The sequence below is a fragment of the Sturnus vulgaris genome, chromosome Z, assembly GCF_052056855.1.
Source record: "Sturnus vulgaris isolate bStuVul1 chromosome Z, bStuVul1.hap1, whole genome shotgun sequence".
In the NCBI taxonomy this organism is placed as follows: domain Eukaryota; kingdom Metazoa; phylum Chordata; class Aves; order Passeriformes; family Sturnidae; genus Sturnus; species Sturnus vulgaris.
The window spans coordinates 5,603,835-5,675,923 of NC_142283.1; the positions used below are offsets into that span (position 1 = coordinate 5,603,835).

General features: G+C 46.1%; 1 long non-coding RNA gene across 1 annotated transcript; it reads right to left on the reverse strand.

The window, feature by feature from the left end:
- Positions 1-18,073: 18,073 nt before the first annotated feature.
- LOC148219627 (uncharacterized) lies at positions 18,074-25,510 on the reverse strand. Its single transcript, XR_015799374.1, has 2 exons — positions 25,391-25,510; positions 18,074-20,428 (listed from the first exon to the last, which is right to left on the reverse strand). It is a non-coding gene; the product is annotated as an uncharacterized LOC148219627 (long non-coding RNA).
- Between the last annotated feature and the right edge of the window lie 46,579 nt (positions 25,511-72,089).

A 72,089-nucleotide genomic window follows, 5' to 3' on the forward strand; every position in this document is an offset into this window, starting at 1 on the left:
CAGATGCCGTTTCACTTCCATCCCTGTCTCCATTTCATCCTGCACCCGTGAGGTGCCACAAAAAGACAAATTTTGGAGTTCTGTAATCCCAGCACTTGCCATGGTGCAGTAGAGGACCCAAAAGTCCAAGAGGAAATTAAAAGGACTGGAGAGGCTGAAGCAGTGGCATCCTTTGGATGCTGATGAAGGTATTATTGTGCTGTGTTTCCTAGGTCCTGAGAGGAATGTCAGGCTTGTCTTTACAAGCAAGCTGTGGATCTGCTGGTAGATAAGACTAGCACTGAGAGATAAAAGAAACAATGGGATGGATTCCACTGATTGATGAATGGAAAAAGATATTTGCTTTTGCATACAACCTGTAGGTTTGCTGAGAAATGAAATTGGATGTTGAAAGATGAAAGAAGCAATGGGGAAAAACTATGAATTCTATAAAAATTAAAAATTAAAAGGGAGGGTTATACATTAGAGGGGAATCTCAGGGATCAGGTGTTCTGGGAAGTCTGTACCTGTCAAGTACCTCAGCCAATGGGGAAAGAGAGAGGGAAATGCGGGTCGAAAAAGAGGATAATAGGAGGCTGTGTATTCCAAAAGCTCGAGAGATCCCAGGGGAATGCCCCATGGCCTCTCCCTTTATCCGAATAATGTAAAAAGGACTCCTCTGTCTCCTTTCTGGACATAAACCTCCGGTGCTTGGAGATTAATTTTCCTGACAGGGGTCATAAAAGTTGTACACATCAGTGCAAACAGACTTCTGAACTCTCACCTTTCCTGTGGCTGTCCAATAATCTGATTTTCATCATTCTTCCAAGTGACATGGGATTGTTTGCCACTTGCTGGAAGGATGTGCTGCCAGGTCTGACACATCTCCAGAAGGTTTTGCTTCAGGCAAAGGAAAATAAAGAGTCTTTATTCTTTGGCACTGCAGCTGCACATGGAACAGCCAGCCCCAGGTGCATTCCCCATCACTGCTTTCATGATACACCTTCTCATGATGCAGCCATGCAAACTGCTGGAATAACTTAAAATAGCAGATGAGCTAAGGAACTTGGGCAAGTGCTGAGGGGCTTCTTTGTGAGCTGCACACTTGAGCAATAGCAGTGCTCCAACTGAGAGTTTTGGGCAGTCTTTTTCTACTTCCGTTTGAGTCACTGTGACTAATTCTGCAGCCCTGGGTGTAAGTGAACTAATTATGGAGAGATCATGTATTTTCTGCAAACTTGCTGAAGGTAAACTGTTCCTCCAGCCTGGCTGTTAATGAAGACATTCAAGAGTATCTGCCCCAGTATCAGCACCTGGGGGTCAGAGCACTAAGGTCTTGCCTCCAGCTCTACTTTGTGCCCCAGATCATTCATGGAGGCAAGGCTGACTGACCTGTACTTGCCTGTATCATCCCTCTTACTCTCTTTGAAAACATCACTCTCTTAGAGCAATTCTGACTGTTTCTTGCTACTTAATTCCAGCTTAATAATTAATAACCAGTAAGAAAAATGAAGCTCTAAATACAATCACTCAAATCTTCTTTCTGCCACCATTGTATGTCACAAGAAAGATCTTGCTTTATTTCCACTACTAGACAACTGATAAAAAAAAAATACAAAATCTCTTTTAATAGAATGTAGCTATGCCTGTTTTTCAGCAGACATGTAACTTAGATTTTCTTTCAGGATTAGAGATGAAAGGACTTGAGAGCTTCCAGAATTTGATATTTTTCCTGTTTCCAACTGTTTGGGAAACTGCTAGAACACAATAAAGATGTAGTGCTTTTGAAAATCCCATTCTGAAGTTTTGTAGGCTTCTATTACATACAAAAGTACCTACACGAATTTTAGGAAACCTGTAGCACAGATTCCTCACTTTCAAAATAACGAAATGCCAGAATTAATTTGAACTTTTTTTTTTAATGTAGTGTTTCTGATTCTCACATTTATATATATATATATTTTTTTTTTTTTTTTTTGTATCATGGACACATATTTGATCCCAAAATAATTAGTGTTCAGAACTGCCAATGAACAATTAATCAATATTCTTTTTCATCTCTTGTATTTAATAATAAACTCAGACTCCACTGATCTTTCAGGAATCCAGAACAATACTTGTATGCCAAATTTGCAGGGAAGATTGAACTATCAAGCCCTGTGAATTTTCTTTTCTGTCCTTTTCCTTTCCCCTTTTCCCTCATCTCTTGCCTGACCTCAGAGCCCTTTCCCCTCCTCTCAGGTGCTGTTTGTTGCAGTGAAGCTCTCACCTGCGGGTTCCCCAGCGTGTGGCAGCACAAGTATTGAAAGAGCAAACCCAACCCTGGCTAAGAGCACAGACACTCCCTCGAGCAGCTGGGCTTTCAGCTGCCAGGGCAGCATGCACAGAGGGAAGGGGGTGCAAGAGAGGCCTGAGGACACTGCCAGAGCAGCACTTGGGCAATCCAGGGTGAGAGTGGCTTCAGCTGCTGTTGAATCCCACTGTAGGTGACACAGGAGGCTGCTCTGCCATAGATCAGGGCCGTGCCACCAATCCATACAGAAAGGCAGTGGAAGCAGGCTCTTCTGCAGGGGATAGTAGGCTCCATCCACACCTAAACTTTGTCAGTCTTGCTGAAATCTCTCTCTGTCCCTCTGTCTTAACATCGACAGCAGTTTGGATAACAGAATGGAGAGGACATGAGACAATTTATTATAACCTGTAAACAAATTTCCATGGGTTTTTATTAGACTTTTTCTTTCAGTTAGTTGTAGTGTTTTATTTTGGTTTGGGGTTTTTTGCATGTATGTGAGGCTGAAATGTGTCCTAAATTTCTTGTGCATTCAGGAGGCTGTACAGTGCCCTCCATGGGGATTTGCTTGGCTAGACACAAGCTCAGAGATGTGGCAACTCCGGCTGAGCAGAAAGGAAGCACAGGATGAGTCTGCAAGGTGCTCTGTAACAATAGACACTTTTAGCTGTTATCCAGTGTGTAAGAACTACACACCCTCTGCTTCAGATTCTCCTCATAATGCACACTGTTCTTGTTTTGTATGATGCAGCTCTCTTCAATTCTGTTACACTATATCTGCTCAAGAACTCACATGATGCTTGCTAAAAAATTCTGCTGCAGCTAAAATCACAGGATATGCTATATCCTGAGCAATAGCAGTAGATAAATAGACATACACAGACTTCAGGAGCAGAAGCAGCATTAAATCTGTGACAATATGTAGGTGTGAAAATACAGAAATCCATGAATACTTGCAGAGCCCACACATCTCCACTGGGTTCTGCAGAATGGCATCAAATAATGCACAGGTATGGAGATGATGAACTGGTGCTGTGCTTATTTGTCAGTGGGCAGAGCTGTGGGAGGCAGAAATTAAAGGTGATTTTGGAATATGAAGAAGAAAGGAAAAACAACTTCCAGCTGAAGACAGAATGGCACTGCTCTGCTGACCCAAGCAGAACAGGGAACAAGCTGCAGATTACTAGGAAAAAAGAGTTTTGCAGGAGGAAATCATGCTATCTAGGCATTAGTGTTCTTTCCACAGGACTCAGAGTTTAAAGCATGAATATACATTAGATTTAAATATCCCTGCAAAGTGTTAGAAAAAATCCTTTACCTATGGTTATTTCCACAAATGCACCCATGAATGAAAAAAAAAATCTGTACAACTGTATGTATCAATAAGTAGGATACTCTGTAGATTCTCACATTAACGCTTGAATAATTATCTATGATACCTCCAAACATTTAAGGACTTTTTTCTCCATTTGCTTCTTCAAAACTTAAAAAATGTAATGAAATTCTCTTTTTAAACTGCCAACTGCTGCAGACTTGCCTAAGCAAGCCATTATTTGCTTGCTCAGCCCATATTTTCCTCAGTAGAGTTATTGATGCATTAATTGTTGAACCAAACTTGAAAGAGTTGATGGGTCACTCTGAAGATAAAAATTAATGACCAATTTCAGTGGAATTCATGTCCTCTGCCTCTTAAAGCTGAAAGACTGTATTTATTACATGTCAGAATTAAGTCTTGATAGCTAATAAATGGGAAAAGATGAAATAGACTGACTAGATCACCATCTTTCAAGGGATCATTGCATTTTAGTCTTATTTGACCATATTAGTGATCCAAGAGAGAACTGGTCAATTATAACAGAGGAAGTAGGTGAAAAACATGACTAGGTGTGGTGCAGATGGAGTCAAAAATTAAGTATGTGGGTTTTGATATTGGGAAGTGCATCATTCTGGTGATGATTTTAACACAACATTACTAAATGCACGATCTTCAAACAAACACATTGGCAACAAATATCATGACATAAGAAATGTTGCTTTCCTTGTATTGAAGGACAGAAGGGGAGAAGGAAGGCATGGAGTTTTCAGGAGTATCCAAATCAAGCACTTTATTCTGGATCACTATGGAATTTCCTTTAAGCAAAAACACTAAGTGGAAGGCTCTTCATCCATTTAAATTTTTACTAACATTTAGTGAAAGATACTATTTTGGAGTGTAAAAACCTTCATGTTGAAAACAGGAGTGTGCTGAGAGATTTCTAAGTCTGGGCCAAAGACAATTCACTGTTGAAAATCCAAGTCCAAAACTTGTCAAATTAAATGACCCTGGATGAAGTAGGAAACACAAGTCCTTCCCTTGAATCTTGACTTGCTTGTTCTAGCTCATTCTTGAAAAAGGGAGGCAAAGAAGATCCCACAGAAATCAAAGGAGCAGCAGGGTATATCCATAAAAGGCAGCTGTAGATCTGAAATAACCTGGGAATTAGAGAGACATCAGTGAACCCCTTTTGAGTCAAACTGTTAGTGAAGAACGCTGTTCCAGAGAAATGACAGCTTTTCTCAAGGAAGTTGAGCAGCAGGATATTATGGCTCATGTAGCTGGCAGATATCAGGTAGACAAAGTGGGACATTTGTAGAAATTAAGCCTGTGATTCAGTGATCACAGCAGGATGAAGAACTCGCTTTATCAGACCCTGGGTCTTAGTAAGAAATGAAGAGGCCTCTGTTTATTCTATTAGGCCAAGTTGTTCATTGTCAGGTCGTAGCAGCTGCTTAGCAAAAGGCCCTGCTTTAACTTTAGCTCGTCACATCTGGAGGCAGCCCTGGAACACCTCAGCTGGTGCCAGAGCACAGGGACACCCGGACACCCTCTTTTTAGACCTGTGTGTGCCATAAACTAAAGGCATCTCCCCAAACCAAGCTCTCCAGTCCAGCACTTAGCACAGAATATGTCACTGCCAGGGAAGTCTGCATGTAAGAGTACAGAGTAAAATACAATTACGAAACTTATTGGGGATTCGATAGAATACAGGAGAAATTCAAATTTTGGTACTTACTGTCATAAATGAGAATCTATACTAGCTCTTTTCCCTAAAGTGTAGTTAAATAGTGTGCACTTTCCATAGCAGTAAAATTCTCAACTTCTTACATTCACAGCTAGCAGAGCTCTCACACAACTTGTTTTTTCTCTTTAGTCCTAAGGAAGGACTTAGTTCAAATGAACCGTGCTGCTTCCTCTGAAAGATACAAATTTGTGGAAATAATATATGCAAAGTCAGAGGTTCTTTAAGGCAGGCCACTGCTATCTAAAATAAGGATTGTTTACCTTTGACATCATGTGCACATAAAATAACTATCAAACCATTTTCTTATGTTTGGGAAAAATATTTTTTGTGCTCCCAGAAATTGCACAGTCAAATAAAGCTGAACTCAGACACAAATGTGCTCCCGCCATAAAAATGACCAAAGAAAGAATAGCTGCCAGTGATACTTTTCCTACCATCCTGTTGGCCCCAGGGATGGATAAAATCGGCATCTGACGTGCTCAGACCATTCTGGCCTGTTGATCCGAGCCTGTCCCAGAGCATCACGAACAAGGGCATGGAAGTTCAGCAGCCCATGCTCAATGCCGTGTGCTCTGCTCAGGGCTCCTGAGAGCTCCTCCAGGGATGGGATAAACCCCCAGCAGTGGGGACCAGCTCCTGCTGTGTCAGCCAGGCAGCCTCGGGTGGTGTTGGGGCAGCAGCCCATGCAGGGCTCGCTCAGCGCCAGCCCCGGGCACTGTGGGCAGTGATGAATTCTCAGCAAAGCTCTGCTGCAGGCTTTGCAGAAGTGCGGGTGATCTGTTGGATTGATCCCTGCGATCCCCAAATTCAGAGCCCGCAGGAAAGTCCGGCTGGGTGACAGTGATCTTCCCATTTGTCCCGTGACCTTTTTGGGAACGCTGCCAAGGAGCCTGATGTCTCTTCTCCCCACCTGGAGGCATCCACACGTGGCAGGGAACTGTGGGTGAACCAGGGTTAATCACAGGTCATAGACTACTGCAAACAGGGAGTCAAAACATCCATTTGCTAATTCCTCTGTGCTATTGCCCGTGCCGAATAGGAAGAGTCCAACATCTGTGAAAAGCTCCTGCACATTCCCAGCAGCCTCAGTTACTGTGTTTGTACATGCATGGCAGAAAAGTGTGCTTGTGAATTCTCAGCCAGTCTGAGAAGCATTTCAAGGGTTTCTGCAATCAATCGATATTTTTAAGGTTTAAAGAAAATAAATTAGAGTAAGAATTAGAAACAGTTACATTACGACATCTTACATGTATCCCACATGAATTTTTGCATTAGAATTGTTGAGGAGACAAACTCCTCACAAATCAGGACAGCTGTCTTTTCTCTATAGAGAAACACCTTACAAGCAATGTTACAACACAATCCATAATTCATGTTTTCTTTGCAGGTTACATGAAACACAGCCTACAAATATACATAACAGGAAATCATTGTAAGCAGAGTTCTTAAGTTACAAACTGCAGGAAAGGCCTGTTGTGCCTGTCTATGTAGCTCTCTTACCTCATGACTCATTCTGCAAGTTGCAATAAACAGCTGAATGCTCTCAAGAACTCCAAGTCGTTCCTCTTACCCTCCTGAATGGATGGGGAGAAGTAGCATTGAACAATATAAACAACTCTTCAATTCTATCAAAACTTAACCCTTAAAGTTTTCGTTTTGTGTCTTCTAGGGGAAGCAGATGTACCAAACACACAGGAGAACGTGATTTTAGACGGTTCTGTTTGGTCCGGTATGGTGAAGAACTGCTTTCCTCAGACACTGATGGATAATCCCTCTCTTAGTCTCAATGTTATAAATTTACTCATTACAATCGGGTACGTCAATCAATAAGGCAATTTATTAATTCATTGATAAGGAACGGGCAAGCAGCGCTGGGGCTGTGGGGAGTCTGCGCTCCACCAACACGTCCGTGCTACCCCTGGTCACTGCCCCTTTTATTGGCAGCTTCTGGGGCCGTGTCGTGCTCACTGGGCTGGGGTACAAGCCCGGGCAAGCCCAAACACGTTGGCTACCATTGAAGCAGCAGTAGGTGCCCACCAGGTCTGGACAAGGCTCGAACACGTTGTCAGGTCACACTCCTAGCAAGCAGGTAACAACAGTAAACAGGAAACAGCTGCTGGATGGACTTGACAGGCCTGCTGGTCAATCCTCTGCTTCTTGCTGTCCTGGTTTAGGGCAAATTTGGAGGAAACCTCTGAATGGGGTCCCTCTAGGAAACAGACTCCAGGGGTCCCTCTCCCAACTGCTTTGGGAAAAGATTTCCTTAGAGAGAAGCGGGAAAAAAGATTTCTATTTAACAGGCAAAGCACTCCCCAGCACAAAAATGAACAATACAAAACAACAGAACCTCTCACCGCTCTGACGAGATGACAAATTCAGAAGAGTCCCTTCCGTGGGTTGCAGCTCGGCTCACTCAGGCTGTTCTCAGTCCCTCCATCCCTGGGAAATGCCACGGCCCAGGCCAGGCCTGGTGTGACACAGGTGCCAGCTCCCACTGCTCCTCGGGGTTTTTCAGTCCAGAGCAGGTTCCAAGAATTCCAAAAAAAGGAAAAAAACATAGTCCATGGAACTACTGTCCCTCAGCTAGTCAAAAGCTAAATAAAAGCAAAGGAGAGCTCTCTCGTGCTGTCCACTGCAGACAGCACAGTCTGTATGAAGGAATGTGGGGAAGCAAGTGCAGTCTCTGATAACAAACTCTGCACCTCTTCTCTCTGCCTTTAGTCTTGGAACCAGTCTTAAAGCTGCAGAACTCAACATCCAACCCAAACAGAACAAACAATTGGGGATACAAGCATCATAAAGTCAGCCCAGGACACTTGCTCATCACTGGGCTCATCAAGTCTGAATCCAGAGGCCCAAAGTTTGGAGGAGTTTCTGCACTCTTGTCAGAAGGAAAGCCAATTCCATTCTATAGGGGTTACTGGCACCAAGGCTCCAATAACCAGCTCACAAAGCCGAGTGCCCCTCATTAACCTGGCAAGATTGTGTTGGAAAGAGCTCTGCACTTGTGAATTGCTCTTTGGCTCTTTTCAAAGGCATTTGGGAAGCTCTGCACACATCAACTCAAAGCCATCTTTTCAAAGAAATGTTGAGGAATTATGATAGGAAGAAGAGCTGGCATAAAGAAAAGTCAGCTGAAACAGGAAGGAACACTGAGGATCTTGGGAATCTCTCTCTGCTTTCATTCGGGGGTTGCCACAGGATCCTTTCATGTTCTTGTTGGCTTACATTGCCACTGCATACACACAGCTCAGAATGTCATCAGGTGGAGATTGTCATTTCATAGCTGAAATTGGACAAGATTGATGCAAAACACTCCCAGTTACATGGGACCGACTTAGCCCATGGAGGTCTTACCCCAGCAGCAAGCTGAGAGAACAAATCAGAAAATCTAAAAAGACAAATCAGTAAAATTAGCCATGAAACCACTGGGATGTGGCCACAAGGACTTGCCCTTGCACTACTGAGATTCAGAATTCAAGTGGCTCCTAAAGAAAAATGATCCCATATAAAATGCTCTGAGGAAGATTTTCCCAAGTTACAATCCTTTCTGGAGATAATCATGTGATAGGAAATGATAATTTAAGTCTGTGTGTATCATCTTGGGGAAAAGCACTCCCATCTTTGCACAGTTTTCTGGTGCGAGCATCCCTGATGACTTTAGATGCTCAGGTACATCCTCATCAACCTGGGGACTGTGTTTATGTCAGAAAGCAGAGCAACAAGGCATTTCAAGAAAAGTGGAAATGACGATTTCAAGTACTCCCAAGCACACCTGCAGTAATAAAAGGGGATGGGATCAGTGCATTGATATACATTTCCCCAAGGGAAGCCAGCCCCAACAAATGAGAAACTAGATGGGAATATAGACTCAACTGAGAATCTGATGCATGAAAATATGACTTCTTCATGCTGTGTAGAATTAGTTAGAAGAATTTCCATGAAAGGAAAGATAAGTTATGACGGGGTAACCATGGAAAATCCTCAGTCTCAGCCCACTCCTAACAGCAACACTCTTGCACTCTCTGCCAAGCTGCAGCAGTCACCAGGCCAAGGGCAGGCAGCCCAGCAGAATTCACCCCATGGTCCCCACAGCAGAGTTCCTTGTGCTGCTGCACTGCAGAGCTGTAGGAGCATCCCCTGTGCCAGGCTACAAAGGAGCCAAGTCTCAGGGTTTAAGAGGTGACATTTTCTTCACCTTCACTTGAAGGAGGGCAGAAGGGCAGCAACAGCTCAGGTGTTCAATCACAAAACACTCCAGGATGTCTCAGGTATAGGGGCTTAAAAACGTTGGCATGGAGACAATTGAGGAAGTTCTAAAATACTCTCCAAAGAAGAAAGGGGCATTCACAGCCCCACTTCAGTCTATCCAAATATTGTCCTCCCTCAGCCATTTTTCTATCCTTCCCCAGAAGAAGGTTATGGCATTGCTGGCCACACCTCTACCCTGTCAGCTGAATATATTAACAACAGGAAACTTAGGAAAAGGACTGGACTGCAACGTCCCCATAGGTCTGTGCAGGAATCAACATCTGTGTCTCTCTAGAGAGACTGGTTGTGACAGAGTATTTTTGAGAGAACTACAAAACAAGGTTTCCATATGGACACATTCAAACAATTTCTCTTTTAAACCTGCTGAAGTATCTTCTCTCCAACACTTGTAAATATGTTTTACAAAACACTTGCCAAGATCTGGATATTCCTTGGCTCACTGACAAGGTGAAACCAAGGTCTACCAGCAGTCCTGGGAGATGCTGAAGATGATTTCTTGGAGCAGACCCTGTAACCTCTGTAACAAGTGGATTTGGGGATGGGGTTGTCAAAACTTCTACGCCTTTGACAGCATAAGGCAGAGGATTGTTAATTTAAACAAGAAAGTTCGAAAAACACCCCTATACTTCTCATGAAGACTTTCCATTTGCCACAATACGTTCTTAAATTGTGTACAACTTCATAGTAGAGGTACTGGGCTTCCACCATCTACAGATCAAGTTTATTTCTATGGACAAACCTAAGGCTTGAAGAAAAGAATTGACCAGAAGAACGCCACTCCAAATGCTATATAAACAACGAGAGATAGAGTTATTAATAGTAAAATATCTTTATTGTTAAAGTTCAAAACTTACTTCTTTCAACTTCTAAAACTCATGAAGGTCTTTGAACTAATCCTATATTTTTAAGAAATAATCATCTCCTCAGTGCTATGTGCAAACATAACCTAACTGTTCAATACTAACTTAAGTAATCCTAAAAGCCTAATCTTCTATTTGAAATAAAAATCCAGAGTTCACTGATTTATAAGGCTGAAGCAGATGTGTGGTGCCAGAACTCCACTTACTGCTTGTCAAATTCAGATATTCGCCTCTGAATATGTGACAGCTTTTTGTGGAGGTATTGGCACCTGCTCTTCATTTCAGAGTAGCTGGGACTACCCTGTGAGGGACAAAACAAAAGAAAATTCGGGCATGCAAATATTTCTACAGAGCTTTAAAAATGCCTTGAGCCAGACTTAGCAGTAATCTTGGCCCTGCAGGTCTGGTGTCACACATACCTGTTGTAATTGCTGATAATCTGCTAGGATTCGATGAAGCAGCATCTTCCAAAAAAAAAACCCCATGAAGAATGCTTCACTATCACTAGAAAATGCACACCTAGGTAAAATACTAAAATACCCCTGTTTGACTCTTGAGATTTTCTTCTCTCTGAGCCAACACTCTTCTGGGAGGTTTGCAAAAACAAATCCCCAACTCCCAGCATCACCCAAGATCTGCAATTAAGCCTCTCATAGGGAACAGAAGGAGCACATGCTCTAAGACTCTGCTTGGGACACATCTCACCTTACTCTTTCTTCACAGACAGCTCAAACAAGGGCTTTTGGGCAGGGTCTTGCAAAAATCAGACCCAGCCCAAGCAGTGTCTGAGCATATATGCCAATTCTGCAGTTTCCCTTTGTCTCACTGAGCTCCTCCAGGGAATTCAAAACACCGCTGGGATGAAGCACAGTTTTCACAGTTTTATCCTTCTTTACCTGATAGGCTTCAGAGCCTGGAATCAGAGACTTCCACTGCTCAAGAAACTGTCTGAAATTCTTGTTGATCTTGTCAATCTGAGAATGTAAATTCCTGTATTCCTCATACTCTGCATTGAAGTCATCCTTGTAGTGCTGGCGTTGCTCCAAGGAGACTATGGCTATGTATTTGCTAATGGAAAGAATTCGATCATTTTTCTATGAATGAACTCTAAGAGAACATTCCGATGTGTTCATGTGCTTTAAGAGAATGTAGTCAGGTTACTCCAGAAGCCTCCCACCTTTCTATGACACTTAATTACTAATACTTTACATTGTAATGCTCTTCATTAGAAAGTGGAGCACATTTAGAAAATATTGGCACTCATTTCAAATATCAAAGGACTGACAGAGACCCCAGCCTCAGGAAGAGAAGAAACATTGCTAAATTCTATTCTCCATCTAGATAGGAAAATCTTTTAAATTTACATTTACTTTTGAAAATCCATTTACAATACATATTTGCCAGGGACTGCATTTATGGAGCTGGTTACACAAAGTTGGACTTTCGAGCTACATTGATATCTTGCTGTCTAACAGCAATACACAACTAATGAAAATTTTTGATTCTTCTAGTGAGCAGCAGTTACAAAACGAAGCTTTGAACTGAGGCATTTGTAATACAGCCACAAAAAATCTCTGTACAAATCTGAAATTACAACTACAATAACCCAAACCACATCAGCTCCTAAGGAGGGCAAAACTCATTAATGCCTAAAGCCAAAACTCATTAATGCCTAAAGCCACTGATGGGTAAAAATTTTCTTCATTCCCGTCTCCCTCAAATCAACATGAGTGAGGTTTATAAAGCACATGATACAAATCCAAGATGAAGTGTCAATGAGAATAATAGACACCACTTCCCAACACTGACACACCAATGCTTCTGCTCCTCCAGGCCTGAACACCTGGTTCTTTTGAATGACAAAAACTCCCTCCACATGGCAATGAATCCTTCAAAGGGTCCCGAGATTAATTGTTACAAGCAGTAAATTTTCAACACGTTGAAATTCAGCACCAAGACAGACAACAGCTTGTGCCAGGGATGCATCCCAGGCCAGACGTACCTGACTGGTGTGCTGGTGTGCTCTGAAAAGAAAACTACAGATGTCTTTCAACATTCTGGGAGGTGCCAGAGAAGAAATAGCCTGGACTAGTGGCTTGTGCCCAGTGGCATTTCCTAGCAAGAGCCCCAGCACAGGCCTCACTCAGCTGCTGCCCTGCAGGGCCAGACTTGCCCTCAGCCTTGCCACGGAGCATCCCTGGCTGTATCCAATGTGAGCCAGGGCCCTGCCGCGCCTGCTCCAAAGGCCACAGCTGCCCCAGAGCCCAAGGGCTGCAGGAGGCCTGACTGCCCTTGCCAACATCACTGCTCTGACAGGAGCTGGCACCAATTCCCAGCCTTTGATACCACACACACACACACACACACACACACACACACACACACTTCTCTGTCCCCTCCAGCCCTGCAAAGACGAGGGGGGGATGCAACAGCAGTGCTGCAGCTGCCCCTGTGCAACTGCACTGCAGGAAGGGAGGGCCCGTCTGGGCCCAACCCACCTCGGGGCTCAGCTCAGCTCTTATTAGCCTTGGAGCTCCTGCAAAACTTCTCAGAGTCATCCTTTCAGAACTGGAAAGAGTTTCTCATGGCACCCCACTGTGAATGGCAAGGCTTAATTGCTATTCTACTCACCTCAAGTAGTCTGCTTGGTTGGTTGTTGCAGAGCATGTGGAGACAATGGAAGTATCTTTTCTTTCTCCTGCAGAAAAGCAGAGTTTTGACACCTTACATCAGGAGATCTTTCAAAAGCCAGAAAATACTCACTGGATGGCCTTGAAAATGACCTTCAGAGCTTCCTTCTCACAGTAAATTACTTGGAAAAAGGTAAAAAATATTAATAATGGGGTACACACAACATTCTCTACAATAGCCTGTTCTGGGCCTTAGAAAGAAGGCATGGCCACTTTATTCTACAGGTTCTGCACTGCCACATGATAAAGCCCAGTTCAGCTTTTCTTTTTTGAAGGCATGAGGTGGCATCTGCACAGCCATTCAAGTCTTGCAGCAACAGATGCAGCTTCACAAAACACAACAGCTTGAGACAGACAGAGGGCGAGAGAGAGACACTGACATTGAGATTGGAACAAGAACTAGAGAAAAAAGCTGGACTTCTTCTCATGCCATGTTTTTATCACCACTTCCTTGCCCATTCCAAAGGCCCAAAGTTGAGATGAAACAAAGTTTGCCTGCAAAGTTTCTGCACTCTTGTTAGCAGGAAAGTCACATGTATGTTCAATACAACTTGTAAGAAGAGTTTTGCTGCCAACATTTCACTCCCAAAAATGCATTTGCTCTCATGGCTCAGTCCACTCAAAAGCTTCAGCCTAAGCTCCAACTTAAAACACAGTCCAGATTTTTCCTTCACCAGCTGCTCAGAATTCTGTAACTGGCTCCTGAAGAATGATGCTCACATATTTATAGATTCAAGCAGGAATCCTTCCAAAGTCATCCCAAGGTTTGCTGATGCTGTGTGTATGTCCAGAAGAAATGTGGAAAGACCATCTGAAAGCACCTGTCTCTACAAGCACACCCCCACTTGCAAGAGGCATCTGCACACTCTAAACACGCCTCCAGGCTAAACCCAGCTAGTAATTTGCAACTTCAACCTCCAAAAGAGACAACACACAAAGAAAGCAACTGAACTCTGCCCTGCTGGCTATGTCCCTGTGATCAGAAATCTTGGTGCCTTTCTGTTTAGCTTTTCAATATTGTTTTCAGAGGGAGCTACTTGTAAAGCTTTTGAAGAAAGAAATTCTGCAGCTAAGATGCAGAGGAGCTCATGGCACAGATCAAACTAGAACTCCAGGAAACCCCAGCCCAGGTTTTGTAGCTTTTGGAGTTTCCAGGAAAAGGCTGAGTTCAATGAACAATGATGAAATTCTTGAGATTTGATCTACATATTTCAGGAAACAAGCCTGAAACGAAGATGTGTTGGGTTTCTATCTTCAACATGCAGATTTGAAAACCTGCTGATGGAAAAAGTGTTGCCTCACTCAACTGTCAGTTTACTGGAAATTAAAGGGAAAGAAAGCATTCATTCTCTTATTCCTTTCTATCTCCCTAGTTTGCATTTACTATTAATGACGTCTGGACAATTGAAAAGAATCTCACTTGCAGTTTAATTTGGGCAGAAGCTTCTCTTAATAATTAAATCTTTACATCATAGTTTTCCAGAGAGGAGTTAGGAAAAGCAGCATCTTAATACCTTCATCGAAATCCAAAGGATGTGACTGCTTCAGCCTTCCCAATTCATTTTTCTTCCCGTTTGAATCGGGGATCTCCTTCTGCACCATGGCAGGCTCTGGGACAGTAGAACTCTGGAACTTTTCTTTCTGGTGCACCTCGGGGGTGCAGGGGGAAATGGAGCTGACCCTTGGAGACATGTTCAAAGTCCAAAGGGATGTGGAAGGGAGCACCCAGGAAGAAGAGAGGCCTCCAGCTGCTGGCTGGACAGGGCTGGTGAATTGCTGGTGACCAATTCGCCTCTTCTTGCTCATCACAGGACTGGTAAAGTCAGAAGCCAGAGGCCGTTTCTGCAACAACAACAAAATCATTCATTCATTAATCTATGATCAGGATCAGGATTTGCTCCTATTCTAAAAACCCAGCATTTCTAAAGTGACAATGCTTGAAGACACATCTGTCTCAACTAAAAAGATCATTCAAACAAGGATGTAGTGCAGGTAAATACATGCTTTATCTGATTCCTATTTTCTCATTTTAAGACTTTGAATCTGTAGCTAAAAGGCTTTGAGAGAAAGACATTTCTTTCAGCAGCTCTATCAAAGGCTTCCCCAAAATGAGGAGGTCCAGTTGTGTTTTTCTAGCTCCCAATTCCTGCTTGTACACACCAGGGAAAGTCTCAGCTCTTGCTGTCACACACCTACATGATTCACTAAAGAGGCACTTGGCTGTTTGAGGATTTTACCCATTAAAGACACAATCAGTGCTTCACTGACACAACCCAGGAGTACAGGGTGTGATGGTTGGTTGTGAATTCACCTCAGGATGAACAAAGACATCAGTCACATGTCAGCAAAGTCTTGTGCTTTTAGGCACAGTTGCCTTCACTCCAGCAGCCACTCCACTCTTCAGACTCAAAAGCTGCTGGCTAACAAGTTCTTAAATTTGTACAAGAGAGTTTCACAAGTGGTGACTTATGAGCCCTTCCTTTTTCCTCGGTGCCCTTCAATCATTGCTCAGCTCCTCCCAAGGACCTTCTCAAAGGTGCTGGCTCACAAGCCACAGCACACAGCCACAAGCTCCCCACGCCCACAGCAAACTTCAGGACTGAGGATGGAGTAGAACAGGACAGCCATGCTGTTCCCAGGCAGAGCAAAGCAGGAGACAAATCAAGGCAGAGAAGGGAGTGAGGGAATATCACAATTCTGTAGAACCTGTGCTGGTCCTGCCACATGGACAGTGTGGATCTGGAGTAAACAATGAGAATGAAAGCAGGAGAGAGGGAAAAGAGAGAGAGAGGGCCCCATCTGCCCCACCCTGGTGCAGCCTCTTATGTCCAGGAGTCTTTTGACACAGTTTTGTCATGCATGCAGAGCCAGCCCTTTGAGCCCTTCTGCAGGGAATGAGTTGAGAGTGGGGACTGAGCTCAAGTGTCCAGGCAGAGCAGAAAGTTGGCTCAGGACAGTGCTGCTCCAGCCCTGCAGGAGCCTCTCTTCTGATCACAACCTTCCTGTCAAAGCAGTCACAGTGCCTGAGGCAGAGCCTGCTTTGGCCTGGTCCTGCACATTCACATCACAGCTTTTACACCATCAGCAGAGGGCTAAACCTTAATACACAATAGAGAATGTTCAAAATGCACCAAATACCTGAGCAGGTCTTGCTGGAGCATCTCTCTCAGAAGGCCCTGGAGATGTCATCTGGCTGGTGCTGGGGGGATTCTGAGATGGAGCTGCTTTTCTGTGAGGATGGTCAAACATTTCAGTTAACAAGGCCTAAATATCGACTGTCATAGCTCTTTCCTTGCAGACAATACAGAACTTTAGTGTCAAGTCTCAAGGAAACTGCATGAAGCTGAGTTCAGAGAGCTATAGACTGGATATCAGGAAAATGTTCTTGCTCCAGAGGGTGCTGGAGCACAGGTACAGCTCTCCTGGCCAGTGGGCAATGCAGCAGGGCTTCAAGAAGCGTTTGGACAATGCTCTTGGGCACAGAGTGTGATCCTTGTGGTGTCCCGTGCAGGGCCAGGAGTTGGACTCCATTACTCAGCATATTCTAACAATCTAGGCTTCATTTCCCAAGGTGTTTTTCCTGAAAAGTCTCTTTTCTTTCCTCTAAAGACTGAACTTACCTAGCAAGTATTAACTTCAAATTCTCCCTATCGATTTCACTGTAGCCAGGCCAATCAGTCTGAAGGGTTGGAAAGAGATGTTCCTTCAGACTGAAGGAATTATCCTTTAGATTCAGGTTGGCTACCTACAGGCAGATATTGAAGAAAATAAACCTTCATTATGGTTGCTGTATGCAAACTACAGAAATCCAGTTGTTGCTAAAGAATTCTTTGTGAGCACCCAACTCAAATAAACAATGTCCTTTGGTACAGAGATCAATTATTCCTCTATCACATGAGGTATAAGACCTATCAAAGTTTCACCAATTGGAAACAACTGAGTATCTCTATTCATATCTCCCAAGTGTTTCTTTGAAAACAACATTTAGAACTACAGTGTGTAAGGAGAGGTGGTCAGGGCCAGCGTCCCTCCCTCTTCATGTGGCAGAGCCAGGGTTCATTCCAGCAAAGTCCTGTCCTGAGAAGGCAGTGCACATGGCTTGCTCTATTCCTTTGACAATAAATGAGGTTTCTATCTTCCTCCAGTCAAATACAAAATCTATTCAAAAAGCTAAAAGGAGGCAGGAAAACCTCAAGACAACTAATATTAGAAGTGGTGGTTTACAATTTCATCACCTGACACCTGCTCAGAGTTCCATAGAAGAGCCCACAGGAAAAATCTCCATCAATTTGTCCCGTACAACACATTAAATAACTCATCAATACACCATCACCATCTCTCAAAATTTAGTTTTTTCTTTCTTTGAAAACATGGTAAACACTAATGTTTGTCTGATGGTCTTTGCTGATGTCTGTCTCCCCCCAGCTTAAAATAAATGCTGGAAGTAACAAAGAAGCCCAGAATTTGGAATTCATGCCTTAAAAGCAGAACTAAGGTTGTGTTGGAAGGGAAGCAAGTCTGTGAATCCATTTGATAAAAATCTGAGCATCCAAAACTGTATCCATTTGAATTATCTTCCCTGGACATTGTTCATAGCTAAAGAGGAAATATTCTGAAGTGATATATTAATGTTTGCATCATTCAGCAACAGCCATGAGAAACAGGGAATATTTAAAAAGGAAAAAATTGCTGGAACAAATGGAACAATCTGACCTGCTGGAGGATCTTTCCAAGGGTCCCCTTGTCCTTTTGCCTGACTCCATCTCTCTGCAAGCGGGCAAGTAACTCTGGCTTCTTGTACGTCCTCAGAGCAAGTAAATGAATCACCCTGTCCCTGTAGGGTCGGCCATAAACAGCAGTGCAAGGATTCCCTTCACTGTCTGCAGGTGTCGGAGAAGGGAGACACGGACACCAATTCGGTCATCTGCGAAGTCTCGTTTATTGATAATTAGAGTGGCGATTAAATACAGTGCTTAATTAACTCATGCATATTGCAAAAGCTAAGCTCATCATTGGTTGCCTTGCCATATGCGTCACTATGCTGATCGGCTAAGTTTATAGCTACACTTTTGCAATTTCATGGCTAGCAGAGTTCTTCTAGTTCTTCTTTTACAGTCTGTCTTTGTTCATTTTATCACAAGTCTACGTGCTTTCCCTCTTGCTATGCCCTTGAGGCTGAGGCCTGCTTTGTCAGCCTGACTAAATTGATCTGACTATGGCCTCTCTCTTCTAGCCATTCCTGCACCAGGCTCTCTACACTTCCCCCGTTTTCTTTTTGAGCGAGAAGATTAGTATGCCAAGCCTTGCTAACAGTCTTTTGAATGAAATTCTGCAAGCAAGTTATCAAGCAAGGAAGCAACAAAACTAAGCATAAGAATACGCCTAAGATCATGATAGCATACTTAATGATGGTCCGAATCCATCCTCCAAGGCCCAGGCTCTTTAGCCATTCATCAATGTCCCAACCATCTTGTTCCTTTAGGTCATGTAGTCTGTTTTGTATGTCTCGTATCTTTTTGTGAATGGATTTAGAGTGGTCAGACAAATTCATGCAGCACATTCCCTCAAATTCCTCACAACCGTGTCCTTGCGCTAGAAGTAGAAAATCAATGGCTGCTCTGTTTTGTAGTACTGCATGGTTAACACTTGAGACATCCCTGGCCATCATGTCTAACACCTGAGAGGTGGTGTTAAATTCATCTTTTGCCCAGCACCCTAATTGTTCAGCTAGGGCCATAGCTTTCCTGGCTGCTGCGTGAGGGAGGAGTACAGCAGTTGCTACCTGTCTAAAGTCACTCCAAAAGTGTGGTTGCCCTATGTCGGTGCAGTCAAGATCGTGTAAACTGCGTTTTGTTCGATTGGCATTGCCTGCAAGTTGCATGAGAGTAGTTACATTGGGGTGAAACATGGCTAGTTTCCCTAGATAGCAGGGTCCCCCTTGTGGCCTCACTGGAATACCATTCCAGGCACGATCCCCACAAATTAAAAATATTCCTGGGGGTAGTGCTCTTGCCTTTGTGATGTACCTACCGTTACATTTGGAGTAGAGTTGAGTATGAATTGTTGATAGACTAGTAAGGGCTGAATTAAGGGTTGCAAAGTTTTTGTCTTCTAAGGGCATAAAACTAAACCATCCTCCTGCATTTTTTCCCATTGATGCATTAGTGCTTCCGAAGAGGTCAATCTCTTCTGGAGGGGAGGCTAAGGTTTTGCCTAAAGCTAGGACAAATTCACATTGCCAGCATCCATCGTGTTGTGAGGGATTACTACTAGGGAAAGTACAACCCTGCAACAAATCATCATCCCTTTTTGTAGGTAGGTTGCTATTATTAAGATACCCTGCAAACTCTTTTGGTTTCCAAACTGGCAATCCTACAAGACAAGTTTTGAAAGGATTCTGCGCTCCCCCCAAGCTCAAGCAGATTGATTCTTGCTTTGTTATGTTAGCAAATGTTACCCATACATTTTCTCTAGGTGTGTGCTTCATTGGAAAAGCATTTGTGCAAGCAAAGTTAGTAAGCGTAAGCAGTGTGATGAGTATCATTTTCGTTGCTTACGTGGCTTCTCCCTCCTGTATTTTGGATTGTCTGCTGCTATGTGCCACTGCTTTACCTTTTCTATGCACTGGTCTAATACTTCTTCAGGGTCGGTACCTGGCTTAACTGGTCCTACCCGAGGGAAAGGTAGATATGGCACTTTAGTCATGCATCGGGTAGCAACAATGCAAGATTTTGCAGTGATTTTCTGCCTCCAGAGCCAATTAGTTATTTCCCACCGGGCCCAAGCTAACATAAGCTGTTCTGGTGCTTCATATACACTTGGGACCTGTACAAACGGTACTCCTGCTTCCCCCTCTAATGCTGCACCCCAGCTTGAGCGTCTTTGGTCTTCCCTTTGACACTCTTGGCACCACAATTTATATACTGCTCTTTGTCTTACCCATGAACAGTCCCCACAGCCCCCACACTTTAAAGCCACCCAAGCTTCACACCACGCCTTCCCACACGCGCAACAAGGGCGACCGTTAAGGCGTTGTTCTTCCAGGTAGGCGTGATACTCGATCCACTCCACCCAGTTCGGTGGCGGCCGTTGTAGTGCCTTGCGGACAACGCGTTTATATGGTGCTAGTTTTTGTAAATAGGGCCGTAAGGTCACCGTCAACTTCTGTTGTATCCGCTCTCGGTCGTCTGGAGCTAATGGTGTCCTCAGGAATCTTTCCACCAACTCGCTCATTTAGGATGGGTTTCACCCACCTAGCAGGGACCCAAACTGTTCCTGTGGGAGTAGAAACACAAACATAACCTCTGCCCCAGTATATTACCTCAGCGGGGCCATTCCATATCCCTGTCTTTGGATCCCGATATTTTACCCATGCTTTTGTGCTTTCTTCCTTGTTACCTTCTCTTTTTCCTCTATGCCTAATTGCAGGCGGCTCCGATTCTTCCCCAAACACACACAAAAAATTCATGACATAAAGAACCTTAGCTAACCTTTCTTGTGGATCTTCTATGGATTTGTGCTTGAGTAGGTACTGTTTGAGTGTCCCATTGGCTCTTTCTACTATGGCTTGTCCTGTGGGTGAGTGTGGTACTCCTGTGATGTGTTTGATTCCCCAGAGTCTCATAAACTGGCTTACTCTTTTGCCGACATAGGCTGGTCCATTGTCGGTCTTTATTTCCCTAGGCATTCCCATGACTGCAAAGCAACTTGTTAGGTGCCTTATTACATGGATTGCCTTCTCTCCTGTTTGTGCTGTAGCCCAAATGTACTTGCTGTAGGTGTCTATTGTGACGTGCACGTATTTGAGCCTACCAAATTCTGCTACGTGTGTAACGTCCATTTGCCAAATTTCATTACTTTCTAGACCCCGAGGATTTACCCCACACCCAAGACCCACCCCACTGTTGTGATGACTGCAGGTGGGACAAGCTCTCACTATTGCCTTAGCTTCTTGTATGCCTATTTTGAACTCACGCACCAATCCCTTAGCATTCTGGTGAAATCGTGTGTGTGACTCTCTTGCCTCAATCCCCCTATCATCTGCTACATTCATGACCAATTTATCTGCCCTGGCATTGCCCTCACCCAAGCCTACATCCCACTTGTGGCTTCTGATGTGTATGATACAATAAGGCTTAAACCTTGCTCCTACTGCTCGCTTTAGCTGCAGCAAGAGTTCATAGAGTCTCTTGTTCTGCACCTCTTTCACAGAGGCGTCCTCAATTCTCTGTGCTACTCCTGCAACATAAAACGAATCAGTGACCACATTCAAAGGCCCTTGTAGTTCACTTAGTGCCCACACAACAGCAAGCAATTCCAATGTTTGTAAACTGTCCTCTGGAGCAGCGTCTATTATCTGCTTTTTCCATCGAGGGCCTTCTTTCCAGGTGATGGCTGCCCTCCTCGATTTCTTTCCAGCATCTGTGAATGCTGTGATAGCACCTGCTATCGGTTGTTCCGATCGTGTTGGCTTTGATACCCAGTCCCAATTTCCTAACCACTGAAGATGACGTGGTGTCAGCGGTCCTGTGTTGACTGCTGCTCCAGCTTCCAGCAAAGCCGTTTGTAAGTCCTCAGAGTTGAGGAGGTACCAATCTAAGTCCTCCTTTTTCATGGGTAGGTGGATTGCGGTCGGGCCTGTTCCGGTGATTTCCAGAATCCTTACCCGACCCTTACGAATCAAGGTAGCTACTTGTTCGATTTTTGTACTGATTGTCCTTTTTGCTTGTAAAGGTGGGGTTATCCACTCTAGTACCTGTATCTCCCCCGTTTTCTTTTGTGTCTGTGTAAGTGCTCCAAGTAGATGATCAGGAGTATTCCAAATGGTGAGGTCTATAGGTAATGATACATCCCGGCGGGAGACAAATCCTTCATTGACGCAGCGAATAATGCCATTGAGAGCGTCTTTTTGTTGTGGTGTCATGGTTACAGGTGTGGTTGGATCGGTTCCCTTGAGTAGTGGCCTGAGGGATTCTAGTAAGGAGTTGGGTATTCCAACAATTGGTTTGAGCCACTGTAGATCTCCTAGTAAGCGTTGTGCTTCATTTAGATTGGTGATTTTTGTTGCAAGTTGAAGTTTTTGCGGCCGTACGATTTGATTTGTAATAGTCCATCCCAGGTACTTCCATGGTGTAGATTGCTGTATCTTTTCTGGAGCTATCATGAGAGATGCTTTTGCTAAAGTGTTTTGAATTTCTTGCATTTGAACATTTGTAAATGATGTTTTCTGGGCGAATAAGATGTCATCCATATAGTGGTAAATAATTGTGTCGGGCCATTTTAGTCTTAGGGGTTGCAAAGCCGCATCAACATATAATTGGCACAAGGTAGGCGAGTTTTTCATACCTTGTGGAAGAACAGTCCATTCATATCTTTTGTCAGGTTCCCCCCTGTTAATTGCCGGTAGGGTAAATGCAAATCTTTTTGTATCCTGGGGGTGTAAGGCTATAGTAAAAAAGCAGTCTTTTAAATCAATAATTAAAAGAGGCCAATGTTGTGGGAGCATGGCTGGATTGGGAAGTCCCGGTTGTAATGCTCCCATTGCTTCCATTTGATCATTTACTGCTCTTAAATCATGTAGAAGACGATATTTCCCTGATTTCTTTTTAATCACAAAAATTGGCGTGTTCCATGGGCTTGTGGAAAGTTTTAAATGTCCTTGTTGAAATTGTTCTTTCACGAGTTGATGTGCTTGTATTAGACTTTCCCTTTTTAAAGGCCATTGCTTAACCATTACCGGTTCATTGGTAGTCCAGGTGATTGGGATCGGGAAAGTCCAAGCAATGGCAATTACCCCAAAGGGTGCTCGTTGGATAGAACGACCCCAAGCTGAGCTAAAATGTCCCTTCCAATTAGGCAGTGTACCATGGGCGGTAATGCAACTACTGATAACACAGTTACCAAGTCCTGCCCATCTATAGTAACCCTTATTGGGGGCGTTTTCTTTGCGAGGGTGAACCCTCCGACGCCCGTCACGGTATCCGTGGTTTGTAATGATGGCCAATCACAAGGCCATTTTTCTGGAGAAACAATGCTGGTATCTGCTCCAGTGTCTAAAAGTCCCATCATTTTTATTGTACGTCCTGCATAGGTGAACCTCACCTCCTTTTTGGGTCTAGTATTGAGATCCATTGTGAGTAGAGCAACACCAGAGGATCCAAATCCTTGGTCCTTGCGCGGGGTTTGTGTTTGTGGTTGAACACCCCGGCTTAACTGTGGAAGTGGAATAAATTGAGCAATACGCTGATTTGCCTCAATTGTTAGAGGAGGAAAAGGAGTATAGACTATTATTTGTATTTCCCCAGTGTAGTCTGCATCAATGACACCTGGTAGTACAAATAGTCCTAAAATGGAACTCGATGAACGTCCCACTATTAGTCCTCCAAAAACTTGTCCTTTAATAGTTACTGGGCTTTGTACTCCAGTTGGGACTTTAGCGGGGCGTGTTGTTAACAATGATGTTTTTATTGCGGCTGCCAAGTCGAGTCCCAAGCTCCCTGTTGTGGCTGGTTGCAGACAGGAGATGGCGCTGATGCTACGGCGGCTACTTGTGTCTGGGCGCGGCTGCCGGGCGCGCTCCGCCTGGAGTTTCCCGATTGGCGGCGACAAGCTGACGTGTTGTGGGTGTTGTTCTGGCAGTTCTGGCACCACACTCCTGAGGCTCGGCAGTCTCGTCGAAAATGGCCTCCGTTTCCGCATCTAAAGCATCGCGTTGAAGGAGGTCGGCGGTTGTTCGCTGTGGCCGGTGCTGCTGTGGAAGCACGGAGCGGGGCAAGAGCAGCTAGTACCTGTGACTGTGTGGATTCAGCTTGTTTCTGTAGCCCTAAGCCTATTTCTTTTAGTGCATTAATTAAGAAAACCTGTGACCCTGATGGCTGCAGCGCCATTCTTTCTAATGCCTCTTCTATCGTCCAATTAGCTCCTAGAGTTGACAATACCCTCTTTGTTGCCTCATTGCTATTTTGTAACGCACATTGCTTTAACATTGCCCCTCTCATATACTCTGGAACTCCTGCTCTGTCGATAGCAGCGGTAGCCTTATCTACAAAGTCCCCAAAGGATTCTTCCCTTCCTTGTTTTATTCCCATATACATGGGTATACCTGAACTATCTTTCACCTGATCAATAGCAGTTCTTACGATACGCATGGCTTCTCTAACCCTGTCGGCCCCTGGGAGTAACTGAGTTTCTGACCTGCGGAATGCGCCCACTCCCATTAACTCATCTGCTGTAATCCCGGCTAACGGATCACCCTGACCCCTTTGTACCGCAACTGCCTCGGCAACAAGAGCTTGCCAGTGAGCATTAAACAGCATTTGCTGATGTGGTGTGAAAATTAATTTTGCTATGCTTTTTAGATCATTTGGCAGTAATAAATATGTGTCAAATAGATAGTCTAACATTTGCTTGGCTGGCTCACTCCGAAACCCGAACTGACTCACTGTCTGTCGCAACTGCGCTAGCAACTTCCAATCGAGCGGTTCATACTCTCCCACTTGTACAGCTTGTCCTTGTTGGTTTACTCCCTGTGTGTATGTTACAGGAAAGGTCCAGACTTTGACTGCGCTCACAGCGGCGTCATCCCCAGTCTCCAGGACGTGTCTAGCTAGCATATTCCATGCCTCCCTCCTCTGCCTTGCCACTTCCCCCCGCAGGTCGCTTTCCGCCCTAGGGACAGGATATGGCTCACTGGCAGGTTTAGGGATGCTAGATTCAGGCCGACAAGGGGATTCTACGCCGCAAGGTTGAGATATTTCGCTCTCTGCAATTGCCTCCTCTGCTTTGGCAGCGTTATTCCCCAGTTCTTCTGAGGGGGGTGCAGAGGGCCAAGTGCAACTAGCCCCATCGGCCATTCCTGCCGTGTCTCTAAGAATAGGTATTTCAACCCTTCTTGTGCTTGGTGCAAGGGGCTCATTATCACCATACTGAGCATTTCTTTTATATGCCTCTACTGCCTGCTGTGCCGCCCTTTTCTCTGCCTGTTGCTTTAAGAGCGCGTTATGAACTACTTGCCAAATTTTTCCTAACTTTTTTGCCGTTTTATCATCTCCTAATACTGCCTCCCACAGTACATCCCCTAACTTACGCCACTCATTTAACTCATGCACACTATGAGGGTTAGTGAATAAGCCTTTTGCAGAACCCCAGGCTAACAACCCCGGTATGTCCTTCCTGGGATTAAGCTCTTTTAGCCCTAACTTATCTATATGTGCTATAAATAAATCATATGCTGCTTGCCTGTCCATTTTTTACCGTCGGCGCCGTTGCAACTCTCCGGCTTCGGCAGCACGTATGGCCCAGGACCACCTCTGTAGCTCCTGAGGGTGTCTTTCCTACGTCGTTTGACACCGACCCGGTTGCAGCAGGTCCCAAGCTCAACTTCACCGACCGTGGCGCGTTCTCCCCCGTTTTCTTTTTCAGCGACGGAGGGACAGCGTCGGGGTCACCATTTGTCGGAGAAGGGAGACACGGACACCAATTCGGTCATCTGCGAAGTCTCGTTTATTGATAATTAGAGTGGCGATTAAATACAGTGCTTAATTAACTCATGCATATTGCAAAAGCTAAGCTCATCATTGGTTGCCTTGCCATATGCGTCACTATGCTGATCGGCTAAGTTTATAGCTACACTTTTGCAATTTCATGGCTAGCAGAGTTCTTCTAGTTCTTCTTTTACAGTCTGTCTTTGTTCATTTTATCACAAGTCTACGTGCTTTCCCTCTTGCTATGCCCTTGAGGCTGAGGCCTGCTTTGTCAGCCTGACTAAATTGATCTGACTATGGCCTCTCTCTTCTAGCCATTCCTGCACCAGGCTCTCTACATGCAGGCTTCATGGGCGTTCTTTTCTTCTTCTCAGGTGCAGGATGTGAAGAGTTTGGTTGGGCTCCGTTGACGTCTGCTTGTTTTCCCAAAGGAAAGGAAAACAGAAAAAGAAATATCATAGGGGAGGTTGGGAGAAGGCAAGCAAGTTGATTGAAAATGATGATGGAATTCTTGGGGAGAGAGCTGAACTTGCATATGCTTGTGAATCCCTTCCAACTCGGCATATTCTCTGATTCTATGGCAAAGCCCAATCCCCAGCTGGTACTGCATGGAGCATGTTGCAAGGGCACCCTGTACCCTGCCAGCAACCAGACCTGTCTCACCTGGGATTCTCAGTGCCAGCCCAAAGCCAAAATGGTCCCAAGTTCCAGCATTAGTAGTCTCACTATGGCCAGACTTTCATCACAGATACTGAATGTTAAATATTTCCTTAGGATCTATGTAAACTATCACCAAGATTCACACAAATCATCATTCACATGTGAAACAGATAATCCCCATTTAGAAATTTGTGAGTTTAGTTCTATCTCTCCAAAAAGCCTCGATGCTGCTGCCTCAACATGCTCTGCACTAAGCTAAGGCAGAGCAAGAGCTGCACTTTCAGGGGCAGGGATGTCCCTGCAGGCAGGTGACTGCAGCCACAGCCAGGTGAGAGCCCGTTTTTCTCAGGGCAGCTGGCTGTGCCTAGTTCAGCTCACTGCTGCAGGCAGCAGCACTGAGTGCCTGTAAGGGGAATCTCCACCTCCTGTGTGCCTGGAGCCAGGCTCCTTGGGGAAACAGTACTCAGAACAAGTTAATAACAAATGGCATCACCTAAGAACACTGTGCTTTGTGGACAATCATGGAATCCATGGGGAAGATCATTACTTTCCTTTCAGTTTCTTTGAAAAGAGCCCAAACTGTAATTGTGGCAACAGTTACTTATTAACGACGAAGACAAAAAATATACTCAAGCGAAGTTTTCCATATTGACCTTATGAAATACTGTGTGGGACTTCCTCAAGGTCATTTTTGGTCAATTTCCAATTAAGTTTAAAGGATAAGCACAGTGCCTAGGTTCTCCAAATCCAGTTGCAAAACCAACACATTAGCTACCAAGGCAGCAAACTTTGGTGCAGTGGGTGCTCCAAACCAGGACCTCAATGCTCAAACTTCCAACCTGTCAAGCATTACGGATACAAGGAAGGACAGGCAGGATTCCTCAGAGGAAAACAGGCCAATGGCTGAGTGCTGTGACAAGAGATTGCAAGGCTGACCTGAGGGCAAACCACCTACAGCTGAGATCTCTGAACACAACCCCTGTCCCAAGAATGTGCTGCAAAAATGAATTATCAAGTTGAAAATCTTACAGATATTGAGCAAAATATGAAAAGCAACCATACCTCCAAGTGGGTTATGCAATTTGGCAACCTGCACACCTCCAACGTGTGAGGCCTCACTGGTATTTGGCTAAAAGGAAAAAAGAAATGTTCTGTAAAACCTTCAGCCAACACTCCATTCCTGCTGATTCACCAGGCCCTTAATTTTAAACCAGACCTCAATTTGAAAAGTTTTGCTATCCCATCACTACAAACAGCTACTCTGACACAATTCTCCCTCTGACAGCAGCCAGATACAAAACTGCCCTGAGACAGCGACCGTCACTTAGCCTCCAATGCAGCCAAGTGTTCAAGGAGCAAGTCATCCTTTCCCAATTGCTGGAATTTAGAGGCATGAGCTGCCCTTGAAATCAAGTGCCTGAGTACAATTGAAGTGGCCAGAGCTCAGCTGACAAACCAGGAGAGAGTGGTTCCCAAACGGATCACAAATTCGGGTCAGCATCGAACCCTGGATTTATTTGGTACTAAGGAAGCACATGCTGGAGTGAGCTCCAAGAAGAATTTCAACAGCAAATGATGAATTTTGACTTTAACAGGCACCAAAACCCTTTCTCTTTTCCTCATCTCTACATGCAATTATTTACATAGGTGTGAAATGGAAACAGTTTATCCCAGGTTACTCAGATGTAACAAAATATCCATTGGAGCTCAAAAAATTACTACAATGTCTATCAGCATAAGCATGTTTTTTAACAAAAACAACCTACTGCCATCTAACTGCTTCATTTTGAAGGCAAAATTGTCTGACATTGAAGCTAAAAGCCGTTCATCTGAAATTTGCCTGAACTTTTCTTGAAAGAGGAGACTCACTTGCAAAGATTTGCGAAAGCAGTTTTCCACAGCCTTTTAGAAATCCCACAATATTTTGCTTGTGAGACTGTTCATCCTTCACCCATGTCACTGTCATTTGTACAAAGTGTTGCCTCAACACAATTCCACTAATATTTCTCTTTCAATCATCGGTCCTGGTAGAGCTTAGGACAGGGACTGTACATGAAGGGGAACGGGGAATCACCTGAACTTCACATCCTTTTATGTCAGCTTAATGAATGATTTGGCTCTAAGAGCATCCATGCATTTGATAGAAGAATGAGAACAAATCACAGAAGGTGCCAAATTCATGAGCTTGGATTACTTATGCAGTTTTTCATTGCTTGATTAGTCTACATTTTCTCCTAGTTCATGAATTCAATTAATTTTGTCATTAATTGTTTAATCAATCAAAAGCAGTATATTATTAATCATAAGCAGTTTCTTCTTATTAAGCATTGTAATTTTCCACCTTAGAAAGTAGGTAGCTAGTTGTCTTTTGGCAATGTTTGTCAGTCAGATTGCTAGATCACCAAAACTTTTTTTTCTGAACGAACACTGATAACCTTCAATGAACAAAGCCTGGGGGTGTAAAAGGCTGGACACCTGGAGTCTAGACTTGGTAGCCCTCCAAGAACATGTTGGAGTAACCAGAAGACTAAGAAGAAACTAATAAACTGTCCATTTCAGCCTCAGAGCTCAAAACAATTTCTCTGGGAAAAAGATCATAAACAGACTGAAAAATGTGGACAAATTAGCATGAGAAGGGAGACATCAATATCCAATACAAGAGAGAATACGAATTAATTAACGTGGAAAATGATGTCATTTTAAAAACAATGCACAGGAATTTCTATGTTTATTAAAAATGTATCAGTAAGGGGAAAAACTTTGAAATAGGCATGTATGTGGCTGGAGTTGTCCACTATGCACAAGAGCCAAGAATAAAGTAATGCCTACTCTCAAGACTAATAATCTACTGTTCCAGGGTTTCATTTAGCCTTACATTTTTGATAACCCTGGTACAAACATGGAACAATGAGAAATCCATGTATTTTGACCAAGAGCCATTTCCAGAGCATGAATTGACTGAATGTCACAGTCTGGGGAACCTCTGCCTTCCCCTGGCAGCTCCTCAGTGTCATCCCTGGGAGTCGCTTCCCCCGGGGCAGCTGCCTCAAAGGGGCCCCTGGAGTACCAGTGGGGCCCCAGCCCTGCCCAACTGGTCCTGCAGGGTCAGCAGCACCTGACACCAACACCATGGCCAAGCCCCCAGCCAGTGTCAACCCACAGAGCCCGACACCCGCCCCTCACCTCTTGGTCCTGGCGCCTCTGGGTCACCCTGACGGGCATCGCAGCGGCCTTGGGGGCCCTGCGGGATGCAGTGCGGTTTGGGGCCCTGCGGAACACAGTGCATCGTGCCCAGCCCCGCAGCTCCGCCATCCCGCTCTGCCTCGGGTGTTCCTGCTCCACACAGACACTGATCCTGGAGCAAAACCTGGAAAACGTACAATAGTTGTTAGGAAAATGGCTTCCTTGTGGTTTGGCCTTTCTGGCTTTCAAGGCTCTTTAACAAAAACAGAGATTTTTCCATGAAACAAGCAGTAGCCAACAATCTCTAAGTGATGGCCAGGCCTTGCAAAGGCAGGTTACTTGATGGCTGAATTGCTTTATTAATGTGTAGAGCTTGGAAGGTTTCAGTGACCTCAGACCTAGGCAAGGTTAGCAAGGCTTGGGAAGATGAAGGCACCTGGGATGATGGACACAAAGAATGCAGAATTGATGGGCACGTGGACATTTGGCAGAACCCTAAAGGCAAGGCACAAACTAATAAAGCCAACGCAGCCGCTGTGCTGAACCAGCTCTGGCTGGGTAAAAAGTCATTCCAGCAGAGGCAGGCCATGGCCACCTACTCATGTAAGAAGAAGAGAAAGACTAAGAGTCAAGCTAATTAATATGAAAAGCGAGATCATTACCCAACAGCAGACAGAATACTAATTAAGAAGAGAACAGGGTAACTGGCAGTCAATGAACACAAATAACTTTGCTGGCTAAAATGTATAAAGACTAAAACGTTCTGGGGCTTGTGGTGCTGGCTTTGTGAACTGACCACTGAGCCTCCCCTTTTCAGCACAGAACTGTAAATATTTACCTCCACTCAGTGCGTGGATCAGCCTCTGGAGCAACGAGTGCAAGATCCAACCGATGTGGAGCAGCACTCGCTAAACGCTCTGACACCTCCGCTCTCTCTGCAGCCACGGAAGGGTCTGACTGCTCCTGCCCTGTGCTGGTGACAATGGCCACGGGCCCTTGGAAACGGGGAGTTCCATGTTCCAGGCTGGGTGGGATGTCACTGAGGAGCTGGACGGGACACACCCAGGGCAGAGGGAATTCCCAATGGGCACATGTGGGAGAGCCCTGCCCTGTCCCACTACTGACTCAGCTCATTTCCAAGTGCAGAAAGGGGCACTCCAGCCACCCCTGTGTCTGCAGCTGGGCAAACCAGGGTTAATTAAGTGTTTCTGCACAAAAGTGCTGTACTTGGCTGTCTCTGAGGTGAAGGTGCAGCTTAACACCTCTCACTAGGGCAGCAAGGTGCAGCCCTCCCAGCACTGCTCCTTCCTGCCATGGGCTGCTGAGTCTGTGAGGCTTCCAGCACGTACATGCTCACTCAAACATCATCTCTTTGACAAAAGCCACACGGACCTTTCCTCATCCCAGTCTCCTAAAAGGAAGCAAGCCAGCAGAATGTCCAGGCCCCCATGGGCTCTGCAGGAGGAGCTGACATGGAAGAGCCAGAGCTGACCCTGAACACAATTACAGGCTGATAGTTGTGCTGACTGCAGGTGGCCACTGAAGTTATTGATACATCTGGAAAAATATTTTATAGTCAACTTCTGATGGTTTTACTTCCATTTTCTCCATTCCCAAGAATACTCCTGATTGCAGTCAGCTGACACCAATAATACTCTTCTTCAGTCATTACAGGGAGAGAGAATAAAAGCATGTCATTGAAAATATGTTGAATATGTCCATCCAAAGCTCATTTATCCATGTCACAAAATCTTGTCTTTGTCTTCAAGACTATGTCCATATCTACCCATGTCTGGTCTCCTGGCTGCCACACACTCAAGACAGTGTAGTTTTTTGGAATAGAAAGGAAGGAAACAATTTGTCAAATATTAGAGCCCTGATCTATAAGAGAAGTATGACGTTGTTTGGGAATGACTGGATGGTGTTGATTATGGATCCCCAATTATGGACTATTGGAAAAGCCTTTGAATGAACCATCAAAGGAATCCAAAGAGGCATTACACTGCACTACAGAATGTCCAACAGGCTGTTGGGGGGTGAATTTTTCCCTTTTCTTTCTGTGGAATTTTTCCCATTGTTATGCTAAGTGTTTTGGGCTATACCCAAGCTCAGATAGCTAGTAAGTTTCTCTTGCAGGAGGTGGGGAGAGGGGGAACCTCGGAAAAGGAGAGGTGGGGTAGGGGCCTGCTCTCTGGGGCTCTGGCTCTCTCGCTCGTTTGGCTCGGAGAAGGACGGTTGCTACAAACTCCGCTCTGCCATCCTGACGCCGGGAGCTGCCTCCCTTGGCTCTGGGATCCTGCAACCTCCCTGCTCGGACGCTCTCTCTCTCCTGCATCTCCTGCCTACTTCAGCACATCCTCTTGGAGCACTGGGATCCGTGAGCATCGTCTCCCTTCCGCCCTTCCCATCTGGGACACAGACGCCATTCACCGCAGGGCCCCTCCAGACACGTGGGATCATCGCATCTCCTCCCTGCTCACCGAGAGCTGGCAGGCAGCGCCAGAACGGAGACTGCACCGCAGAGGAAAGGTGTCCACAACCGAGAGAACTGTTCACTGCGTTTGCTGCTCTGTTGCTCTTGATCTCGCAGTTATTGTTGTTGTGTTTTATTTCCCTTGTTACATATATATATCTATATATATATATATATCTATATATATATATATCAGTAAAAACTGTTATTCCTTCCTCCATATCTTCGTCTGAGCGAATCGTTAAAAGCCGGTATAATCACGGACAATGACCCTCTAACTAATTAAAGTTACAAAGTGCTATGTTTATCCACCAGCGGGTGGCACAGGAGTCACCTCTGAAAGGCGTGACCGCCCCAAACAAGGTCCTTTGCCATCTGTTTATTCCCCAAGATCTTACATACAACACATATGCATAACCCCAGCACCTCCCATTCCCGTCCAATATTAAAATGAGCCCATTAGTCCTTCACATGTGTGCAGGTCTTCTCTTGAATTGGGTCAGTGTCTCGAAGGATGAAGTCAGGAGAGTCTTCATCAGGTCTCGGTCACCCCCTGGCACGATCCGAGGCCTCTTGCTTTGTGATTAATGGTTTTATTGTTTTATGTTCTTCTCTATGAAAGCTCATAATAGCAGATAATTATACCAATTAGCATAGCCTAAGCATCTAGTAATTATTAACCTACCATTTACCTACCTAACTTACATCTTGGTCGTGGAAACTACTTCTACGCTTAGCAAAAATCTTAACTCTTTAAAACTATGATTCATGAGAGCCCTTTAATTTCAAAATCATAGTCGAGTGAAGAGAGGGGGGTTTATATTCCCCTTTACAAAAAGAAAGAAGCCTCTGTCTCTTTTAGCAAATATCTCTCTTTCAAACCAAGACACAGGCTTTTAAGATTTTAAAAAGACATTGATGACAACTACTGCTCTGGAGTTACCACATTAAATTGAACCCCTTCCACTGTTCATCCATGAGTGCCTTCCCCTTGCACAGGAGCTCCATATTTAGCTCCAAGATTGGGAATGTAGGAAAGAACCCAGTGGAAAAGAGTATCTTTCTCAAAAAGCAACTAAATTATGTACACGAGGGATGGCCAATTCACCTGAGAGCAGGAGCCAGCATGGTCCTCATTGATAGAATAGGCTTGAAAATGAATGGGAAAAAATATGACAGTTTCTGTGCCACACATGGTTATGTCTGGTTTAGAGCAAAATGAAGGTCACTGGTTATCCCTGAGCAGAATCCTAAAGTAACAGGTGGTACTCCTAGAAGGAAAGATTCGGTGCTAAAGAAAGTGACTGCCTTGAACTCTATGTTCCTCCTTCCTTCTACAAGAAATCAGGATCTCCAAGCAAGTATGGACATCTTTGGGAGTGTCCAGTTCCCTGCTAAAGCAGCAATAATGCACTGCAAAGCTCACCAGAACAGACAAACACCTGACAACATCAGAAACCAAGTAGCAGACACAACTGCTAGAGAGGTGGCAGGACAAAGCATCTTGTTGCCAGTTCTTTCCAAAGTTGTGAACCTTTCCAAATCACTAAGAGCACACCATGATGAAAACATTCAATGAGCAAAATCCTTAATGTCTGATTTAGTTGTGAAGGGTGGTGGCTAACAGCAAAACATCAAGTTAGAGCACCTCAAGCAATGATGAGACAAGCTATAGAAGACAAACATGAAGAAACTCATTGAGGTGTTGAGGATTTGGTAGACAATTTGGAAAGGCTGCTACTTAGTGTTAGGCTGACAGGGACAAGCAAAATGGAAAATCTGCTTACAGAGCAATGCAGAGTTTTACATAAGACTGCCATTAGAGATCACAAACAAAGGAAATAATGCAGGAGATTAATGCCAAGTAGATTTTTCAGAGTCACCTCAACACAAAGTTCATATTAGGTTTCGTAGACCTATTTTCTGTGTGGCCAGAAGCTTTTCCGTTTCATATCAAGAAAGCTAAAGAAGTATCTCAAGTAATAATATAAGAAATAATACTCAGGTTAGGGATCCCGTTTGCAATGTCATCAGATAAAGATATTCACATTTCATAGCTGAAACTGTACAAAATCCATGCAAAACACTCTCAGTTACACGGGACATACTTAGCCCATGGAGTTCTCACCGCAGTGGCAAAGCTGAGACAAATTAGAGTCAAAGACAAAAGAACTGACCCAACTCCCCAGAGAGGAGCCAGCCCCAATGCAAAAGAAACGAGAGGGAAAAATAGAGTCAACTGAGAATTTGAAGCTTAGACTTGTAAAAGCATGAAAATATGACTTCTTTATGCTGTGTAGAATTAGTTAGAAGAATTGCCCTGAAAGGAAAGATAAGTCATGAAGGGGTAACCATGAAAAATCCTCAGTCTCAGCCCACTCTCAACAGCAACACTCTTGCACTCTCTGCCAAGCTGCAGCAGTCACCAGGCCAAGGGCAGGCAGCCCAGCAGAATTCACCCCATGGTCCCCACAGCAGAGTTCCTTGTGCTGCTGCACTGCAGAGCTGTAGGAGCATCCCCTGTGCCAGGCTACAAAGGAGCCAAGTCTCAGGGTTTAAGAGGTGACATTTTCCTCACCTTCACTTGAAGGAGAACAGAAGGGCAGCAACAGCTCAGGTGTTCAATCACAAAACACTCCAGGATGTCTCAGGTATAGGGGCTTAAAAATGTTGGCATGGAGACAATTGAGGAAGTTCTAAAATACTCTCCAAAGAAGAAAGGGGCATTCAAAGCCCCACTTAAGTCTAAATATTGTCCTCCCTCAGCCATTTTTCTATCCTTCCCCAGAAGAAGGTTATGGCATTGCTGGCCACACCTCTACCCTGTCAGCTGAATATATTAACAACAGGAAACTTAGGAAAAGAACTGGACTGCAACGGCCCCATAGGTCTGTGCAGGAATCAACATCTGTGTCTCTCTAGAAGGTTGTGACAGAGTATTTTTGAGAGAACTACAAAACAAGGTTTCCATATGGATACATTCACCCAAGTTCTCTTTCAAACCCACTGAAGCACCTTCTCTCCAACACTTGTAAATGTGTTTTACAAAACACTTGCCAAGATCTGGATATTCCTTGGCTCATTGACAAGGTGAAACCAAGTTCTACAAGCAGTCCTGGGAAGTGCTTCAGCTGACATCTTGGAGCAGCCCACATGCATTCCTCTGTAACCCTCCAAAACAAGGGGATTTGGGGAGGGGGTTGTCCAAATCTATACATTCAAACACTAAAAGCAAAGATCTTAAATTAACGAGAGTCTTGCATTGCAATGCAAGATGTAGCCAAAAGTATGTATTTTATATTCATCTGTTAAAACCAGGTGGGGCAGTTGTCACCATCAGGTTGAATGTCACACACACACACTTGAGCAGAATAACAATGGCATCTTCATCCTCCTTATTCTGTGTGTTCTACAGTTCATATTCTCTTAACAAAGCATGATCTTAAGTCATTGACTACATCACAATACCTTATTATATTCATTGCTGCAGAGCAACTAGTGTCAATGTATTTGGCACAAGTTTTGCAAATTTTATAAGGCATGCATAAACATTTACTTATGAACAATTTTTAACTAAAATAAATCCTTCATGTATCTTTTGAAACCAGTTTCCATGCTAAAAGCCCTGTCTTCTTCCTTGCTACAGATATACTCGGAATTCATCAATTGCTGCTTCTTCTACTAACTCAGTTTGGCTTAAAGGCCAGCTGTCAAGCCTCTGCAGAGATATTTTAATGTGACATAGGGAAAAGGAAAGCTACTGCAAAATGCCAATAATTAAATGACCATTGCATCTGAGGCAGGTGTTGATCCATCAGGCTCTTGTCATACTGATGGTTTGTAAAGGATGGCTGTGATTCACCAGCAGAACACCATTTAACCACTTGCCAAAAAAACTCTACAGATCTTGTGCAGACTACAATTCTCTTGTTGATGAGCATCTCTTGAAAGACATCTCAAATTTGCTTTTCACAGGACACAGTAAACCAGCACTCTATTATACTGGGATTTTTACGAGATTGCTCTTGCACAGACCCACATAAACTAAGGTGCTGGTTTGTAATAGTATTTTTTCTTTTATTTTTAAGGTAGGAAATGAAACAGTTATGTAAATCATTCCCTGGTAGGACCTTGGCAGCTTCCTTTAGGCCAGACAAAACGCAATCAGTGGCTGATTTTTAATGTTGACACACTGTCACACCAATGGAAATGTCAGCTGCTCCTCTGTGAGCACCATGTAAGGACGAACAAAGGCCGGGAAGCTCTCTTTCCCTTGGGGCCTGAGCACAGGTCCCAGGCCGGCCGGGCGGGCTCTGCCCCTCTGCGGGCCTGGGTCGGGCCAGGCCGGGCGGGCTCTGCCGCGGGGCCGGGCCCCTTCTCGGGAAGCTCGCCGGGCCCCGTCCCGCCAGAGCCGGCTCCCCCTCCCCTCAGCACGGCCACACCGGGCCCGTGGCTCGGCTGGAATGCTGCTGCTGCTGCTGCTGCTGCTGCTGCTGCTGCTGCTGCTGCTGAGTTTCAGCAGAAGCCGCCGGGCAGGGGCAGGGGCAGCCATCGACCCGCGGATGCTGCCGCAGTGTGCTGGCCTGGCTGCTGAGATCCTCGCCTGCCCCCAGCGCGGCCCACCAAGAATCCTCCATCGTAAACAGCTCCGGCCGGGACTGGCAGGGATCACAGGGCCCTCTGCAGGCCTCGGGAAAAAGATGAACTCTTTCAGTGCACAGATGAGACTTGCAGAGCTTCAATTCTCTCTTGATCGAGAAAAAAGTGACAGAGGGAAAATACACAGAAACAACATGAGGACACTAAGGTGAGTGAAGTAGAATTTCCAAGGTGGGAGGGATTGAAGAGATGCCTCACTCTTGGACTGAAATTCTCTTGTAAGTAATAGAGAAGATATGATTGATATATCAGACTCTCTTCCCTCTGTAACTCATGGAATGCATTTTGGTGGAATGAAGCATTCTAAGCACAGTCATGAGCAGAAGCACCCGTGCTGAAGTAAGCAGATGTTGAAGTAGCTCTGAACCCATTCGTATTTTGAATAGAGAGAGAAAGGTGATGAAGACCCTTTGCCCCCGGGAAGAAGAAGAAGGCCTCTGTTCCAAGAGATGGAGATGATCGCACAGTTAGATGAAGAGAACATTTACTCAAAGAGTTTCATCCTTAAAAATAGTACCCCATAAGTTTGACATGGCTCATAAATTCAGCTGTGGGGAAGATGTGAAAAGATGGGACTTCACGATTCCAGATTTCCTGAATGGCTGCTATTTGTGGAAGTTGAAGCCACAAGAAAACTATTTTCTTGCGGAGAAGTCTCCACAGATCGACAAGAGAGACTCATCTCTCCAAGTGATCTGAAGAAAGACTATTCTAGAGGTGACAAACTGACCAAATTGTTTCTGTACATTGTCAGTGGGAAAGAAAAGAGACTATGGGAGAGGGGAGGAGAAGCGTTCAGAAGGTTTTATTCTGATTCTTCTTATTATTTCCTTTAGTTTCTGTTAATAAAGTTTTTTCTCTATATTCTTTAAGGTCTGATCCTGCTTTGCCTTCCCTCCTAACCCTATCTCACAGCAGGAAATGAGTAAATAATTCTAGAGGGTGCACTGGTGATTTGGCCAACACGAGACCCACCACATCAATTGGCACATTGGCCGGGAAATTTCTAATTGGCAAATTAAAACCAGTGCATGAAATTGGAGTTTCTGCCTGGTTCGAACTGAAACTGCCACAATAGTTTAAGCATTTTTACACCACTGCTCACAAGAACAATTCAATTCTGATGACACTGACTCAGATGTACTACAGCCTAAAACATAAAGACAAGATCACTGCAGACAAATTTTACTCAAATGGTGAAATTCAAAATAAAACAATAAACAAAGCAAGCCCAAATTGGAAAGAGGAATAATTAGAAGCAAGCAATCCATGGAGATCCTTGATGCACCAACTTCATGTCAGCTGGTGACATGGGCTATGTCACCCCCTCTGTTGTGGATAAGCTTTCCCCCGGGTGAAGGACCCCAGAGCAGGGCTGGTCTGCACATCAGAGAATGGGCGGTCACTGAGCCTCTCACCAGAGGCTTTCCAACACACACCCAAAGCTTCTCTCTGCCCACCCGTTGGTGAGAGGCTCTGTGCCAGCCTGGCAGCTGACAGCCTTGTGGCTCTTGTCTCCTCCCCAAAGGTGCTAAGCTTGGCTTTGTGAATGTCCCCAGTCCCTGAGTTTTATCTTCATCGGGGAACAGTTCAGTGCCTCACTCCAAAGGCCTATGCAGGATATGGTGGTATTCTGTGCAGCTGTTGTAATTCAGTTCTAAACGTCCTTCAAGAAAACGCTGAAGTCAAAAATTGTAATATTTCAGTCTCTGACACACGGTGTGAGAGAAAGCCATTTTCCAGATGAGTGGAGGTTTCAGAAAATGTATTTATTTACAATCCTACTCTATAATCCTTCCCTACAATCCTATTCCACAATCTTACTCTGCAATTCTGCTCTACAATCCTACTCTGCAGTCCTACTCTACAATCTTAAACTCGTTGTGGAGCAGATGGTCCAGATACGATTATGACAGTTGTATCTCCACGTTCCTCTTCTTGACAATCAGTAACACGATCAGGGGCAGCAGGCAGGAAGTAGGATTGGCTGATGCTACAAATGGATGCTGCCCACCAGAAAATAGAAAAACACAAAAACCAACAAGAAACAATGATGCATGGCTTTTCAAGCTCAGTGCTTCACAAGCTCAATCCAGATTGCTCTAGTTCACAGAAAGATGCAGAAAAAGGACCAATATTCACCCGAACCATCATGTGCAGGACCTTGCCATCACAGGCAAACCTGGCCCAGAATCCCACTCATCTCTTTATTCTGGTGTCTTCATCTTGCTGGGGTTCTTGCCCTGCCAGGGCTCTGGAAATGGTGCTTTCTGTCCTTGGGGTTTCTTCCTTTCAGGAAACTCCAAAGACTCACATGGGTGCCTCTCTTTGAAAGACAGGCATCATGCTAATTTCCACAGGGAGACACAGCAGTGTCTACCTTTCCATGCCCTGCCCCTCCTGTGCTGGATGGCACCTTCCTTCCTTCCTTGCCAGCAGGGACAGCCGAGTGGCACTGGCTCCTGCAGTTCCCTCTCTGCCACACAAGCTGGCAGTAACCCTGGGGCAGGTCCTGTCTGCTTGACCATGCCAGGCAGCAGATGGGGCTGGGACAAGTCCCTCTCAGCTGTCCCCGTTTGCGTGGCAGAAACCTCTGAGAGTGGGGTGGGGGCACAAACCAGGGCCCCTCAGAGGCTCACAGTGAGCCTGCCACAGCCCCTCCTTCCCACAGCCAAATCTCTGAGTGCTCAGCCAGGACTGGCTTCCTTGGGTTCTTCCATCACCATTTCACACCTCTGGATCCAGCACTGATCTACTTCAATTCTTTTGCCATTAGATAAAACTGACCACACCATCAAATTCCAAAACAGGGCAAAAGAAACAGTCAGAGGAGAGAGCACTTCTCTTCTGAGGACAGACAGGGAGACCTGGAGTGATTTAGCTTGGCGAAAAATAGCTCCCAGAGAGAATTTATTGACACTTGCCAAAACTTCAGTGGGGCTTCTGAGGGAGTATGGGACACCTTTTTAATTATGTCCAGTTGCAATAGGATGTGGGCTAACATTTTTAACCAAAAAGAGGATTGAGTCAGAGTAGATCTAAGAAAGAACTTATTTACTAGGAGCACGGTGCAACGGTGGCACAAGTTGCCCTGAGAGCTGGTAGGTGCCCATGCCTGTAACCATCCCAGATCAGGTAGGACAGGGCTCTGAGCAACCTGATCTCCTTCAAGATGTCCCTGCTCATTGCAGGCCACTTGGACCAGATGACCTTTGCACCTCCCTGCCAGCCCAGCCCAGTCTAGGATTCCTCACCATTTTCATTTGAAAAGCACAAGATTGGAGGTGAGGAGGAGGGGGCTGAACTGATGCCTTGGCCTCCAGTGGAGGAGGAGCCCATCCCACGGACACTCTTTCACCTGCAGCCCCTTTGTATTTTACCTGCAGGAGCTCCTTGGCAGACCAGCGCCGAGCCTCGTCTGTCTGCAGGCAGCAGCTCAGGAAGTCCCGCAGCAAAGGCGAGAAGAGGTTGGGCTGCCGCAGCTTTGGTCTCCCTCCTGTGGCTATCGGGAGTTGAGGCTGGAGAAAAAGGAAACACGAGGCTCAGCCTGTTCCTTTCACATCTGTCACTGCTCTCCCAGATGCCATTGTTTAACCTGCACTCTGCACTGGCAGTTTCTGCCCTGGCAGAGAGGCTGAGATGACTTTGCTGTACCAACAAATCACCCAAACCCCAAAGCAGCCACAGCTTTTCCAACATGCAGGGGATCTCACCTTGGCAGCTGATCTCATTGACTGACCTAGTTAGTGGGAACTACATCACCAAAAGAACATTGGCTTCCCTGAGGATTCACACCAGTTGAATAGGCTTTTTGGAAGAGGGACTTTGCTATATGAACTAACTCTACAATTTCCAAGGGTAATTACATAAAAGGCATCTCTGCAGTGCTTGTTGTTCCCTCATATGGCACAGCTGCCATAAAACTCATCAAGCTTTTTGTCCTATTCTTGGCAAAGAAATGAAAAAAAGCAAGAACAACTGCTTGAGGATTGCTTTGTTGACTTTTGCTTTTTCTTTTTCTTTTTTATTTTCCTTTATCTTTTATCTTTTATCTTTTATCTTTTATCTTTTATCTTTTATCTTTTATCTTTTATCTTTTATCTTTTATCTTTTATCTTTGTTCTTTTTTCTTTTTTCTTTATATTCTTTTTCCTCTTTCTCTTTCTCTTTCTCTTTCTCTTTCTCTTTCTCTTTCTCTTTCTCTTTCTCTTTCTCTTTCTCTTTCTCTTTCTCTTTCTCTTTCTCTTTTTATTTTTCCTTTTACTTCTTTCTTTCTTTTCCCTTTCTTACTTTTTATTTTTTTTCCTTTTTCATATTTCCTTTTTTCTTAAGTTTTCTGCAAAATTGAAACTAAGAAGATTCAACCTCCAATTTGAAGGATATTTATCGCATATGTAATCATTTCACTGAAAAATTCCTTTCCTTTAGGAACACAATTCCAACAGTGTTCAAAAAGCAAATGCGAAATGTCAGGATAGGCTGGAGGTAAAAATGGCACGTTGCTGAACTGGTTACCTGCCACTTCCCTTCTGATGCCACCAAAAGTACAGCAGATGCTGATGTGCTGCATGGACATTTTTAGAAAGGGACCTTGGTTGAAGTGGTGCCAGCAGATGGCAATGGGATTTTGTCCAGTGGCACACAGAACATGGGACAGGTGAGAAAGACAGTGGGATCAGTAAGTATTTGCACCTTACCCAGACAGGAGTTGGGCTCTGGCAAGAAACTTCTCGTTCCACCATTTGAATTCCCACAATTCCAAAAGACCAAATATCCACTTTGGGGCCATATGGTTGACCTGTCATGATTTCAGGTGCCATCCACCCAGAAGCGCCGGCCACTGAGTTCTGTCTACTCTGCTCAGGGGTGAGCTGAGCAAAGAGGCCAAAATCAGCTGTGGACAAAACAACACACCATGAAAGCCAGCTCTAATTAGGAAACCAAGCCAAAGAATTCCCCACTCTCACTCTAAGAATAAGCTGTTGATGAATCTCCTGGAGAACTGGCCATGCTCAGTTTCCTTGGGGCTTTAGCCAAGGTAGTAGGGAATTGGCTAATTCCAAGAAAATTCGGAATTTTAAACGCTGCTCAGAACAATGGCTTTAATCCCCTGAAGGTTTATATTCTATCTCCCTCCCTCTGGAAGGGACACACACAGACCAATGCCACTCTTGACTGCTTGTGCTTCCCTATCATACCTCTCTGCATGTTGCAGCTGTGCCTTCAGCTCAAAGCAGGGGCCCCTGCACTCCCACCAGCAGCATTTTTGGGGAGCTGGCAGTCACTCAAAACAGCCCCACACCCCACATCCCTAGAACTCTGCCCCTGACCAAGAATATACTGACCCAGCTTGACAGAGCCATTGGTTCTGAGAAGGATGTTGCAGCTCTTCACATTTTGATGGATCACACAGTTTATGTGAAGAAAATTGAGTCCTTGCAGGCATTGGGAAGGAAAACAGAAACAGGAGGGCAAAAATTACTGATGTGAGTTCACAAGAAAGCAAACAACTCGAAATGGTTCCCTTTCCAGGGGAATGGGGACTAATGGCAGAACACAGTGCCAGTGAGAGGAAGAGCTTGCTGCTCCAACACCAGCAGAGCAGGACCTTTCTAAGGAAAGGCATGTCAGCTTTTGGAAGAGCAGCAGCAACTGCTGTTGTAGACTGTGCCCTGCAAACCAGCCAGAATGACTGCTGCTGCAGTGGATATGTTCTCCATGCAGGGGACAAACGATTTTGCCAAGAAAGAAAACGTCCCTCCCCTTGGTGTGAAGTGGATTACTTTGGGTGGCAAGCTGCATGACAAAGGTTTATTGTTGGCCTCAGCACAAATTTGGAAGCATCACATCAGTCACCTTTCAGAAGCAAACAGCATTTTGGGTGCACTACTATCCTTTTTGAGACCTGTGAGAAATGAGTCTCTCATTTTTCTTTGTTATTCATTTCAATTCCTGCCACCAGCACCTTTACTTTTACAGACAAGGAATGCAGTGCAGACAGGCTCGAGGTAAACATTTAGAGAGGCAGGGTGAATAACAACAAATACAAATAAGAGAGACAGAGTGAGAATACAAGAGCAGGAGAGAAGAGTACAGGAATAGAGGACAGTGAGTTCTGGGGCACTGGCACACCGTTCACTTGAGATGCTTTTACTTCCTCATAGTATACCAGCAACACAGAAACAAAGATTGGCACATGAAATCTCTGCAGTTCTGAGCCCCAGTTTCCCAAACAATCCTGACCAAGCCCTTGGAAACACAGGTGGAATCCCTGATATCCTGACTGACAGGTGCCATCTCATCTTCAGACAGGTACATCTTGCTGATGGCATCTCTCAGAGTGCCTCCATCCATGTACTCCATCACCAGCCAGAATTGCTTATCTACAAGGTAGCTGAAAGAAGGAAACAAGGCTGTGGATATGAACGTGCATGGCTGTGTTGCTGTTTGGAAAAGACAAGCGTCATTGTTGTTCCCGGGTCTCTTTGTGATGAGGACACAATGAAAGGAATAGACATTCCCTCTAGGCTGTGCAGTGTTTCCAATCTGTGCAGACTCAAGGAGAATGACACATCTGTGAAAAAGAGATGTGTTAGATGGCCATCAAGCAAAAAGTCTGCTTTAGTAAGAGATTAAAAACCCTGTCACTCTGTGTGTTTCTGGAAATAAAGCACCTAGTGTCCCTGGCATGCACATCAATGGAAAAGAGGGGACACAATCCAAGTGAAATCCTTGGTGCTTTATGCACATGTAAGAAAACACTTGAAATAAAAGAAGCCCCAAAACAACATGAAGGAGATGAACATACAAGCTATTGATTTACTAAGATATGGTTGATCCAGGGTTTGAACAATTTGCAAACTACACGTGCCAGGGAAGACTCATGCAGACAAGATGCACTCTCTTCCCATCCATTGATGATGAGCAAAACAATAATAATGTACTAATAATTAACAGCTCAATTTTCTGCCAGTGACGAGTGTGGGTTTTTACCTTGCGTGTTTGCAGTATGTAAACAAACAGTCATGGGACAAAAGCACAACAACTCACCTGTCTAAGCAGGTGACCAGGTTGGGATTCCTATTCTTCTCCATGAGCATGAGTTCATTGATGATTATTTCTTTACTGGTCAGTCCTTGAAGATTTTTCTTTATGGCCACCTAAAATGACATTGAAAATCAGTAACTTCAGAAAGTGGTGGCATAAGACCAGAAAGCACATGGAGTGAGTGATACAATGACACAGCTGAGCTGAGCCAAAATGCCTTGTGATTAGACATTGGAGTAATTAGGAACTGACATTCCAACAGCCCATTTCTCTGCTCCCTTGGGGGCCAGTTACAGGACACATGGCCATTGATGTTTTGCCTTGCTCACTTGATAACAAAGATGTCTTTACTGTCACCCACAAAGCTCTGCCCACACTCTCTGCTGCTCTGTCTGGGATTCAGAAGTAATCTGTGCCTTGGTAGTCTCTGGATACATCTTGGGCTCTAAGCAGGGCTTGAGGCTTTTAGGGACTCCTTGCACATCTTTCCCAATGTGCAGTTCCCAAGTGCAGCACTGCAGGTGGCTAACAAGCTACCAGTAACATTCTGATGTATTCGCTGACAGCCAGAAATGAGAATACAGCTCTGAAGCTGTAGCCCCAAAGAGCAGGGCGATGCTTACGTGTTGTTACAAGAAGCAGGAGTGCTGGTGCCTTTGTCTGGGACCCGCCCCCCTCCGCCCCTGGCAGCTGATGGAACGACTCTGACAGGCTGGTGTCTTGGGCTGTTTTAGTTCGTGCTAGAGTAAAGAGTACCAACTAAATGAAGTTTTCTTTTTTATTCTACAAGTGTAAAAATGTTCTAAGCTTTTCAGAATTTTAAAACTACTTGAAAAATCCTAAACTACTGGGGAAAAGGGAAGAAATATTTGGGGAATTGTGTCGGTGAAAATTTTTCCTAAATCTAGCCAATTGAAAAATAAACATAGCAGCTGCTGATCTCAGGAGCAGGAGCTGCCTGCCCAGCCCTGGCTGTGCCCAGACAAGGAGCTCTGCCAGTGCTGGTGACACCACCCAGACACCAGAGTTGAAGCCCAAACTCTGGCTCTGCCTTGGCCAGAGGGCCCCAACTCTTGTCCTGGCTGGAGAGGAAGGACAGTCCCTTTGGGGACAGAGGGTCCTTTTCTGCATCCTGGTGGCAGCATATGCACAGGAATTACCTGGTCATGCATTTGGGGGAGGGAAAACGGACACGTGCATGGAGATGCAAGATGACAGATCCAGTTCGTCCAGACTGAAGTCGTTTGCTGCTCTCGTGAAGCTGCAGGGGCGCTCCTGTGGAGAGAGGAGTGTCTGAGGCCCCAGCTGCTGGTGGTGGACAGGGACCCTCCTGCACAGCTGGGCCCAGAGCTGGCAAGGCTCCCCAGCACGGCTGGAGCTGCTGGCACACCTTGGCCCAGCTGGACAGCTGCCCCTCAAGGCCCCGGCCAGCAGGGGATGGCTCTGGGCAGGGTCCCTGGCCACGAGCAGGCCCCACAGCTCATCTGCCTTTCAAAGGCAATCTAGACCCTGCTCTTTCTCCTCCCCATCTTGCTTTGCCTGTGCCCACTGCTCCTGGGGCTACTCTTGGGCAGGGTTCATAATCAGGGATTCTTCTGTCAGGAAAGGGACATTCAGAAATTGCCTCCAGCATGCACTATGCTCTTCACACTGTGACCAACCAGGACTTCCAGTCAATCCATCTCTTGATCTAGACGGGATCACAGACCAGAACCCATCAGAACCGTTTTCATGCTGTGCTGGATTCCCCATCTGCTTGAGGCAACTGCAGGGAAGTCCTCAGTGTGAGAAGCCACCGCCTCAGTTGTAACCCCAGGTGCCTGCTGTGGCCCAGGAACAGCCGTGGCTGTAAATGTGTCTTTGGCTGCAGCACAGGGCCAGGGCATAGCGAGGCCCTTGTTGTGCCTCCGGCACTGCTCGGCAGCGCCATCAGAGCCCGGGGCCGCGGCTCTTCCCTGCCGGGGCCCTGACCCGGCCCGGCCCGGCCGCGGGACCCGGCCCGACCAGGGCGCGGCAGCTCCAGAGGCCCCGCCCGGCCCCAAGGGATGGGCTCTGCCCGCCCGCTGGGCCCGCAGGCCGGGCCCAAGGCTTTGCAGGAGGCTTCCAGCAAACTTTGCCCAACCTCGAGCGAGAGTGTCCCTTTGCTGTGCTGAGAAGCCTGAAAAAACACGTCTAGTTTAACCCTGCTGCACACCTCATGAGGGATCCCTGCCCACCTTAGCAGAGAGCCCAAAATATCCCTTTGTTCCTCACAAAAGAATCCAGCCCCTGGCCACCTCAGGAAGGACTCCGCTCCTCTGCAGGCTGTGATAATTGATAAAAGATTAGTGTTAATCACAAAAGCATTGGGGTTTGTATAAACTAGAATACTAAGCTCTGAAGTGAAGCATGGACACTAGATAAAGAAAATTAGATGAGAAAATCATTCTGTTTAAAATCACCTTGTTATGTTAGATTATGTAGTATTATGTTACATTATATTATGTTATATTATGTTCTGTTTTCCAAAGAAGTTGTATCGGCTACCAGCTTGCAAAATCAGATTTCCCAAAAGCCCTTCCTGCCTTTGTCTGAGCAATACTGCTTATCTCAAGGACCAGACTTCCAGAACTTCTCAGGTGGTTATCTACAAGGACCAGATGGCTATCTGTGACTGATTATCACCCTAAGGCTTTGTGAATTTGTATAAGGATGTTTATTCAACCACCACTGCTTATGACAACAAAAAAACAAAAATTGTTGATTACAATGAGAAGCCACAGTATAAGAAGGGGCTGCAAACAAGGTTCGGTGGAACGTGGAGTGGGCGATGACCCCTCACAGACCCAGACATGTTGAGCCCCCTTTCTCCCACCAGGCCATGTCTCCAACACTGGCCTCATTCCTGGGCCTGTTAGCCACTCATGGTGGGCTGAAGGTGAATCTAAATGTTGAGAAGGATGAAGTGCAGAGGATGCAGGAGCACGAGGACTATCTGCATCAGGAGATGACTGAAGGAGATGGAGGGCAGCAGTGGCACCATGGAAGCCCTGCTCTCTTTAGCACTGCAACAGCAGTGGCTGCTTTGTGTCACGGCAAGCTCTAGGGCGATGGTGGAGTGCCACGACCTTCCGGAGAAGTTCCCTTAGAGGATGTTCCGGAGGCACAGGCTCATCCTCCGGTTCGTTCCTGGGCGGGGAGTGATTTCAGCTCTTTTAGTGAATCCCACTTCAGCCGGCATGAGAAGGGAAGAGACAGGAGCTGCGTAGGGGGTTCCAAGGTGAAGGGTTGTTCTTCTTCCTTGAAGGGTCCAGGGACAAACTGGCTCACAGGGTATGAGTGAGCAGGGTAGATATAGGATAGCCAGAGGGCCAGGGTAGAGCAACAGCAAATGGTCTGAGGGTTCAGGGGCGTACAAGGGGGGAAGGGCCAACAGGGAACAGTAAATTAACAATAACAGAAAAGCATGCTGGGAGCAAAGTGACGCTTCACATAATGAAGGAGGGCCTTAAGGGCTTTCCCTGCAGGGGAGAGAGGCGGGCTCTTTTGCCGTGGGGCTCTTTGCCTCCACAGCTTTGGGCCAGTGGAGGAGCCCTGCTTCTGGGTCTGGTTGTTATGGGCTGCTGGCTGGGCAGGAGAAGGACGCGTGGCTCTGCCAGCTGCAGGGAGCAGGAGGGAGCCAAGAGAAGGAAGGCTGTCAGGAGCAAGAAGGTGAGCAGTGAGAAATTTGGCCATGAGAAGGTCCATAGCAAGGAGAAGGGGAAGATCAGGGGAAGCCAAGTGAAGGTTGGCAGCAAGGGGAAGCGTAGCAGCAGTGAGAAAACTGGCAGTGAGGAGAAGGTCGGTGAGCTCAAGGAGGAGCTCAAGGATGTGGACAGGGGTGGCAGCACTTTGTCTGTGCCCACGCCATCACCAATGGGCACATCTAGGATAAGGCTGGAGCGGGCTGTCAGCAACCTGATCTAGTTGAGAATGTCCCTGCTCATCGCTGTGGGCTCACACTGGATGGCCTTTCAAGGTCACTGCCAAGCCCAACTGCTCTGTGATTCTACAGCAGGGCCTGCCCTGCACAAAGGTGCTGAAGGAGTTGGTGGATGTGCTCCTCAGTGCCTACCGAGTGCTTTCCCATAGGAACTTCATGCCAGAGTTGCACCCAGCCCCTGGGTGCTGCTGTGACACCAGCTCTGAATGCTGCAGCATCCAGGAGAACAGCAGTGCCTACCACCCTCGGGTCATCCTGCGGCCACCCCCTGGCTACTCCTTCCACCTGGACAGCACAGAGCGGCCGCCAGGCAGGCACATCCGTGTGGCACTGGAGTGCCTGTGCTCCAGGGAGCAGCTGCTGGGGCAGACGTGCTTCCTCCACACCTCTGATGGCCAACTGCCCCAGGATCAGAACTGGTACCTGCTGGACACGCTCTGCACAGGCTCCTGCTTGGATCCAAAGGAAGTCACCCAGTGGGTCCAGATGTTGGTGGCATTGGCTTGGCAGCTTCTGCCGCAGTCGCGGCACTTCCAGCTGACAGCGCTGCCCTCCGGCAAGTCCTGCAGCTGAGCGGCACCTCTGGGCTGCACTGCAGCATTGAGCTGGCTTTGGCCATGCAGCAGGGCAGCTCAGGTGCCTACACGAGCCTTGAGTAGGCAGCAGCCAGCTCTGCTTGCAGCACTGTGTGGGCCAGTGAGCTGCCACCTCTCAGACTCATGGCCATGATTCCACTGCTGCTGAGGTGACAGCAGTGTTAGGAACAGTGATGCTGTCTGCCTCTGTCCACTCAGTCTCAACCCACGCAGATAGCTCTTGAGGTGTGGGAGATGCCAAGAGTGGCCCTCTTCCAGAGTCTCTCAGAGCCTGGAATGAGGGTAAGGCTCAGAGCCTTTCTAGCAGTTGTCGGCGTCCGGGGAAAGGCAAAGAGTCAGAGAGAGTCTTTTCAAGGTTCCTTTCAAGGTTTATTAGAGGAGCGGGTAGGGGGAAAACCGGAGTCGGGAAAGGGATACCAAGAAAGGCAAGGAGAACAGCTGTACATGAAATTAAATAAGGGCCCTCCCCCATGGGAGCGTACAGTACAGAAACCAATTGAGGAAACTTAGGGGAGTGACATAGGGAGGGACTACAATCACAGCAAACCAATGAGGGGGAAGGTAGGAGGGGTTCAACATACAAGGTCCAATCACATAACATATAACTTACAGTTAACTGGCAATGAACTTTCTAGAATAGCAGGTGTGGCCAGGGGGGTTGGCAACTTGGAGGGTTGGGTTTGAAGTGAGGGGCAGGGAAGGGTCTGGAAGAAGGAGAGGAACTTAGGGGTGATTGACGGGGTCTTGGTGGGAAGAAGGGCAACCTGGAACAAACCAAACAGGGAGGTACAACATTGGGACGAACCATTTTAACAAAAGGGGAAACAAGGCCATAACGAGGAAATACAACAAACCACAACAGAACAGGAGATAAGGAAGCTGAAGTCAAACATTCCTCATAGGACATTTTTTGTGTTCTGTTAGGATTTCTTTGTTACTTTCTTTTGAACTCTGACAAATGTAGCCTGATCATGATAATTTTAAAACCTCCCAGGGCAGAGCTGGGTAGGTTAACATGATTTCAAATGTATCTTAAGTTTTTGCTCAGAAAAATTAGACATCCACAGGAAATTTTCCTACACAGATTTTTATTGTTTAAAATAAATAAAATTCAATTCTATGACTAATAGTCAGTCTACTATCAAGTCACTTGTGATGAGAATAGAGACACAAACATTAGTATCCTATGTCCCAAACTCTTGGAAACTGTAAATACAAGACAATTCGAGGGCTGTAGCGGCGTGCAGTGATGCTGAGTTGCCGGTCCCTTCCTGAAAGCGTCCCCAGCAGAGGTGATCCAGCAGGCAAACCGGCACACAGGGACACAAGCACACACATACAAGCTCGCTACGATGACGAGAAGGCCGACCAAGGAAAGGATATGAGGGTCTTCTGTGTGCAGTTCTGATGGGGTTTATTAGCAGCCACACATGGAAGGGGTCCAGGGACAAAAGACCAGGAGCAAGGAAGGGGTTTAAATATGGGAGAACAGTGGCAGTGCATGGGATAAGAGACCAATGGAAATGGGAAAGTGGTGCATAGGCAGGATAAAGGACTGGGGAAACCAAGAGGGTAACAGGGGCAGAACAATGCAGCAAACTGGGGCCAGTGGGGATCAGAGAAAGGGAGAACCTGTTCATGGAGAGGTCACAGGCTGTATTGATAGAGATGCTGTGCATGTGCTTCAGCACTTCTCCATCATGGAGCGTCTGGTACCGGACACCCCAAAGTGCTCTGTTAGTGGTGCATGGAGCAGCAGTAGGGTGTTAGGGTGTGTCCCTACCAGCACTGAAGGACATCAGCTGATCAGCATGTCTCAAAACACTGACACACTCAATCTGGGGCCTGTGAAGAAAGCAATTGCTCCCTTGCTATTTTAAAAGAATAAGAGGTGATAAAAGCATTTAGATGATGTCCTGGTTTTGGCCAAATTTGGGGGAAAACCTCCAGGAGGAGCCCCCAGACAGCAAACCCCACGACTCCTCCCCCCCCCCCCCCACCCCCCCCACCGGGTTCGGGAAGAATTTCCTTGAAGAAGAGTGGGAGAAAAAACCTGTTTATTTAACAAGGAAGACACTCCCCAGCACAGGGAAAAAAAAAGACAACACCAGCTGACAAAAAAACTCTTTCACCGTTCTGAAGGGATGACAAGTTCAGTCTCTCTGGCGAGTGGTCGCTCAGTTATCAGTCTCTGGCGCTGGGGATGACTGCTGCAGGTGACAAAGGGTGGACTCCCGGTGTTTCTTGGGGTTTCCCAGGTCCCCGTCTGTTCAGATGGTATCCAGGAGAGGGAGGGGACGGGGTGGAAGAGAAAACAGTCCAGGGAAAAAGTTGGACTGCTTAGCTGAACTAACTAATAAGCAAAAAGCAAGGGCAAAGCGAAGGAAAGAAAGAAAAAGAGGCAGAAGCGAGCAAGCAGGCAAGCAAGCAAGCAGGCAAGCAAGCAAGCAAGCCAAGCTAAAACCTCTCCTAAACATAGACCATGGGGGAGGTGAGCCGGCTGATAACAAGACAAAACAAAGCTTCACTCTCAGAGTCAGTCCTGGAAGCACAGGACATAATACCAAACATAATCAGGACACACGATTGGAAATAGAAACACCATAACATCACCCTAGGACATTCCACCCCTTATCTCCATATCGTGAACATACTAAACAGCATGTAAAAACTTCAGCAAGTAGAAATTTCCATCTTTCACTTACTCGGACACATTTTCTTCCATCTCACTTGCTCAAACCTTCAACACTTACACATTTCCTTCTATCTCACTTGCTCAGACCTTTGACACTTACACATTTCCTTCTGTCTCATGCTGCCTCACCCCACAATCAGATCTCCCTGAGGCACACATCGTGTTGTTCCATCTCTCTGCATTATCCACCATGTACAACCTGGTCCTTGAGCAAAGACAATCCCACGAATGGGTTTGTCTGTACTCGGGGCAGAATTGATCCAAACTGCCTTCCCTAACAAACCTCTGATATGTGCCACTGGGACTTTGTCCCCATCTACTATATTCAGGGACTCAGACTGGGCAGGGCCCGCTCGGTTGGTGGAACCCCGGGTGTTAACTAACCAAGTGGCCTTTGCTAAATGCTGCTCCCAGTTTTTGAAAGATCCCCCACCCAATGCTCTCAAGGTGGTTTTTAACAGTCCATTGTACCTTTCCACTTTCCCTGCAGCTGGTGCATGGTGGGGGATATGGTACACCCACTCAATGCCATGTTCCCTAGCCCAGGTGTTTATAAGGCTGTTCTTGAAATGAGTCCATTGTCTGACTCAATCCTCTCAGGGGTGCCATGCCTCCAAAGGACCTGCTTTTCAAGGCCCAGGATGGTGTTACGGGCTGTAGCATGAGACACAGGGTAGGTCTCCAACCATCAAGTGGTGGCTTCCACCATGGTCAGTACATAGCGCTTGCCTTGGCGTGTCTGGGGCAGTGTGATGTAATCAATCTGCCAGGCCTCTCCATACTTATATTTGGACCACCGCCCCCCATACCAGAGGGGCTTCACCCGCTTGGCTTGCTTGATGGCAGCGCATGTCTCACAGTCATGGATAACTTGGGAAATACTGTCCATGGTTAGATCCACCCCTCGGTCTCGTGCCCACTTATAGGTGGCATCTCTACCCTGGTGGCCTGAGGCATCATGGGCCCATCGTGCTAGGAACAACTCTCCCTTGTGTTCCCAATCAAGGTCTATCTTTGACACCCCTATCTTTGCAGCCTACTGATTGTTTTGCTGCTCTTCATTAGCCCTACTTCTGGGAACATGGGCATCTACATGGCGAACCTTCACAGGTAATTTCTCTAACCGGGTAGCGATATCTTTCCACTCTTCGGCAGCCCAAATTGTTTTTCCTCTACGCTGCCAGTTAGCCTCTTTCCATCTCTCCAACCATCCCCACAGAGCATTGGCTACCATCCATGAATCGGTATAAAGGTAAAGCTTTGGCCACTTCTCTCTTTCTGCAATGTCTAAGTCCAGTTGAACCGCTTTGAGTTCAGCAAGTTGACTGGATCCACCCTCTCCTTCAGTGGCCTCTGCTACCCGTCGTGTGGGGCTCCATACGGCTGCTTTCCACCTCCGATTCATCCCCACAATGCGACAGGAACCGTCGGTGAATAGAGCATAGCATGTTTCATCTGCTGGCAGTTGGTTATATGGTGGAGCTTCTTCAGCCCGTGTCACTGGTTCTTGTTCCTCATCTGTGACACCAAAACTTTCACCTTCAGGCCAATTTGTAATTACTTCCAAAATCCCAGGGCGATTCAGTTTTCCAATCCGGGTGCGCTGTGTAATGAGGGCAATCCACTTGCTCCATGTAGCACTGGTGGCATGGTGGGTTGAGGGAACCTTTCCTCTGAACATCCACCCCAGCACTGGTAGTCGGGGTGCCAGAAGGAGTTGTGCTTCTGTGCCAACCACCTCTGAGGCTGCTTGGACCCCTTCGTAGGCAGCCAAGATCTCCTTCTCGGTTGGGGTGTAGTTAGCTTCAGACCCTCTGTAGCTCCGACTCCAAAATCCTAATGGTCGGCCTCGAGTCTCACCAGGCACCTTCTGCCACAGGCTCCAGGACAGACCATGGTTCCCAGCTGCAGAGTAGAGCACGTTCTTCACATCTGGTCCCGTCCTGACTGGGCCAAGGGCTACTGCATGAGCAATTTCCTGCTTTATCTGGGCAAAAGCTTGTTGCTGCTCAGGGCCCCAATGGAAATCGTTCTTCTTGCGGGTGACCAGGTAAAGAGGGCTCACAATCTGACTGTACTCAGGAATGTGCATCCTCCAAAAACCTATGGCGCCTAAGAAAGCTTGTGTCTCCTTCTTGTTGGTTGGTGGGGACATAGCTGTGATTTTGTTGATGACATCAGTAGGAATCTGACGCCGTCCATCTTGCCACTTCACTCCCAGGAACTGGATCTCTCGAGCAGGTCCCTTAACTTTACTCTTCTTGATGGCGAAGCCGGCTTCCAGGAGGATTTGGATGATTCTCTCTCCTTTCTTGAACACTTCTGCTGCTGTGTTCCCCCACACAATGATATCATCAATATATTGTAAATGTTCTGGAGCCTCACCTTTTTCTAGTGTAGTCTGGATCAGTCCATGGCAGATAGTAGGACTGTGCTTCCACCCCTGGGGCAGTCGATTCCAGGTGTACTGCACTCCCCTCCATGTGAAAGCGAACTGAGGCCTGCACTCTGCTGCCAGAGGAATGGAGAAAAATGCATTGGCGATATCGATAGTGGCGTACCACTTTGCTGCCTTGGACTCCAGCTCGTACTGCAGTTCCAGCATGTCCGGCACAGCAGCGCTCAGTGGTGGAGTCACCTCATTCAATGCACGATAGTCTACGGTCAATCTCCATTCTCCTTCAGATTTACGTACAGGCCAGATGGGGCTGTTGAAGGGTGAGTGGGTTTTGCTGACCACCCCTTGGCTCTCCAGCTCACGGATCATTTTATGGATGGGAACCACAGCATCTCGAGTTGTTCTGTATTGTCGGCGATGCACTATGGAAGTGGCAATTGGTACCTTTTGCTCTTCTCCTTTCAGAAGTCCTACAGTACTTGGATTCTCAGACAGTCCAGACAAGGTGTTCAATTGCTGGATGCCCTCTGTCACCACAGCTGCTATCCCAAATGCCCACCTGAATCCTTTTGGATCTTTAAAATACCCCCTTCGGAGGTAATCTATGCCCAAAATGCATGGGGCCTCTGGGCCAGTCACAATAGGATGTTTTTTCCATTCATGTCCAGTCAAGCTCACATCAGCTTCCACCAAGGTAAAGTCCTGTGATCCACCTGTCACACCAGCAATAGAAACAGATTCTGCCCCCACATATCTTGATGGGACTAATGTGCATTGGGCACCAGTATCAACCAAAGCTTTATACTTTTGTGGTTCCGATGTGCCAGGCCAACGAATCCACACAGTCCAGAAGACACGATTTTCCCTCGCCTCTCCCTGGCTAGAGGCAGGGCCCCTCTAAGCCTGTTTATCCTTCTTTCCTTGGGCATATGTCTTAGAGGTTCCTTCAAGGGGATCAGACATATCATCATCATCATACTTGGCAGCTTGGCTACGGGCAACTGGAGCTGCTCTCCTTTTGGTGGAACTTCCTCTTTGGGTCTTGCCTTCCTTCAATTCACGCACCCGTTGTGCCAGAGCAGCAGTAGATTTTCCATCCCATCTCCTCATGTTTTCTCCGCAATCACGTAGGAAGAACCACAGCTCAGCTCGTGGGGTGTACCTCCTCTCCCCATCAGGGGAACGTCTGCGTTGGATACCAGGGCCTCTAATTTGTACTGCTGAGATTTGGAGAAGGTCCTCTTTAATCTCCTCCCTGAGTCTTTTATGATTCTCCTCTATCTTGTCTTCTAATTTCTGCAGACGTGTTTCCACAGCTGCAATTCTGGCATGTGTTGGGCCATGCACAGCATCTGCATATGCTCGGAGCTTCTTTGCCATATCAAGCACGGTCTCATCCCTCTCGTCCCGCTTCATTATTGCTAAAGCAGAAGCATATTCATGGGGCCCAAGTCGTACAAGTTTTCGCCACATCACGGATGTACATGGTACCAAGTCCGGATTCCTAGTTGTTATGTCATCTGAGAAGATAATCTCTGCCACTGCCATTTCTCTCAGGCGTTGGATCCCTTGTTCTATCGTCTTCCAGTGGGTCTGCTGCATATAAAGATCATCTGCACACAGGTATCTTTGTGCTACACTGTCCAGGACCCGTGCCCAGAGGCTGTGAGGGTTAGGCCCTCTCATCATTCCTTGGTCGATGATAGGATCATGTGACAGGGATCCCAAATGCCTGGCTTCAGTGCCATCCAGAATTGTAGCCTCGCCTGCAGCATCCCAAAGACGGACCAACCAACTAATTATAGACTCATCAGGTCGTCGGGTGTAATCCTTTCTTAGGCCACGGAGGTCCTTTAGGGAAAAAGACTCAATATTGGCCTCTGATCTTTTACCAGTTGCTTTGACTCCTGGTTTTATGTCAGGAGGCGTCGAGGGTCCTTCTCCTGCATCATCATCATCATCATCCACTGGTCGATCAGTCTTGTCTGTGCACTTTCCACTTCTCGTGCTGGTAGCAACAGCCATTGGTTGAGGCTTACTGACAGGTTTAGCTGCTGGCTTAGGCTCAGTGTCTGGTGTAGTTGTTGGCCTCGAGCCTGGGGTGTTGGCTGCAGCCTGAGTGACTGGGATAGTGGCTGATTTATCTGCCTGTCCCCCTTCCTCTGTCTGCTGCCCTACAGTATCTAGCAGGGTACGGTAAGCATATGCCAGGGCCCAGCTCACTGCAATGATCTTCTTCTCCTTAGAATTACCATGGCACTTCTCTTTCAGGTACTTTGCCACCTCAGCTGGGTTCTGAATTTGTTCACATGGAAAATCCCAGGATGTAGGGTCAGAAAATTCCTTTAAGATTTGGCCCATATCCTCCCATTTCCCACACCATTCAGGATTCCTCACGCCTGGCTCTACTCTGGGGTCAGGGGTCTCAGCCCCTCTAGAAATCTCAGCTCTCATTCTAGAGAAACTGCAGACTGTATAGAGAAAGCTTACTATATTAAACACCAGAAAGATGGTCTCTTTAACACTCAGGGGGAACTGAACATTCTCTAATAAGGATGTAACAAATTCAGAGGAGAAGAAGGAGAACAAAGGCTGAAAAGCCTCATCCCCTGCTTCTCCTCTAACAAACTGAGTGCACAACCACAACCAAGAACCATACATTCCTGGAACAGATTCCAGCACCTTTATAAATCTCCTGCAGGCCATTAAAACCAAGCCCAGCCCGATGGATATTTTGGTCAATGCCCCTCTGCTACAGAAACTACACATTAGGGACAATACCGGAGCTATTTCTGGATAAGCAAATAAACCCAGGGACCACAAAGGTATTAAGACTTCAAAAAACCCTAGGGACCAAAATCCCATGCAGGCCTCCACCCCAAAAGACATGAATTCCAACAACATAGCCAATAACTGCTCTATACCAACACAAAAGAATTTGAACCAAATTATTATTATTAGAACAGGGTTTTTTCCCACTTTCTCGAGCCCCACGTTGGGCGCCAATATATTTGTCCTGGTTTCGGGCAAATTTGGGGGAAAACCTCCAGGAGGAGCCCCCAAACAGCAAACCCCACGACTCCTCCCCCCCCACCCCACCGGGTTCGGGAAGAATTTCCTCGGAGAAGAGTGGGAGAAAAAACCTGTTTATTTAACAAGCAAGACACTCCCCAGAACAGGGAAAAAAGACAACACCAGCTGACAAAAAAACTCTTTCACCGTTCTGAAGGGATGACAAACTCAGTCTCTCTGGCGAGTGGTCGCTCAGTTATCAGTCTCTGGCGCTGGGGATGACTGCTGCAGGTGACAAAGTGTAGCCTCCCGGTGTTTCTTGGGGTTCCCAGGTCCCCGTCCGTTCAGATGGTATCCAGGAGAGGGAGGGGACGGGGTGGAAGAGAAAACAGTCCAGGGAAAAAGTTGGACTGCCTAGCTGAACTAACTAATAAGCAGAAAGCAAGGGCAAAGCGAAGGAAAGAAAAAGGCAGAAGCGAGCAAGCAGGCAAGCAAGCAGGCAAGCAAGCAAGCAAGCAAGCAAGCAAGCAAGCCGAGCTAAAACCTCTCCTAAACATAGACCATGGGGGAGGTGAGCCGGCTGATAACAAGACAAAACAAAGCTTCACTCTCAGAGTCAGTCCTGGAAGCACAGGACATAATACCAAACATAATCAGGACACACGATTGGAGATAGAAACACCATAACATCACCCTAGGACAGTTTCCTAATTAGAGCTGGCTTTCATGGTGTGTTGTTTTCTCCACAGCTGATTTTGGCCTCTTTGCTCAGCTCACCCCTGAGCAGAGTAGACAGAACTCAGTGGCCGGCGCTTCTGGGTGGATGGCACCTGAAATCATGACAGGTCAACCATATGGCCCCAAAGTGGATATTTGGTCTCTTGGAATCGTGGGCATTGAAATGGTGGAACGAGAAGTTCCTCACTGGAACCAAACTCCTGTCTGGGTGAGGTGCAAATACTTACTGATCCCACTGTCTTTCTCACCTGTCCCATGTTCTGTGTGCCACTGGACAAAATCCCATTGCCATCTGCTGGCACCACTTCAACCAAGGTCCTTTTCTAAAAATATCCCTGCAGCTCATCAGTATCTGCTGTACTTTTGGTGGCCTCAGAAGGGAAGTGGCAGGTAACCATTTCAGCAACGTGCCATTTTGGCCTCCAGCCATGCCTGACATTTCTCATTTGCTTTTTGAACACTGTTGGAACTGTGTTACTGAAGGAAGTGAATTTTTCAGTGAAATGTTTAGATATGTTTTAAATATCCTTAAATTGGAGGTTGAATCTTCCTAGATTAAATTTTATAGAAAAATAGAGGAAAAAGAATAAAGGAAAAAAGAAAAAGAAAAAGAAAAAGATAAAGAAAACGAGAAAAAGAAAAGGAAAAAGGAAAAGGAAAAGGAAAAAGGAAAAAGGAAAACCACCAAAGCAAAACAAACAATTCTGTTTGCTTTCTCCTTTTTTTAACCAAGAAGTGGACAACAAGGTTGATGAGTTTTGTTTTATGGCAGCTCTGCTTAAGGGACCAACAAGCACTGCAGAGATGCCCTTCCTGTAATTACCCTTGGAAATTGTAGAGTTAGTTCATATAGTCAAGTCCCTCTACCAAAATGCCTGTTAAGCTCATGTGAATCCTCAGGGAACCAAATGTGCTTTTGAGGCTGTAGTTCCCACTAACTCGGTCAGTCAATGAGATCAGCTGCCAAGGTGAGATCCCCTGCATGTTGGAAAAGCTGTGGCTGCTTTGGGGTTTGGGTGTTTTGTTGGTACAGCAAAGTCATCTCAGCCTCTCTGCCAGGGCAGAAACTGCCAGTGCAGAGTGCAGGTTAAACAATGGCATCTGGGAGAGCAGTGACAGATGTGAAAGGAGCAGGCTGAGCCTCGTGTTTCCTTTTTCTCCAGCCTCAACTCCTGATAGCCACAGGAGGGAGACCAAAGCTGCGGCAGCCCAACCTCTTCTCGCCTTTGCTGCGGGACTTCCTGAGCTGCTGCCTGCAGACAGACGAGGCTCGGCGCTGGTCTGCCAAGGAGCTCCTGCAGGTAAAATGCAAAGGGGCTGCAGGTGAAAGAGTGTCCGTGGGATGGGCTCCTCCTCCACTGGAGGCCAAGGCATCAGATCAGGCCCCCCTTCCTCCTCACCTCCTATCTTGTGCTTTTCAAATGAAAATGGTGAGGAATCCTAGACTGGGCTCGGCTGGTAGGGAGGTATAAAGGTCATCTGGTCCAAGTGGCCTGCAATGAGCAGGGACATCTTGAAGGAGATCAGGTTGCTCAGAGCCCTGTCCCACCTGATCTGGGAAGGTTCCAGGCATGGGCACCTACCAGCTCTCAAGGCAACTTGTGCCAGTGTTGCACTATGCTCCCAGTAAACAAGTTCTTCCTTAGACCTACTCTGACTCAATCCCCTTTTTGGTTAAAAATATTAGCCCACATCCTACTGTAACTGGGCATATTAAAAAAGGTGTCCCACACTCCCTCAGAAGCCCCACTGAAGTTTTGGAAAGTGTCAATAAAGTCTCCCTGGGGCCTATTCTTCCCCAGGCTGAATAACTCCAGGTCTCTCAGTGTGTCCTCAGAAGAGAGGTGCTCTGTTCTCTGACGGTTTCTGTCACCCTGCTTTTTAATTTGGTGGTGTGGTCAGTTTTATGTAATGGCACAAGAATTGAAGTAGAGCAATGCTGGATCCAGAGGTGTGAAATGGTGATGGAAGAACCCAAGGAAGCCAGTCCTGGCTGAGCACTCAGAGATTTGGCTGTGGGAAGGAGGGGCTGTGGCAGGCTCACTGTGAGCCTCTGAGGGGCCCTGGTTTGTGCCCCCACCCCACTCTTAGAGGTTTCTGCCACACAAACAGGGACAGCTGAGAGGGACTTGTCCCAGCCCCATCTGCTGCCTGGCATGGTCAAGCAGACAGGACCTGCCCCAGGGTTACTGCCAGCTTGTGTGGCAGAGAGGGAACTGCAGGAGCCAGTGCCACTCGGCTGTCCCTGCTGGCAAGGAAGGAAGGAAGGTGCCATCCAGCACAGGAGGGGCAGGGCATGGAAAGGTAGACACTGCTGTGTCTCCCTGTGGAAATTAGCATGATGCCTGTCTTTCAAAGAGAGGCACCCATGTCAGTCTTTGGAGTTTCCTGAAAGGAAGAAACCCCAAGGACAGAAAACACCATTTCCAGAGCCCTGGCAGGACAAAGTCCCCAGCAAGATGAAGACACCAGAATAAAGAGATGAGTGGGATTCTGGGCCAGGTTTGCCTGTGATGGCAAGGTCCTGCACATGAAGGTTGAGGTGCAGATGGCCCTGTTGGTTCTCTTTCTGCATCTTTCTGTGAACCAGAGCAATCCTGATTGAGCCTGTGAGGCACTGAGCTTGGAAATCATGATTCATTGTTTTTTGTTGCTGATGTTTTTATTTTGTTTTTTTATTTTCCGGTGGGCAGCATCCATTTGTAGCATCAGTCGAGCCTACTTCCTGCCTGGTGCCACTGATTGTTTCCATGAAGAAGAGGATGATGGAGAAACAACTGCCATAATTACATCTGGACCATGTGCTCCACCACCAGTTTAAGATTGTAGAGTAGGATTGAAGAGTAGAATTGAAGAGTAGGATTGCAGAGTAGGATTGAAGAGTAGGATTGCAGAGTAGGATTGAAGAGTAGGATTGAAGAGTAGGATTGAAGAGTAGGATTGCAGAGTAGAATTGAAGAGTAGGATTGAAGAGTAGAATTGAAGAGTAGGATTGAAGACTAGGATTGAAGAGTAGGATTGCAGAGTAGGACTGAAGAGTAGAATTGAAGACTAGGATTGAAGAGTAGGATTGCAGAGTAGGATTGAAGAGTAGAATTGAAGAGTAGGATTGAAGACTAGGATTGAGGAGTAGGATTGCAGAGTAGGATTGTAGACAAGGATTATAGAGGATTATAGAGTAGGATTGTAAATAAATACATTTTCTCAAACCTCAAATCATCTAGAAGATTTCTTTCAAACCATGTGTCAGAGACTGAAATATTACAATTTTTGACTTCAGCATTTTCTTGAAGGATGTTTAGAACTGAAATACAACAGCTGAACAGAATACCACCATATCCTGAATAGGCCTTTGGAGTGGGGCCCTGAACTGTTCCCTGATGAAGATAAGATAAAGCACAGGAACTGGGGACATTCACAAAGCCAAGCTTAGCACCATTGGGGAGGAGACAAGAGCCACAAGGCTGTCAGCTGCCAGGCTGGCACAGAGCCTCTCACCAACGGGTGGGCAGAGAGAAGCTTTGGGTGTGTGTTGGGAAGCCTCTGGTGAGAGGCTCAGTGACCGCCCATTCTCTGATGTGCAGACCAGCCCTGCTCTGGGGTCCTTCACCCGGGGGAAAGCTTATCCACAACAGAGGGGGTGACATAGCCCATGTCACCAGCTGACATGAAGTTGGTGCATCAAGGATCTCCATGGATTGCTTGCTTCTAATTATTCCCCTTTCCAATTTGGGCTTGCTTTGTTTATTGTTTTATTTGAATTTCATCATTTGAGTAAAATTTGTCTGCAGTGATCTTCTCTTTATATTTTAGGCTGTAACACATCTGAGTGAGCATCATCAGAATTGAGTTGCTCTTGTTCCAGTCCAAATCTGGAAGAAAAACCAATTTCATGTAGTGGTTTTAGTTGGCCAATTTGAAATTTCCCGGCCAATGCACCAATTGATGTGTTGGGTCAAGTGCTGCCCAAATCACCAGTGCACCCACTAGAATTATTTACTCATTTCCTGCTGTGAGATAGGGTTAGGAGGGAAGGCTAAGCAGGCTCAAATTTTAAAGGGTAGAAAGGAAAACTTCATTAACAGAAACTAAAGGTAATAATAAGAAGTAACAGAATAAAACCTTTTGAACATATCTTTTCTTTCCCACTGACAATGTACAGAAACAATTTGGTCAGTTTGTCACCTCTAGAATAGTCTTTCTTCATGTCACTTCGGGAGATGAGTCTCTCTTGTCAGTCTATGGACACTTCTCCACAAGACAACAGTTCTCTCGTGGATGCAACTTCCACACATAGCAGCCGTCCAGGAAATCTGCAATCATGAAGTCCCTCCCATCTTTTCACAGCCTTCCCACAGCTGAATTTATGGGCCATGTGTCTTGGTTTGAAAGGTATCTGCTAAGGAAAGGCAAGAGTGGCTTTCCTGAGATGTGGAATGCAACCCCCTCCCTGTTAATTATTTTAGGTCCAAATCAGAAGCCTTCAGGCAGGAGGTGTGGGGATAAGGGTAACAGTTCTTTACTGATATCCAACAAGGCAGAAAAGAAACAACAACAGCTATAAAAATTGACAACAGAACAGAGCAGTCTAGCTCAGCTCCAGTCCCTTTTGGCCGCAGGCCGTCTCCCTGCGCTCAGTTCCCGGTGCTGGGGGCAGGGCAGGTCCCGCGCAGTTGAAGAGGGGCTGCAGTGATGGCGGCGGCCCAGGGGTGAGAGGGATGGGGGAGAGACTCCCCCCTCACGGTGTCGGTCGTGGTGCTCGGCAGAGTGCCTGGAGGTAGTAGGGTGAGGTGGGAGAGCAGCAGAGCGATGTCCAAAGGCAGGGAGCGTGGATCTCAGTGCTGGGATGGCAGGGGAGATGCCAGAGCAGAGCCCAGGTTGTCTTCCCACTCCACGAGCCAAGCGAGAGAGAGAGCCCAGCTCCAGACCCCCCATCCCACCTTTCCTTTTCCGGTTCCCCCCCCTCCCCCTCCAGCCACCCCCCTACGAGAGAACATTATCTGTCATTTTAAGGTGTAGCCACAATTACTTAGCATAACAATGGGAGAAAATGCCACAGAAAGAGAAGGGAACAATTCAACCCCCAACACCATGTCAGACTCAGGGGGTATTATTTGTAAGGATGAAACTGTTTCAGTAAATGTTCTCTTGGAAGAGAGATCTTCTTCTTCTTTCCTGGGGGCAAAGGGTCTTCAACACTCTTCTCTCTGTTTTAAGTTCTCCTGGGACCACAGCTACTTCAACATCTGCTTACTTCAGCACGGGTGCTTCTGCTCATGACTGTGCTTAGAACGCTTCATTCTCCACAAATGCATTCCATGAGTTACAGAGGAAAAAGTGTCTGATATCTCAATCATATCTTCTCTATTACTACAAGAGAATTTCAGTCCAAGAGTGAGGCATCTCTTCAATCCCTCCCACCTTGGAAATTCTACTTCACTCGCCTTGGTGTCCTCATGTTTTTTCTGTGTGTCTTCACTCTGCCACTTTTCTGTCACTCAAGAGAGAATTGAAGCTCTGCAAGTCTCATCTGTGCACTGAAAGAGTTCATATTTTTCCCGAGGCCTGCAGAGGGCCCTGTGATCGCTGCCAGTCCCGGCCGGAGCTGTTTACGATGGAGGATTCCTGGTGGGCCGCGCTGGGGGCAGGCGAGGATCTCAGCAGCCAGGCCAGCACACTGCGGCAGCATCCGCGGGTCGATGGCTGCCCCTGCCCCTGCCCGGCGGCTTCTGCTGAAACTCAGCAGCAGCAGCAGCAGCAGCAGCAGCAGCAGCAGCAGCAGCAGCAGCAGCAGCAGCATTCCAGCCGAGCCACGGGCCCGGTGTGGCCGTGCTGAGGGGAGGGGGAGCCGGCTCTGGCGGGACGGGGCCCGGCGAGCTTCCCGAGAAGGGGCCCGGCCCCACGGCAGAGCCCGCCCGGCCTGGCCCGACCCAGGCCCGCAGAGGGGCAGAGCCCGCCCGGCCGGCCTGGGACCTGTGCTCAGGCCCCAAGGGAAAGAGAGCTTCCCGGCCTTTCTTCGTCCTTACATGGTGCTCACAGAGGAGCAGCTGACATTTCCATTGGTGTGACAGTGTGTCAACATTAAAAATCAGCCACTGATTGGGTTTTGTCTGGCCTAAAGGAAGCTGCCAAGGTCCTACCAGGGAATCATTTATATAACTGTTTCATTTCCTACTTTAAAAAAAAAAAAAAAAAAAAATACAAACCAGCACCTTAGTTTATGTGGGTCTGTGCAAGAGCAATCTCGTGAAAATCCCAGTACAATAGAGTGCTGGTTTACTGTGTCCTGTGAAAAACAAATTTGAGATGTCTTTCAAGAGATGCTCATCAACAAGAGAATTGTGGTCTGTACAAGATCTGTAGAGTTTTTTGGCAAGTGGTTAAATGGTGTTCTGCTGGTGAATCACAGGCATCCTTTACACACCATCAGTGTGCCATGAGCCTGCTGGATCAACACCTGCCTCAGATGCAATGCTCATTGAGTTGTTGGCATTTTGCAGTAGTTTTCCCTATGTCACATTAAAATATCTCAGCAGAGGCTTGACAGCTGGCCTTTAAGCCAAACTGAGTTAGTAGAAGAAGCAGCAATTGATGAATTCCGAGTATATCTGTAGCAAGGAAGAAGACAAGGCTTTTAGCATGGAAACTGGTTTCAAAAGATACATGAAGGATTTTTTTAGTTAGAAAATGTGCATAAGTAAATGTTTATGCATGCCTAATAAAATTTGCCAAACTTGTGCCAAATGCATTGACACTAATATCTTTGCAGCAATGAATATAATAAGGTATTATGATGTAGTCAATGACTTAAGATCATGCTTTGTTAAGAGAATATAAACTGTAGAACACATAGAATAAAGAGGATGAAGATGCCATTGTTATTCTGCTCAAGTGTGTGTGTGTGTGTGTGTGTATATGACATCCAACCTGATGGTGACAACTGCCCCACCTGGTTTTAACAGATGAATATAAAATACATACTTTTGGGTACATCCTGCATTGCAATGCAAGACTCTTGTTAATTTAAGATCTTGGCCTTTAGTGTTTGAATGTGTAGAAATTTGGACAATCTCCTGCATTATTTCCTTTGTTTGTGATCTCTAATGGCAGTCTTTTGTAAAACTCTGCATTGCTCTGTAAGCAGATTTTCCATTTTGCTTGTCCCTGTCAGCCTAACACTAAGTAGCAGCCTTTCCAAATTGTCTACCAAATCCTCAACACCCCAATGAGTTTCTTCATGTTTGTCTTCTATAGCTTGTCTCATCATTGCTTGAGGCACTCTAACTTGATGATTTGCTCTTAGCCACCACCCTTCACAACTAAATCAGACATTAAGGATTTTGCTAATTGAATGTTTTCATCATGGTGTGCTCTTAGTGATTTGGAAAGGTTCACAACTTTGGAAAGAACTGGCAACAAGATGCTTTGTCCTGCCACCTCTCTAGCAGTTGTGTCTGCTACTTGGTTTGTGATGTTGCCAGGTGTTTGTCTGTTCTGGTGAGCTTTGCAGTGCATTATTGCTGCTTTAGCAGGGAACTGGACACTCCCAAAGATGTCCATACTTGCGTGGAGATCCTGATTTCTTGTAGAAGGAAGGAGGAACATAGAGTTCAAGGCAGTCACTTTCTTTAGCACCGAATCTTTCCTTCTAGGAGTACCACCTGTTACTTTAGGATTCTGCTCAGGGATAACCAGTGACCTCCATTTTACTCTTTAGTCAGAACTAAATATGGAACTACTGTGCAAGGGGAAGGCACTCATGGATGAACAGTCGAAAGGGTTCAGTTAAATGTGGTAACTCCAGAGCAGTAGTTGTCATCAATGTCTTTTTAAAATCTTAAAAGCCTGTGTCTTGATTTGAAAGAGAGATATTTGCTAAAAGAGACAGAGGCCTCTTTCTTTCTGTAAAGGGTAATATAAACCCCCCTCTCTTCACTCGACTATGATTTTGAAATTAAAGGGCTCTCATGAATCATAGTTTTAAAGAGTTAAGATTTTTGCTAAGCGTAGAAGTAGTTTCCATGACCAAGATGTAAGTTAGGTAGGTAAATGGTAGGTTAATAATTACTAGATGCTTAGGCTAGTGCTAATTGGTATAATTATCTGCTATTATGAACTCTCATAGACAAGAACATAAAACAATAAAACCGTTAATCATGAAGCAAGAGGCCTCGGATCCTGCCAGAGGGTGACCGAGACCTGATGAAGACTCTCCTGACTTCATCCTTTGAGACACTGACCCAGTTCAAGAGAAGACCTGCACACATGTGAAGGACTAATGGGCTCATTTTAATATTGCACGGGAATGGGAGGTGCTGGGGTTATGCATATGTGTTGTATGTAAGATCTTGGGGAATAAACAGATGGCAAAGGACCTTGTTTGGGGCAGTCACGCCTTTCAGAGGTGACTCCTGTGCCACCCGCCGGTGGATAAACATAGCACTTTGTAACTTTAATTAGTTAGAGGGTCATTGTCCGTGATTATACCGGCTTTTAACGATTCGCTCAGACGAAGATATGGAGGAACGAATAACAGTTTTTACCGATATATATATATATATATATATATATATATATATATATATATATATATATATATATGTAACAAGGGAAATAAAACACAACAACAATAACTGCGAGATCAAGAGCAACAGAGCAGCAAACGCAGTGAACAGTTCTCTCGGTTGTGGACACCTTTCCTCTGCGGTGCAGTCTCCGTTCTGGCGCTGCCTGCCAGCTCTCGCTGAGCAGGGAGGAGATGCGATGATCCCACGTGTCTGGAGGGGCCCTGCGGTGAATGGCGTCTGTGTCCCAGATGGGAAGGGCGGAAGGGAGACGATGCTCACGGATCCCAATGCTCCAAGAGGATGTGCTGAAGTAGGCAGGAGATGCAGGAGAGAGAGAGCGTCCGAGCAGGGAGGTTGCAGGATCCCAGAGCCAAGGGAGGCAGCTCCCGGCGTCAGGATGGCAGAGCGGAGTTTGTAGCAACCGTCCTTCTCCGAGCCAAACGAGCGAGAGAGCCAGAGCCCCAGAGAGCAGGCCCCTACCCCACCTCTCCTTTTCCGAGGTTCCCCCTCTCCCCACCTCCTGCAAGAGAAACTTACTAGCTATCTGAGCTTGGGTATAGCCCAAAATACTTAGCATAACAGTGGGAAAAATTCCACAGAAAGAAAAGGGAAAAATTCACCCCCCAACAGCCTGTTGGACATTCTGTAGTGCAGTGTAATGCCTCTTTGGATTCCTTTGATGGTTCATTCAAAGGCTTTTCCAATAGTCCATAATTGGGGATCCATAATCAACACTATCCAGTCATTCCCAAATAACGACATAGTTCTCTTATAGATCAGGGCTCTAATATTTGACAAATTGTTTCCTTCCTTTATATTATAAAAAACTACACTGCCCTTGAGAGCGTGGCAGCCAGGAGACCAGACATGGGTAGATATGGATATAGTCTTGAAGACAAAGACAAGATTTTGTGACATGGATAAATGAGCTTTGAATGGGCATATTCAACATATTTTCAATTACATGCTTTTATTCTCTCTCCCTGTAATGACTGAAGAAGAGTATTATTGGTGTCAGCTGACTGCAATCAGGAGTATTCTTGGGAATGGAGAAAATGGAAGTAAAACCATCAGAAGTTGACTATAAAATATTTTTCCAGATGTATCAATAACTTCAGTGGCCACCTGCAGTCAGCACAACTATCAGCCTGTAATTGTGTTCAGGGTCAGCTCTGGCTCTTCCATGTCAGCTCCTCCTGCAGAGCCCATGGGGGCCTGGGCATTCTGCTGGCTTGCTTCCTTTTAGGAGACTGGGATGAGGAAAGGTCCGGGTGGCTTTTGTCCAAGAGATGATGTTTGAGTGAGCATGTACGTGCTGGAAGCCTCACAGACTCAGCAGCCCATGGCAGGAAGGAGCAGTGCTGGGAGGGCTGCACCTTGCTGCCCTAGTGAGAGGTGTTAAGCTGCACCTTCACCTCAGAGACAGCCAAGTACAGCAATTTTGTGCAGAAACACTTAATTAACCCTGGTTTGCAGAGCTGCAGACACAGGGGTGGCTGGAGTGCCCCTTTCTGCACTTGGAAATGAGCTGAGTCAGTAGTGGGACAGGGCAGGGCTCTCCCACATGTGCCCATTGGGAATTCCCTCTGCCCTGGGTGTGTCCCGTCCAGCTCCTCAGTGACATCCCACCCAGCCTGGAACATGGAACTCCCCGTTTCCAAGGGCCCGTGGCCATTGTCACCAGCACAGGGCAGGAGCAGTCAGACCCTTCCGTGGCTGCAGAGAGAGCGGAGGTGTCAGAGCGTTTAGCGAGTGCTGCTCCACATCGGTTGGATCTTGCACTCGTTGCTCCAGAGGCTGATCCACGCACTGAGTGGAGGTAAATATTTACAGTTCTGTGCTGAAAAGGGGAGGCTCAGTGGTCAGTTCACAAAGCCTGCACCACAAGCCCCAGAACATTTTCATACTTATACATTTTAGCCAGCAAAGTTATTTGTGTTCATTGACTGCCAGTTACCCTATTCTCTTCATAATTAGTATTCTGTCTGCTGTTGGGTAATGATCTCGCTTTTCATCTTAATTAGCTTGACTCTTAGTCTTTCTCTTCTTCTTACATGAGTAGGTGGCCATGGCCTGCCTCTGCTGGAATGACTTTTTACCCAGCCAGATCTGGTTCAGCACAGCGGCTGCGTTGGCTTTATTAGTTTGTGCCTTGCCTTTAGGGTTCTGCCAAATGTCCACGTGCCCATCAATTCTGCATTCTTTGTGTCCATCATCCCAGGTGCCTTCATCTTCCCAAGCCTTGCTAACCTTGCCTAGGTCTGAGGTTACTGAAACCTACCGAATCCTACACACTAATAAAGCAATTCAGCCATGAAGTAACCTGCCTTTGCAAGGCCTGGCCATCACTTAGAGATTGTTGGCTACTGCTTGTTTCATGGAAAAATCTCTGTTTTTGTTAAAGAGCCTTGAAAGCCAGAAAGGCTAAACCACAAGGAAGCCATTTTCCTAACAACTATTGTACGTTTTCCAGGTTTTGCTCCAGGATCAGTGTCTGTGTGGAGCAGGAACACCCGAGGCAGAGCGGGATGGCGGAGCTGCGGGGCTGGGCACGATGCACTGTGTTCCGCAGGGCCCCAAACCGCACTGCATCCCGCAGGGCCCCCAAGGCCGCTGCGATGCCCGTCAGGGTGACCCAGAGGCGCCAGGACCAAGAGGTGAGGGGCGGGTGTCGGGCTCTGTGGGTTGGCACTGGCTGGGGGCTTGGCCATGGTGTTGGTGTCAGGTGCTGCTGACCCTGCGGGACCAGTTGGGCAGGGCTGGGGCCCCACTGGTGCTCCAGGGGCCCCTTTGAGGCAGCTGCCCCGGGGGAAGCGACTCCCAGGGATGACACTGAGGAGCTGCCAGGGGAAGGCAGAGGTTCCCCAGTCTGTGACATTCAGTCAATTCATGCTCTGGAAATGGCTCTTGGTCAAAATACATGGATTTCTCATTGTTCCATGTTTATACCAGGGTTATCAAAAATGTAAGGCTAAATGAAACCCTGGAACAGTAGATTTTTAGTCTTGAGAGAAGGCATTACTTTATTCTTGGCTCATGTGCATAGTGGACAACTCCAGCCACATACATGCCTATTTCAAAGCTTTTCCACTTACTGATACATTTTTAATAAACATAGAAATTCCTGTGCATTGTTTTTAAAATTACATCATTTTCCACGTTAATTCACTCGTATTCTCTCTTGTATTGGATATTGATGTCTCCCTTCTCATGCTAATTTGTCCACATTTTTCAGTCTGTTTATTATCTTTTTCCCAGAGAAATTGTTTTGAGCTCTGAGGCTGAAATGGACAGTTTATTAGTTTCTTCTTAGTCTTCTGGTTACTCCAACATGTTCTTGGAGGGCTACCAAGTCTAGATTCCAGGTGTCCAGCCTTTTACACCCCCAGGCTTTTTTCATTGAAGGTTATCAGTGTTAGTTCAGAAAAAAAAGTTTTGGTGATCTAGCAATCTGACTGACAAACATTGCCAAAAGACAACTAGCTACCTACTTTCTAATCTGGAAAATTCCAATGCTTAAGAAGAATAAACTGCTTATGATTAATAATATACTGCTTTTGATTGATCAAACAATTAATGACAAAATTAATTGAATTCATGAACTAGGAGAAAATGTAGGCTAATCAAGCAATGAAAAGCTTCATAAGTAATCCAAGCTGATGGATTTGGCACCTTCCGTGATTTGTCCCCATTCGTCTATCAAATGCATGGATGCTCTTAGAGCCAAATCATTCATTAAGCTGACATAAAAGGATGTGAAGTTCAGGTGATTCCCCGTTCCCCTTCATGTACAGTCCCTGTCCTAAGCTCTACCAGGACTGATGATTGAAAGAGAAATATTAGTGGAATTGTGTTGAGGCAACACTTTGTACAAATGACAGTGACATGGATGAAGGATGAACAGTCTCACAAGCAAAATATTGTGGGATTTCTAAAAAGCTCTGGAAAACTGCTTTCGCAAATCTTTGCAAGTGAGTCTCCTCTTTCAAGAAAAGTTCAGGCAAATTTCAGATGAACGGCTTTTAGCTTCAATGTCAGACAATTTTGCCTTCAAAATGAAGCAGTTGGATGGCAGTAGGTTGTTTTTGTTAAAAAACATGCTTATGCTGATAGACATTGTAGGAATTTTTTGAGCTCCAATGGATATTTTGTTACATCTGAGTAACCTGGGATAAACTGTTTCCATTTCACACCTATGTAAATAATTGCATGTAGAGATGAGGAAAAGAGAAAGGGTTTTGGTGCCTGTTAAAGTCAAAATTCATCATTTGCTGTTGAAATTATTGGAGCTCACTCCAGCATGTGCTTCCTTAGTACCAAATAAATCCCAGTGTTCGATGCTGACCCGAATTTGTGATCCGTTTGGGAACCACTCTCTCCTGGTTTGTCAGCTGAGCTCTGGCCACTTCAATTGTACTCAGGCACTTGATTTCAAGGGCAGCCCGTGCCTATAAATTCCAGCAATTGGGAAAGGATGACTTGCTCCTTGAACACTTGGCTGCATTGGAGGCTAAGTGACGGTCGCTGTCTCAGGGCAGTTTTGTATCTGGCTGCTGTCAGAGGGACAATTGTGTCAGAGTAGCTGTTTTTAGTGATGGGATAGCAAAACTTTTCAAATTGAGGTCTGGTTTAAAATTAAGGACCTGGTGAATCACCAGCAATGGAATGTTGGCTGAAGGTTTTACAGAACATTTCTTTTCTCCTTTTAGCCAAATACCAGTGAGGCGTCACACGTTGGAGGTGTGCAGGTTGCCAAATTGCATAACCCACTTGGAGGTATGGTTGCTTTTCATATTTTACTCAATGTCTGTAAGATTTTCAACTTGATAATTCATTTTTGCAGCACATTCTTGGGACAGGGGTTGTGTTCAGAGATCTCAGCTGTAGGTGGTTTGCCCTCAGGTCAGCCTTGCAATCTCTTGTCACAGCACTCAGCCATTGGCCTGTTTTCCTCTGAGGAAGCCTGCCTGTCCTTCCTTGTTCCCATACTGCTTGGCAGGTTGGAAGTTTGAGCATTGAGGTCCTGGTTTGGAGCACCCACTGCACCAAAGTTTGCTGCCTTGGTAGCTAATGTGTTGGTTTTGCAACTGGATTTGGAGAACCTAGGCACTGTGCTTATCCTTTAAACTTAATTGGAAATTGACCAAAAATGACCTTGAGGAAGTCCCACACAGAATTGCATAAGGTCAATATGGAAAACTTTGCTTGAGTATATTTTTTGTCTTTGTCGTTAATAAGTAACTGTTGACACAATTACAGTTTGGGCTCTTTTCAAAGAAACTGAAAGGAAAGTAATGATCTTCCCCATGGATTCCATGATTGTCCACAAAGCACAGTGTTCTTAGGTGATGCCATTTGTTATTAACTTGTTCTGAGTACTGTTTCCCCAAGGAGCCTGGCTCCAGGCACACAGGAGGTGGAGATTCCCCTTACAGGCACTCAGTGCTGCTGCCTGCAGCAGTGAGCTGAACTAGGCACAGCCAGCTGCCCTGAGAAAAACGGGCTCTCACCTGGCTGTGGCTGCAGTCACCTGCCTGCAGGGACATCCCTGCCCCTGAAAGTGCAGCTCTTGCTCTGCCTTAGCTTAGTGCAGAGCATGTTGAGGCAGCAGCATCGAGGCTTTTTGGAGAGATAGAACTAAACTCACAAATTTCTAAATGGGGATTATCTGTTTCACATGTGAATGATGATTTGTGTGAATCTTGGTGATAGTTTACATAGATCCTAAGGAAATATTTAACATTCAGTATCTGTGATGAAAGTCTGGCCATAGTGAGACTACTAATGCTGGAACTTGGGACCATTTTGGCTTTGGGCTGGCACTGAGAATCCCAGGTGAGACAGGTCTGGTTGCTGGCAGGGTACAGGGTGCCCTTGCAACATGCTCCATGCAGTACCAGCTGGGGATTGGGCTTTGCCATAGAATCAGAGAATATGCCGAGTTGGAAGGGATTCACAAGCATATGCAAGTTCAGCTCTCTCCCCAAGAATTCCATCATCATTTTCAATCAACTTGCTTGCCTTCTCCCAACCTCCCCTATGATATTTCTTTTTCTGTTTTCCTTTCCTTTGGGAAAACAAGCAGACGTCAACGGAGCCCAACCAAACTCTTCACATCCTGCACCTGAGAAGAAGAAAAGAACGCCCATGAAGCCTGCAGACAGTGAAGGGAATCCTTGCACTGCTGTTTATGGCCGACCCTACAGGGACAGGGTGATTCATTTACTTGCTCTGAGGACGTACAAGAAGCCAGAGTTACTTGCCCGCTTGCAGAGAGATGGAGTCAGGCAAAAGGACAAGGGTACCCTTGGAAAGATCCTCCAGCAGGTCAGATTTTTCCGTTTGTTCCAGCAATTTTTCCCTTTTTAAATATTCCCTGTTTCTCATGGCTGTTGCTGAATGATGCAAACATTAATATATCACTTCAGAATATTTCCTCTTTAGCTATGAACAATATCCAGGGAA